This window comes from Durio zibethinus, chromosome 4, assembly GCF_047325235.1.
Source record: "Durio zibethinus cultivar Kanyao isolate XHJ-2024 chromosome 4, ASM4732523v1, whole genome shotgun sequence".
NCBI lineage: Eukaryota > Viridiplantae > Streptophyta > Magnoliopsida > Malvales > Malvaceae > Durio > Durio zibethinus.
This window is the reverse complement of record NC_143165.1, coordinates 16,146,659-16,218,747: the sequence shown is the minus strand read 5'-3', so window position 1 is coordinate 16,218,747 and position 72,089 is coordinate 16,146,659. Positions and strand designations below refer to the sequence as shown.

The 72,089-nt window shown below is 31.0% G+C and overlaps 3 protein-coding genes, 1 long non-coding RNA gene and 2 pseudogenes across 12 annotated transcripts; 4 read left to right on the top strand and 2 right to left on the bottom strand.

Annotated features, from left to right (window-relative positions):
- Positions 1 to 1,292: 1,292 nt before the first annotated feature.
- LOC111287070 (Serinc-domain containing serine and sphingolipid biosynthesis protein) lies at positions 1,293 to 9,253 on the top strand. 8 transcript variants are annotated; one of them, XR_016341640.1, is made up of 13 exons: positions 1,293 to 1,899; positions 2,048 to 2,385; positions 2,743 to 2,819; positions 3,827 to 3,986; positions 4,188 to 4,212; positions 4,656 to 4,745; positions 5,528 to 5,699; positions 6,146 to 6,219; positions 7,217 to 7,385; positions 7,499 to 7,570; positions 7,770 to 7,941; positions 8,022 to 8,095; positions 8,982 to 9,253. XR_016341640.1 is itself a non-coding variant. In XM_022877279.2 (13 exons), the coding sequence occupies exons 2-13, from the start codon at positions 2,151 to 2,153 to the stop codon at positions 9,059 to 9,061; spliced, it is 1,362 nt and encodes a 453-aa protein (XP_022733014.2). In that variant the 5' UTR covers positions 1,323 to 1,899; positions 2,048 to 2,150; the 3' UTR covers positions 9,062 to 9,253. The 8 variants fall into 8 exon arrangements, 5 of the variants coding, with proteins under 5 accessions (XP_089615910.1, XP_022733014.2, XP_022733012.2 ...); XR_016341641.1 differs by having other exon boundaries at positions 1,304 to 1,899; positions 7,217 to 7,286; XR_016341642.1 differs by having other exon boundaries at positions 1,305 to 1,899; positions 2,150 to 2,385; positions 7,217 to 7,286.
- A 1,910-nt stretch (positions 9,254 to 11,163) lies between these two features.
- LOC111287072 (dirigent protein 18-like) lies at positions 11,164 to 14,466 on the top strand. The gene has a single exon (XM_022877284.2). It carries the CDS (start codon positions 11,712 to 11,714, stop codon positions 12,459 to 12,461), a length of 750 nt encoding a protein of 249 aa, XP_022733019.2. The 5' UTR covers positions 11,164 to 11,711; the 3' UTR covers positions 12,462 to 14,466.
- Positions 14,467 to 38,866: 24,400 nt separating this feature from the next.
- On the top strand, positions 38,867 to 47,832 carry LOC111288957 (beta-glucuronosyltransferase GlcAT14A-like; annotated as a pseudogene).
- A 413-nt stretch (positions 47,833 to 48,245) lies between these two features.
- LOC111288404 (uncharacterized) lies at positions 48,246 to 49,369 on the bottom strand. Of its 2 annotated transcripts, XM_022879285.2 has the most exons (4): positions 48,958 to 49,369; positions 48,837 to 48,873; positions 48,640 to 48,761; positions 48,251 to 48,549 (listed from the first exon to the last, which is right to left on the bottom strand). In XM_022879285.2, the coding sequence occupies exons 1-4, from the start codon at positions 49,267 to 49,269 to the stop codon at positions 48,487 to 48,489; spliced, it is 534 nt and encodes a 177-aa protein (XP_022735020.1). In that variant the 5' UTR covers positions 49,270 to 49,369; the 3' UTR covers positions 48,251 to 48,486. The 2 variants fall into 2 exon arrangements, with proteins under 2 accessions (XP_089614987.1, XP_022735020.1); XM_089758861.1 differs by having other exon boundaries at positions 48,246 to 48,761.
- A 590-nt stretch (positions 49,370 to 49,959) lies between these two features.
- Positions 49,960 to 59,702, bottom strand: LOC111288956 (protein PAM71-homolog, chloroplastic-like; annotated as a pseudogene).
- A 4,240-nt stretch (positions 59,703 to 63,942) lies between these two features.
- LOC149519255 (uncharacterized) lies at positions 63,943 to 64,677 on the top strand. Its single transcript, XR_016341267.1, has 3 exons — positions 63,943 to 64,015; positions 64,119 to 64,194; positions 64,281 to 64,677. It is a non-coding gene; the product is annotated as an uncharacterized LOC149519255 (long non-coding RNA).
- The last annotated feature ends 7,412 nt before the right edge of the window (positions 64,678 to 72,089 follow it).

Sequence of the window (72,089 nt, the reverse complement as noted above, 5' to 3'; positions counted from 1 at the left end):
ATAAAAATTTTTAAGTTTAAGCTTAGTTCGATTAATAAATATATTTTATTATGAAATAATTTATTTTTATTTAATTTTAATTATAAATTACATAAAAATTTATAAATATCAATATAAAATAAATTAAAGATATTTTAATATTAATTTTTTATTAAATGAATGTAAATAAACTTTAATTGATGGACTGAATTGTAAACAAACATTTTTAAATGTTGACCGACTTACATCCAATTCGACTTCACTCTTGAACGCTTGTGCTTTAATGTACCTTAAAAAAGTGGCAGATTTTCAAATAGTTAAGGATAACGCGGCAAAGCCAATCTTTTACAAAAGCCAAAGGGGCCCGATGAGAGCCCCACGATGTGTAGTAGATGTGAAGGGGAGGAAAGGGGGACCACACGCTGTCTCCAAAATCAAAATCAGGAGAAGAAATGGAAAATTGAAAACAAAAGACATGGGCCCAACAGTGTTTTATCTTCTTGATCACTGCATTCTTTGTCCTTAACCCTAACCATATATATTTTTTATTCATTATAATCAAACAACCATGTATTCTTCTTGATCACTGCATTCTTTCCCTTCAGTAATACTAGAATAGAATATAATTTGGCGTTGAGTCATATGACTCCTGTCCTGCTCTATTAGTCTCGCAAACATTTTCAATTTTACTTTAATTATTTACCCTTTTATTTTGTTTTAATTAATGTCTAGTAACCTACTTTTAATAATTAATTATATTAAAATTAAAATATTTCATTTTCTTAGTCTGTGTATATCGCTTAAAATTAAAAAGGTTAATAATATGAATAATTTTAAAATTATAATAAAATATTTAATACCATATTTAAATTTTAAAAATTTATAATTTAATATTTAAAATATAAATATATTAATTAATATAATATTTATATGATTACTTATCTATCACATATTATTATTTAAAATTAATTATATTAAAATAAATATTAAATTAATTAATAAATATACAATTCAATTACTACATAAATAATTTTTAAAATTTAAAAATCATATTAAATATTTTATTTCTACAAGCATTCTATTCATGTGTGGAATAAAAATAAAAATTGGGCAAATTAGTAAATGTTTGTGGACTGAAGAAGCTTCCTGACTGGCTCCCTTTGACATTATTGCTTAATAAGAAAACACGCTTACTACTATTTTTTTTTTTTTTTGTTAGCGTCAATCGTCCTGACTAATTGTGTCATGTGTTTGTTGTTTAGAAGATGTCAGAAGATGGAAGTAACTTATAAGTTTCAAGACAATGAGCTGGATATATATAATGTAGATTTATATAATAATCAAATATTAATATTTTTATAAATGAATAAAAATTTATTCAAATTTTGTTTGAATTGGATTTTTTTCCCAACGATTTTAAAGATTTATTCTTTACATTAATATGGTATATTTAAAAATTTTATTTTTGAAATGGTTTTTTTTTCTTTTATAAAAATCGAACCCAAACTCTGAATAACGACGAGATGACTCTCACTGAAAACGGACATTATCGCAAAAGTCAAAATGGACCAGAAGAAATTGGACAAAGAAAAAGAAAAAAGCTTGACATTAATAAAGAAAAGTAATGTTACGGTCCAAACTTTGGGTTAATAATGTTACATGATAATGGAATCATCGTTACATTACAAAAAGTGAACATGAAAAATGGGCTGAAAAGAAGCAACGGCTATATTGTGTGTAGCAGTCGTCTTTTTTTTTTTTTTTTTTTCTTAAAAAATTGTTTCTTCATGGTTGTTTGGTGCTCTTCTTATTTGTTATTCTAACGTGTGGATGTGACCAAGGAGATTCATTTATATTTATCTCCTTCAGGTCTGCAAGCCTCTAATTGCACTCCAAGGATCAGGCCCCAGAAGCAAAAAGGTTTCAAGTTTCAACCCTTTTTTTTAGCTCATTTACTGTTGCACTGTATATTTCTTTCTTTTCTTGTCTTCCATTTTCATCATCTGAATGACATTGTCATCATGGCCATTAAAGAGAGCTCCTTTCATGGTTTTTGGTGTTCTTTTAGGCCCATATTAAGATGATTGAGCAATGGCTGGTAGAGAATTGTTTTGTCTTTTGTCTGAAAATACTGGGTCTGCTATACTGATCATTGCAAATAAAATGGCAGCATGAGTAGTGGGTCTGCGGCAGCAGTTGAAGCTAGTGTGGTACAGATAAGTTCAAGCAACTCTGAGCTTACTCAGCAAGAAGTGGCCTCATTTGAGCCAAACAATGTAGAATGTTGTGCACAAAGGATGAAGTCACTTCGAGCCAGATATATTTATGGCATCATTTTTCTCATAACTAATCTTATTGCCTGGTTCATTCGTGATTATGGGCAAAGTGTTTTCCCTCCACTGTATTGTGAGTCAATTTTTCCTCTTTGAACTCCACAAATTTATTAGGATTTTCTCATGAATTAACTTTTGGTTTCTACCCGTTGTTGAGTCATGACTCCCAACTTACCAAGGTTTTTATCATATCAATTCACAATGCGGCTTCAATTTGAGGATTCATCTTTTTTAATCTCAAATTATGGGTCCTTTAATTTCAGCATATACTTGCTGTTGTACCCTTAGAATTTCTGAATCTGGTACTAGTATGTACTGTTGTTGAAGCAACCTCTTCTGGACATGGGTAGAAAATAGTATTTAATTACATGTTCTAATTTTCTTTTCTATATTTTTATGTGGCAAATGTTTTATTTTTTTTCTTTTACAGATAAAAAAGCTTGTGGAATCAGTGGAAGTGATTGTTTTCACGCAATGGGAGTTCTCCGTGTGAGTTTAGGATGTTTTGTATCTTTTACTTATCAGTTTTTTATATTTACTCCTTCATTCCACAGGGAATTCTCATCTTTCTGTCATTATATTCTCCATTTAGAAATTGGAATCTGTATTCTTACTCTCTTTGGAGCTTTTATTTATCAGCCCCCCCTGTTCATTATACTCCTCTAATTTGCTACATTGTCTCTTTGAAGAGACTAGTTTTCTCCTAGATTGGACTCCCCTCCATTACATTTTTTATCCATTACTATTCGATATATCTATAGTCACCAATTTAACATTCACATGGATAACATCCACCCATGAATTATGGATGTCAAGCCTATGAATGGTGATTAAAGGTGTGTTGGAAAGTAATGGATAGAAAAGTAATGCAGGAGAGCTGGACCCAAAAAATCCGGTTCTTTCCTCTTCTTTCTTCCTTTATGATTGGTAGGAAGGTAGAAAATAGAGGAAAGGAAATATGTCAAGGAAAGAAAAATGAAGGAGAGGAAAGAAAGATGTTTTTCCTTTCTTGTGTTTGGTATGGAAGGTGAAAAATAGAGAGCGAGAAAGAGATTAAGGATGAAATTGTAAAGAAAATGATTAACTTAAGTAAAAAAAAGTGTTTTCTCTCAATTTTGGAAGGATTAAATTTGGAGGAAATGATGAAGGTATAAATCCATCCATTTTCTTCCCCTCTTATTTCCCTTCTACCAAACTAAGAAAAGGAAGGAAACAAACACTATTTTTCTTTCCCTCCCTTTCTTTCTTTCTTCTTCTTTTCCTCGTATCAAACATAGGTAAAAGTATTATACTGTGTTTTGGGATAAAATGCTAGATTCTGGTATCCGTAATATGTTAGATGCCCAATTAACAGTTGTAATATCAGAAAGAGTCCTACCTAAGAATTCAAACTTTCAGAGGTTACCAATGCTGTTGAGTTTTAAACAGTGTTATCTTTATTCTGTTACTTATATATTTAGTTTCTTGTTTACTTTCCTATCTTTCACAGTTGGGTTCCTTGACAAAGAGTTCAGATTTTTTTCTTTCTCATGTTTCTTACCACATTTACTGCAAGAAAATTATACCAAGCTTTCAGTAAATGGCACTCGGAATGGTGGGCACCGAAGTTTTTCCTATTGGTTGTATCAATGGTGGTTCCATTCTTCCTCCCTCCAGAATTTATTCAGATATATGGTATGCTTGCTTCGAAAGCCAAGCCTAAGAACTTGAAAATGTTAAACATGCTGATATGATTATATGAACCAAAGCTCAACTTAAACATTTAGATGATGACGAGCTATCATCTACAAACTACAGAAAAGATCTTTCTTTTTCTTTGAACTTCTAGTTTTTCATGAAACCATAAATTGAGGAGCTTATTTTCTCTTCTTGCAGGAGAAGTTGCTCGCATTGGTGCAGGGTATTCTTTATGCTTCCGGCCTTTAATTTAACATTTTTCCATTTTATGAAATCACTCTCAGCTACAATCTTCTTTACATCATGGCACAAACTGTAATCTAATATTAGAACCATTTGAAGTGTCCTATAACAATGTGCCTTCTTGGTTTGATATCGATCTGAAAAGACAATATAAAGTTATCTATTTACTATACCTTGTACAATTTCATACTTTCTTCCCCTAATTACTTGAGTATGCCACACATCACATGGTGCATCATTCATTTTCAGCTGCAAAATTATTAGAAGAGCATGGAGAGGCTTCAGTTAGCAATAAAACATATTTATTGTTTCATTTTCAAACTCCTAAAAGAATTGACAACAATGCCAGGCACTTTCTTTTAACTTACACATTAGCTTCTGAGTATAAGATTAAATATGTAGTTTTCTGCTCATGTAATGTAGGATTTTTCTCCTTCTGCAACTTATAAGTGTGATTGAGTTTATCAGATGGTGGAATAAACGCTGGGCAACTGATGAGCAAAGTAAACAAAGGTATTTTCTCCTTTCTTAAGGCTATATATCATTGAGATTACGGAATTATTACAAAGTCTGCATATCCGTAAGATCATTTGCTTTCCTGGAATATTAGTGTATGATAGGTAAAATAGACAAAATTTGCATCCATTGAATAATAGATGATGATTTAAACACTTTCTCATATAGTTGGTACAAAAAGTCATAATGGAGCATGAGGAATTTTAGTGATGAGGAATAGAAAATAAATGGTCGGTGCAATGATTATAATGCTTATCATCATATCAAATTCCAGTGAATCTGAAAGTAGAGAACATCATTCCTGAATGATATTGACTTTGTGATGCCTATCCAGATTAAAGATCCTATTACAGGAAAGATTGCAGCAACTGGGTGTTGAATTACCTCTATGGGTGGTGAACAGGAACATGCAATGCAAAATGAAAATAGAGTACATGGAATATAACTGATCAGAATATGATTCTATTTTTGTCCTAACCAAAGAAATAAATATAAATATTTTTAGAATTAACAGATACTGGAAGCATCTCGCTATCTTGACTATGCAGATTCAATTTGCATTGGCCATATCACATTCCCTGCATAAACCTTCATGACTTGCCTTTGTAACACTGAATGCATATTTTATAGATAGTGGCACTAGAATTGGAATGAATAAGTGGATAGAGGTCATGATAATAAATTAATTTATGGATAAGACAACCTTTTAGGCCTTTTTCATTTTCTTGAAATTAAATATGCATTTGCTAAAGTATCACTATCTTCTTGTCCTTTTGCAGCTGCTCCATTGCATTATTTACCTCAACAGTTTTTTATGTTGCTTCCATCTGTGGAATTGTGTCCATGTACTATTTTTATGCCCCAAGACCAGCATGTTCTCTCAACATATTCTTCATTACATGGACTGCCGTTCTGCTTATAGTGATGATGGCTATGTCCTTGCATTCAAAGGTATGCTAGTCACTTTCTTTGAAATATCATTCATTAGCACCTTGGAGCATTTTTCAGCACTGTTTTCCAATGATTTAGATAACAAAACCTCTTTTGAGAAAGGGGAAGAAAAGACTAGCATTAAAGATTTGCAGGCATAAAGATGATGATCTATGTTCTATAACACATTTGAGAGTGTGTTATGTTATTACCATGATGATTTTTTTTTTTTTTTGTATGTATTCACTTCACCATGGTAATAGTGTGGATCATCATCCACTACCTGCAACAATATGAAACATGCAACTCCACTTTATATGTTTGCTATGGAATTTTATGTGTTATTTTCTTTTTTCTGCTGTGATATTGCATCATAACTTATATCTAATAACTCACTTTATGCTAAGGGTTTTATTAATCTAAAATGATTTGATAAAAAGAGTGCTACTATTTCATGCTTAATGCAGGTTAATAGGGGTCTTTTATCTTCAGGAATTATGGCTTCATATGTTGTTTTCCTCTGTTGGTCTGCTATTAGAAGGTTAGGACTTGATCCCATATTCTAACCTTCTGCAATGAATTGAGCTGAAGCTCACTCTTATGAGCTAGCTTGCATTTCTTGCTTCAAAGTTTTATGTTGTACATTAACAACGCTAATGAAAACCAATCTACTGCTATATGGATGACCCTACTTCAGTAATGACTGTGGATCAATGTACTGTTGCACTAATATGCCCCACCTTGTGTTTTAATAGTTAGATTAGATAGATATGTGTTTGCCTTTAGATCAAGGCTTCAAAGGTAGCAGGAAGAAGTGTAATTGTTCAGTACATGCATGATCATAATGTCACTATGAAGGCCAAAATTTAATCGCAATATTTGAAATTTGGTTTAACTTATATCTCGGCAAATAGAGTGTGTTGGAAATGTGGTGCATCTTCTGAAAATATCACTTTAAGAAGTCTAAGTTTTCTCTACATTTTGTACCACATTGTGATCCTTGGTTTTTTCTTTTTACCATCCATTTATGTCATTGTTGAAGATTAAAGGAGCAAGTCACTCAGTTTCATTGTTCAAGGGTCACTACTTGTGTCATAATGGCTCAATTCCAAGTCACTTTCTTACCTTAGCAGCACTATCTCCTGCAGATTGCCAATTCTTCTTGTTATACATATTATTCCTTTTTCCAGATGCTGATGTTTTTAGGTGTGAGCTATTATAATATGCTTCAGGTTTCTCATGATATGCATTTCCAGTTTTATTTAATAAACAAAATTCTTGTTGAATTCTGATGATATCAACTTCAAATCAATTCCCTACTTCGAATATGTTGGAAGATGTTTCAGGTCTAGAGTTGCTTTTGTATTCCTTGATTCTTGATTCTTTCTCTGGTTAAATGACTCTAATTCCTGCATGCTTAAAATAGTTTGCTTCCCTGCATTTCTATTATTAGCTTCATATTTTGTAAACTTTTAGAGTTGCAGCAAAAAATTAACAGAAGAAAAACTGACATTTGGTTTTACCACATGGCTTTTCAGTGAACCAGCTGATGAAAAATGCAACATACAAAAGCCAAATGATCGACATGGTGATTGGACCACCATACTTGTAAGAGTTGGAAATTCCTTTTCCAAACTTAGACAAGTAGATATTTTCTGCAATTATAATCTTGTATTTTATACTTTTCAGCCCAAACATAACAAAGTTGTGAGCAACTTTTGTCTTCCAAGTATTCCTAAATTTTTTAAATTCATCTCTTTGCCTCCCTGTTGCTTGATATTTCTCTAAACTGTTGTAGTCATTTTTTCTCTCATTTTCAGGGGTTCCTGATAGCAATAGGTGCCATTGTCATGGCAACCTTTTCGACAGGGATTGATTCGAAATCATTTCAGGTAAATTACTCCTTTTTTCGGGCTTAATTGCATTTGTTTCAGGTTGCAAAATTAAATTTCTGAACATTGGTGTTTTCAATTTCCATTTATTCAAAGTGTATCTACTGATGAATACTTCACAGCTATTTAGTGTTTATTCGTTGAGATTATATTTGAAAGGCAGCTGAATAGTGCTATTTTTTGGTAGTTGTCTGTTTAGATAAGAAATAGTCATGAGCAGCTCTTATGGTTTTCCAGTTTCGCAAAGATGAGGTGAAACTAGAGGATGATATCCGTTATAACTATGGATTTTTCCACATGATATTCTCCTTGGGTGCCATGTATTTTGCAATGTTGTTCATCAGTTGGAACCTGGAAGACTCAGCAAGGAAGTGAGTGTTAGATTACTTGTAAAATTTTTTCTGAGAGTACTTTCTAGTGTATATTCATGTACTCATTTTACAACAATCAGATGGAGCATTGATGTTGGCTGGACAAGTACATGGGTGAAAATCATCAACGAGTGGTTTGCAGCCACGATATACAGTAAGTGAATTCATGTTATGCATTTCCCTTCAGATCACTTCTGTCTTTTTGCAACTTAAATTTCCGTAAGAGTATGAGATGGGATTTACTTCCTTAGCTAGTTGCTTTTAGCTTTAGGAAGTTATCTGCCTAAAGTTATGTGTTAGGGGCATTTTTGGGTTATAAGGTATAATTGTCTTTTACCCTAAGAAAGTGGCTCACAATTGAGTGTGAAGAGAAAAGGGTGGGGTGCATTTAGCAGCACTTCTCACAATTGGACCAGTGGTGTTTTGGTTGTTTAGTCCGAGCTAACTTGTATAAATACCCCACTCTCTCCAGGTATTCTTCTGCCAACTCTCTCATTCTCTTCTCTGAGCTCTTCTTCTCAACTCTCTCATGCCTATCTCTGAGCTCTTCTCCCTAGTTCAAATTTATCACAAACAAATGGCATGCTAGGTAGGAGCTTTTCTTAGCTAAATTTGGAATGGCACCATGATAAGGTAGAAGAGCTCGAACCCAGCTTGGCCAATTTAGCACAAACATTATGTGATTATGGAATCAGCTGGGAGTAGCTTGATGTTACCAACTATTTGGAAATGAAGGGCAAAATAAAAAATTAAAAAATTTAGCAGCGTCAACATACTCCTGCCATCCCCTTTTTTCTGTATCATTCTTTGGCAATTCTACATATAATTTCTTGTGCAAAATTTGGCTGATAAACAATCACTTTGATGCAATTTATCTAGGCCAACCAAGTCTTACTTTTAGCCAATCTTTTAAAAAATTTTACTTTCAAAGGTTAATTGTATAATATTTGGAATGAAATCATTATTAAGTTAAAGATAACCCGAGCCAGGTTGTGAGCAAAAGACTGATATTTGTCCTTTATTTCTTTTCTTTGGTACAGTGTGGAAGTTGATTGCCCCTGTTGTGAAGCAACCTAAGGTCGAGAACAATGAGGAGTCTGTGCAGCAGATAAGCATATAACTCAACCTTGCCGGTACTTTGTTTTGCAATTAAGATTGTATCACATCTCCATTGTTGTATTTCTTCATTCTTTCCATTTTTTTCTCCGCTAGTTGTTCTTGTCGGATTCAAGCTTTGAGCTATGTAAAACACGAGAAAGAATTCAGAAATCTAGCATGATTATATCAAGAATGAGAGCTTTGAATTGATTAACGACATAATATCTTTGTTGAGCCATTTGCAAATAAAGCAAAGATAGAATTGCTCTTTAGTATCCTTGGTCAAAGCTGGTAGCCATCAAATGCTTGCGTCCCACCAACTCACTGCATATGGTTTGTACTAAAAAATAAAAGAATTAATGCAGAAGAGCAATGGTTAAAGCAGAATGATTTACATTTCGAAATCAGAATAAATCAACAGCTTCGCCACCAATTTAAAATCTATAGTAACTCCACCCAAGCTAATATTTCTACATTATGATCCAAGTCTGCTGTCTACTAGGAGACTCATTGGAGATCTTCACCCTTGGTTTTCAAGATGTTAAATGGATTATAGATTTCTGTGGCATATGCTAGATCGGGACCGCGTTTGTCAATGACTGGTGGAACTGGTAAGTTGAAGAATGTACGTGGCTTTGCTGAAGCAACGGTCAGCATTTCATTGATGGTGCAGTGACATTGCTGAGAATTGTAGTCCATATAACCTACTGAAAGTGTTTTGGAGAGTATATTCCCTGTCGAATTCTTGCTGGCATGGTTTGTACTTCCTTTTATCTAACAAGATATTTCCATTCACAAATACCTTGGATGTTTGTCACCCAAAAGAAATACGTTTTGCTGGAAATCCATAATGGAATTATGATAATTTATGTTTGCTATCTAACGCTGCTTCTATGGAATATAAGGAATCAGATGACTACACCAAGTAAAGAAGAAATCTTAAGCATCCTCTATGCTTGGAGTTACAAATCTTTTTGGTACAAAGAAGGTAGCAGTTAGAGAATAAAGGACGTTGTAGGCATTGAGATTGGAACCTCAAATCTAGTAGATCTCACTTTTTAAGGTGGGTAAATAAACATCGAAGGGAAGACTTCACTTCTTATTAACTGCCAATGATTGATAGAAAAATTTTACTTCTTAATGGACTTAGTTATGGTAAATAAGAGTTTTCCATCTGTTCAAGTCTCTAAGCATATCCTATAGAAACAGGGTCCAACTTAATAAGTCTGGTGAACTATTGTGTTCTCCATTTGCTCAGCTACAGCTAACAACTCCACTCTGTAGGACCTTCTAATTTCCACCAAATCCATGAGATGAAAGATGATGCAGGCTAAAATCCTGCAATCCTCAATTAAATTATATGCAGTTGGATCCGACAACCTATTATCATGATTGTTCATAAAATTGGGGTCCTGAATTGACTGTAAAAAGCTAGGAATTGCCTGAAGGAAACTACCAAAAGCCAGGTTGCCATGACTCGAGGTGCCTCAGGGCAATACATGCATGATTGACACTCGTACCAAAATTTGAAGTTCATAAGTCAAAGTCTAAAAGAGATTGCTCTTTGGCACTTCAATGGCTATATGTTTATCTACAGAACCAATTATTAGTGGCAACGAAACACCAAAAAGTTTTTCTTTCAACTTAAAACAGTCATTGGTGTGTTCTGGTGGCATAGTGCTACACTTGATTTAAACAAGAAAATTAACCACTCACCAAAATGTTAAAAATGATTTGGTTGAATGAATCAATAGCAGGCAATGTCCAAGACTGCTGCAGGGGTTTGGGGATGATTACGATTCATCCTTCATTTTGATTGATGTATCTTCTGTATTTCTTCCTTATCAATAAAATTCCTTCTTAGTAATAATAAGAACCGAAAGAGCTTCTCTCAAAATGATAAAACTAAACATGGAAAGAAAGTGTCCTGATTCTTTGTGGCAGTTGAAGAAGAGGTGAGAGAACGAAAATGAAGGGTTGACCGGTCCAAATGGAAGTCAAACAAAGAATTTGCTTATGCTGTTCAATATCAATGTGTCTTCAATCAATATAGGAGTGTAAACCAGAAAATAACGTTTAACAAAGAGTTTGTGAACAAACTTGATTTAACGTGGCACTGTAAATAAGGAGAACATTTAGCGAATAGATCATAAAAATATTTAGTTTTTGTTCATTTATTTAACTTAAAAGATGATCACCAACAATATTTTAGAGTTCATTAATTAAATGAACATATCATGAACGTAAAAAATTTCGTTCATGTTTGACTTGTTTACTTGTTTAATAAAAAACTTTAATGTTCACAGAGATATGAAGCTAATATAATCAGATTATATTATTACTATTAACTTTACAAAAAAAAACAAAGAATTCAAGGAAATCTATCTCATAACTCTGGAGAGTATCGGTACTGCCAAATTTTCTTTGATTGAAAAGTTAACCAATACACCAAGAAAAGAAAAATAGAATGACAAACTTGTCATAGCTAATGTCACACCAACAACTTCACCACCACAAATCCTTCCAACAACTCCATAGCCTGATGCTTTCCTCTCTAGCTAAGTCTCTATTTAAAGAGCAAGCTTCATAATGACTGGCATACTAATCTCAAAGAGCTTCGGTGCAGCAATTCATTAGAAAACCAAAGACCCTGATCAAGCAAACATTCCAAAATGTCCAAGCAACTTTCCCCAGTTTTCATTACATTGCTGATTGATGCTGCCTACATGGTAACATGTTTGGCAGCAGGCACCGCAGCAGCAGCAGCAGCAGAAGAACCGGTCCTTGAGTTCTACATGCATGATATCCTTGGAGGAAGTAGCCCCACAGCTAGACCAATAACTGGATTACTAGGAAACATCTACAGTGGTCAGGTACCTTTTGCTAAGCCAGTGGGATTCCTCCCCCCACAAGGTGGAGTAGCAATCCCCAATGCCAATGGTGCTGTTCCTACTATCAATGGCATCAATGGTCTCCCATTAGGAACTGGCTTAGCTGGTACAGCTTTCGCAGGAAATCAAAATCAAAATGGTAATCCTCAGTTCCCTCTGGGACCAGATGGCTTGGGACTAGGCTTCGGAACAATCACCGTCATCGATGACATACTCACTAACAGCCCTGATTTGGGGTCACAGGCAATGGGAAAAGCTCAAGGAGTTTATGTGGCTAGCTCTGCAGATGGAACAACCCAAATGATGGCATTCACAGCCATGATTGAGGGTGGCGAATACAACGACAACCTCAACTTCTACGGAGTGTACAAGATTGGAAGCACCATGTCACATGTATCAGTGACGGGTGGAACAGGCAAGTTTAAAAATGCTTATGGACTTGCTGAAGTTCGACCACTTATACCACCTGGTCAACATGTTACTGATGGTGCTGAGACATTGCTGAGGATCACTGTCCATCTCAAATACTAAAAAGTTGCATGATGTCTTGAAAATTATGTGTCTGGTTGTGTGACAAAATGAAATATGGTCTTTCTTTCTGGATTCAATCTTTCAATGTAAGAATTACAAAGTTTAAAATATTTTTCCTTTGATTTACCGATCTCTTAAATCCCTTCCATCCCCTATCTAACATAAATCTATTTGAACTTACAGTTATATAAGAAGTCATCATGTGTTAACTTCATAAATAAGCTATTCTCTCATTTTATAGAAATCTTTCTATTTGTTTGACCGTGCAACTCTACAAATTGGTTTGACCTTTCAACTTGTAAATTAAAGCTTTGCAATTTCAAAGTGCTCTTCCAAGAGAATGTTCAAATTACAAAGCATTCAATTCCAGCAATTATCGGTTTCTTTACCCCATTATCACAATTAATCTGTTCATGAAGAGGAAGTGAAAAGTTTAACCCAAAGATGATGAAATCTCTTCCTCTTTCTTATCCAACCATTTTTCTTGTCAATTAATTATCTATTTAGTGATTAATCTTCCAAGGGAATGTTTAAAGCATAATGCATTCAATTCCAGCAATTATCAGTTTCTTTACCCTATTATTACAATTAATCACTTCATGAAGATGAAGTGAAAAGTTTAATTCATTAAACCCAAAGATGATGAAATCTCTTACTCTTTCTTATCTAGTCATTTTCCTGTAAATCTATTATCCATTTAGTGATTAATGTTGTTGATTTTTCAAGTCTTTGTAGACACTCCATTTTATCCGGAGATTTTTGTTAATTGGAGCCCGATTCAAGCTTGATTGTAGGGTTTTATTTGTTTTTATTTTAGACTTTATTTTGTATTTATCATATTTACTTATTTATTTTATTTATTTTGTGGTTTATCTCTAGTTTATTTTCTTTTTTTTTTTCTTTCTTCATTATCTGATTAAAAAAAATAAAATTGGAAGTTTGAGATTAAGCTTAGTGATAATTGTTATCTACAAGATTAGGTGCTAATCTTCAGCTTTGTAAAACGAATTGAAATTGAGCTGAAACTCTATCAGCTTTGGCTTATAAATCCTTGCAATCACAACGAAAAGGAACAGGGCAAGTGATTAGAGAAAAATCACAGGAAAACAAAAAAAGCACATGGCAATTCAAGCTGAAAAACACGAGAAACACAGAGAAAATACACCCAATTTCTAGCCTAATCCTCAGAAAACCCGTTCCTAGCAAATAGAGAAACCCAATCTGTCAGCATCAGCAGCAGAATCTCAAAGCTCCAGAATAGAGAAGTCCAATACACAAGCAATCAAACAAAAATTCATCAGATACACAACAAATAAAGATCATCAAGCACAATAAATCCAAAAATTTTTTGGTGGTGGGAGTGACCCACGAACAATAGTTGCCATTTGCATTGATCAATAAGAGTTTCTATTTTGTAAAGAAAATGGGGGAAGTGATCAGAGAAAAGACCCAGAAAAAACAGAACAACACACAGCAGTATTGAGAGCAAAAATAGAGAATCACACAAAAAACAGCAACACATACAGAGCCATCACCGAGCTTCTAGGAACCGAGACCTGCCACCACCATTAGTTTCTAGTTGGACAATCACCCATCGTTAGTCAGCCATACCAACACAAATTCAGAGAGGAAATGAAGCAAGATTAGAAATCAAAGGAGATTAAAAATAGAAAAGGAAAAGAATAAAACAAAATGGAAGAGAATACAAGTAAAAAGGGGAAGAGGAACCCACCTTTAGTAGTAGTGGGGGTAGGCGATGATCGGCGTGACTTCTGGGAGATCTGAACAGTGAGGATGAAGAGATTGGTAAGAGAAACAATATACTGAAAGTTGGGAAAGATTGGATGGTGAGAAAGAACAAAGACTGTGGAAAAAAATCATAAATATTTGCTTCAGATTAGGGACATTGAGGTGGATTTTTGAAAAAATGAGCCCATATTCGAGACGAGGAGAGTGAGAAGTAGCGACAGTGAAAATTTCAGCTTGACTGGATGTCAGACAGTGGCAGAGTATGATGGCATCGGTGTCGAGATCTGTAAACCCTTAAAGTTTCCAACCTGGGTTCTTCTGTTCCTTGAGAGAGGAAGAGAAAAAATAAGGTAAAAAGAGAGAGAGCAAGTGAAAATTTGAGGGAGGAAATGAAATTTTGAACTTTTATACATAGATTAAATGATGCCGTTTTACCCTTAAACTAGCTTTCAAGATCTGTGTGTTTTGTTATACCCGACCCGACTTGTTCCACCTGACCTGGTATTCAGCTCCTGATATTGAGTAGTGAAGTGAAGCTAAGTTGAGCCAAGTTTTTGGATTTTTTTTTATTTATTATTGGTTTATTTATTTATTTATTTTGATCGTTTATTTATTTTTTAAGTATCTTACATGATTAAATTTTTTTAGGAGAATTATAGAAAATTATTTTAAAAAGAATAATTGTAAAAAATAAAATATAAAATATAAATAAGTTTAATAAAATTTTAAAAATATTTGACAATTATCAATGATGAGATTTTTAAAAATTTCAAATAATAAATTTTTTAAGAAATCTCTAGGCGAGAAATTTCTTTAAATTTATCCAATATAGTGGAAGAATTTAAATAAAACTTTAAAAATAATTGTCATATTATTTTCTTTCTAAAGATAAAAAAACAAAAAAAATTCTAAACAAAGATAAAAACAAAAAGAATATCTAAATAGACCCAAATAGTAAAAAATTTAGAAATCAAAATAAAAATAAATTTTGATGATGAAATTTTTAATAATTGTAAATGGTTGATTATTTAAAAAATTTCTAGGTGAGAAGATATTTTTAATTTGATCCAAATGGTAGAATAATAAGAAATATTTTCAATAAAAAATGATTAAACAATTTTCTAACGATGAAGTCTTTTCAAAAAAATAAATGAGATTCTTGAATACTTTTGAGGTGAGATAGTATTCTTAAGAATTCTTCTATATTGATGAAGAAATCTTAGAAGTTATTTTTAATATTTAAACATTAAAATAAAAACTACTAGAACCAAGATAATTGTTAGGATAATTTAAAATAAAATGGTATTATCTTAAGATAGGCGTTGTGGGGTGCTATAACTTTTCCTACACGTAATCGAACTCTCGAACTTAATTTTGTTCAGAAAGTCAGAACCTATTCTTTAGAGACCTTTAGTCAAACTTAGAAGCTCTTTAAAAAGATAGATTCATTAGGTGGTCAATCATACTTTAATAAGAGATTGGTGCTCCTATTGTTAAGTCTAGCTATAGATTTACAGTTTTATATGTGAAGACAGTTTGATGACTCAATTGGGGATGTTATAAAGAATCAGGCCATAACGTTTTAAATTTATCCTATCCTTTGATGTAATGTTTTTAAAGTGTAATGATTATGTTATTTGTTTATTAATATTTTTTTCTTTTTTATTTTATTTATAGGGTTGACAATTATATGTTTCTTCATGCACACTAGCACATGCATTTGTTTTATATGAGCTATATACCCAGGCTCTGTCCCTCTTAGGAGGAAGTAAAGCACCTAATCTCTCATGAGATGATAATCTCCACAATGGCTAATACTCCGACTCAAATTGAATACTCTCTATTGTTAGCTTATGATGGGTGAGGATTAGAATGCCTTACTAGTGTGTGATGGACAATTATGTAAGGAACAATTTGAAAGCCTTTAGTGGTCAAAATCACTGAGCCCAACATATAATTTACACATAAGAAGCCAACCTTAGGTTAGAACCATATTTACCTATTATTAGAATGTAACCCTAATTAAGACATATGAGTGGACATTTTGAGCTTCATTCATGATAAATGTTATTTTATCCTTGTTGATTAAGTTATTGTATGTTGTGTGTTGTATCTTGTTCCAGCATCACTAACATATGTATCCATTCATGCATCATAATGAGATAAACATCGGTACATTCATTCATCCATTGTTGTGCATACATTCATGTGTTTATGAATCATAATTTATTTTGTCAAGTATTCAATGCATTTATTCTTAACAAAGTTAGGTTAATTTTAAAAGTTTTTTGCATACACATTTAGTAACATAAGCACGTTAATTATGGTACAAGGTTCAAAGATAGCTCGATCGTTTAAGAACCTAGTTTAACCCATTCACCATTAGTGCAACACTAGAGCTTAAGCTAGGAAAATGGCATAGAAAAATACAAACTGTTTGGAAAAAATTGAAAAAGCCCAAGAAAAATTTGAAAGGGAGTTGAGTAAGATTTTGAAAGCCTTGAATAAATTGAATAAGAGAAAGAGTGTAGAAGAAAATGTTAGCCTGTAAGACCATCCCTTATAAGATGATGTTGATCCTTTTTATCCTCGTCGTATGGGTCGTATCAAGCCCAGTTTATATAAGATGCACCATCATAGCAGTACATATACCTTATAGGGTATACATACTCTGGAATGCCATCGACTTCAAATTTAGGGCATTGCTAGAGTTATGTAAATTTTATCTTTATTGAGAAGGTAGTAAAACCTATACCAATCTCTAACTTGGATGATCCATAAGAGAAAAGTAGCTGAGGCCTAAGGAGAAAGAGTCTTTAGAAGGCTTAAAAGTTGAATAAAAGATACACTCATTGGAGGAAAGGTTGTGAATAGTAGAAGGAATTGGTTTTTATGGTTCTATAGATGCTGCTACACTCTATTTAATCCCAGATGTCGTTATACCTCCAAAGTTTAAAGTTTTAAAGTTTGAAAAATATGATGGTACAAAGTTCCCAAAGACTCATTTCATTATGTACTATAGAAAGATGATTGCCTATGTTGATAATGAGAAGTTGTTAATACACATATTTCAAGATAATTTTACTGGCTCTGCTGCTAGGTGACATGTTTAGTTAGATAAGACTCGTATTCAGTCCTAAAGTGATGTGGCCTGTGACTTCATCAATTAGTATGACATATAATAGATTTAGCTCCTGATCATTTATTTTTATAGAATATAAAAAAAAGGTAACTAAATCATTTAAAAAGTATGGCCAGAAGTGGAGAGACATAGTTACTCAAGTCCAGTCACCTTTGACTAAGAAAAAGACCATAATGCTGTTTGTAAGCACTTTAAGATCTCCCTATTATGAAAAGATGATAGGAAATGCAATGAAAAACTTCATTGATATGGTAATTTCAGTAGCAATTATTGAAATGCTATCAAAAGTGGCAAGCTTTAGGAAAGAGAAACCATAAATAAATGAGGATTACCTAAAAAAAAAAAAATTAAAGCCCAAATAGTGAATTTTGATGAGCAACAATTTAAAAGCTATGCTCTATATCCATCGATTGTTCATCTTGTTTACTGTTTCACAGTTAATGGTATTGCGCAGGCCCTTTACCAACCATATCCATAATCAGCTTACCCACCAACCTACCCATCGACCTTTCAAGTACTTGTATATGGGTCTAGTCATATCACTACATTAGCTTCAAAGCCTAACAACCAAGTGAGTAGTTTAAAGAGATCTTGAAATAACTAATAAAGGGCCTATATTGATCTTATCCCCATGACTTACACTAAGTTATTCCCAAAACTGGTTAAGAACAACTTGTCATCTCCAATTATTCTATAACCATTGAATTCACGTTATCCAAAATGGTATGATGCTAATGCGACATATGATTATCATAATAGGAACGTGGGTCATTCTATTGAAACTTGTCCAGCTTTCAAACACAAGGTGCAAAATTTGATCCGAAAAAGCCTAGTGAGATTCGACGAATCAAGAGGGGTAAGATGTTAATAAAAATTCTTCTTCTGATCACATAAGGGCATAATTTTGAGAAGAATGTTAAGGTTGGTTGAAAGTTACTTGTCATTATGGGATCTCTTTTAGAGTAATGTTAGGATTTTTTTTATGTAATAAGATTTCATTTTTTTATCATTTTAATAAAAGGCAAGTATGATGCATTTCATTAAATTTTCTTTTTCATCCAAGCTATTATTCCATGCTTTGTTATTTGTCATATCTTTTTATCTCCATTCTCAAATTTCAAATGATAAATGTTTAGACAATTATACAATAATTTTGGGATTAATTTTAAGAATTCATTCACGATAATCTATGGAGATTATTTGAGCAAATGAAGCAAGCAGCTAGTAGATATGAAATAGATATGTCTTGAGTAGTCTTTTAAAATGATCCATGAGTTTGTTGTTCAATAGATGATCTTTAAAGAAAACATTCACGTTTGAGATGAAAAATGATCATCTTTCTTTTACCATTCCTAAAATCATCAATTGCTACCCCTATTGAACCTATTATGATTTATTTTTCTAAAGAATCCTAGCCAATGATCACCTTCCATGTTGGGGGTAAATTTTAAGAAAACATACTTGAAAAAGAAAAAGGCAAAATATCATAAAATGCCTCAAAGATAGAGAGTAAAAAAAAAAGAGAAAAAAAAGAACCCCTTAAAAAAAAATTGAATGCCACAAATGATTTGGGGCAAAGTAATTAGAATCTTTTTGTGAGAAATAAGATGAATGAAAAATGAAAAAAAAATAGTGAAATGATGTAGAATGGGGCAAAGTGCCCAATTACATCATATGATAAAAAATAATCCTTTGGTTTAAACCCTTTAAACATATGTTTTGAGTCTATTTTATCCATGACCCCTCACCATAACCTACATTACAACCCTTAAAAGTCTATTTTGATTAAATGTGAATGCTCGAATTGAATGATCATATATTGGGCTATGGCATACTTATGATGGAATAATGGAATCATGCTATGTGTTTTAGAGATTGATGTGTGGGATATATTAATAATGGATGAAAAAATGAGAAAAAAAATGAAAGGAAAAAAATGAAAAAATATAAAAAAATATAAAAAGAGAGAAAAAGAAGACTCAAATTGAAAACTCAAAAAGGCGATTAAAATCTTTGAGCTGAGAGTTGGATAGATAGTTTAAATATATAAAAGATCAAAGACATTGAAAGATCCTTCAAAGTTGGGGCAAAGTTCGATGAGCTAAAAATAATTTTGAAAGTCAATGGAATGAGTTTTTGAAAAAGAATTTTGGATTACTACTAAGAATTGTCTACGTATTCATTATTTGGACATTGTTAGACCATTCAATACCATCCTTAATGACATGCTTTGAATTTGTTTCTTTGCCCATTTATTTTTGTTTCAGACTCACTTTTTATTGATTACTTTTCTCTCAATTCACTTTGCACTCTTTTATTTTTGCATCTTTAGAATAAATCGAGGAAATGTCTAATTGCATTATATTTGTTAAAAATTGAAATGATACTTAATGAATGATAATATTCATAAAAGATTTTTGCATTCTTTGGAAAAAAAATCCAGGATGATAAAGGCAAAACAAAGAAAAAATAAAGAGATGGTAAAAACCTGAAAAGATAATTTGAAAAGACACATGGTGTGACCAAGTGATGAATATGGTGATAGATTGGTCGACATAACTTATGGGTTGTGATCAAGTGATGAAAATAATGTAGAGCAAGTTGATGAAATTTGTTTCAAAATTGTTAGTGCCAAGATGTTAAAAAAGGGAAAAGATGAGATGGTGGAGTTTTAAGAATCATATTACCACAATTAATTAGAATTTCATGACATTAATGATATCTGCATTACAAGCATTATGTTTGCATTTTAGTTTAAACAATACATGTATATAATTTAGCGAATATTTGAATCTTGGCTGGCCATGCATTTACCTTATATAATAAACATTTAAATTATGGTTTAGAATGTGGCATTTGCATTATTGAATCTAGACTGTTGCATTTGCATCATTAAGAAAACATTTGCATCACTATCATGACATTCTTTATCTACAAAATTTTGACTTTGATGAAAGATTGAGAATTTCATGACAAGAAATTTTAAACTTTTTTAGGAAAGCTTTTGAGATAAGGTTAGGAATCTTCGAATGGAAAAATGTTTTATGAGGAAAACATTTAGAATTCTAAAGTTGTGAAGCCTTTTAACGAAACATTTTTAATGTTCAAAATGATAAGAATCATTGAGTTTTAAATAAGAATCTTTAAGAATTTTTGAATGAAAACCTTTGAGTTTAGATATGAAACTCTAAATCTATCGAATGTGAATATTTGAACTTAAATGAGAAGCTTTGAACTTTTGGATGTGAACCCCAAATTTTTGAATGAAAACCTTTGAATTTAGATATGAAACTCTAAAATCTATCGAATGTGAATCTTTGAACTCCAATGAAAAGCTTTGAACTTTTGGATGTGAATATCCAAAATTCAAATATGAATCTTTAAATGTTGGATGTGAGCTTTGCAATTTTGATGCAAATCCTTGAATTGAACTTTGGATGTGAATCTCTCAAATATGAATCTTAAAATCTTAAAAATCAAATTTTTGCGAACCTGAAAAATCTTATGAATCTGAGCCCTTATGAATCTAAGTTCTTAGGAAGAATTAAATTCTTGCAAGCCCGAAATCCTTGTGAATATGAAATTTAGCGAATTAAATTCTTACGAATTTTTAATCCTTGTGAAACTAAAATTTTGAGAATCAAATTTTTGTGAATCTTTATGTCTTGCAAACCTAAAAATTCTTGTGAATCTGAAAATTCTTGCAAAATTAAAAATTTTTGTGAATTTTTGGACTTTGCAAATCTTTAAATTGTGAAACTTTGAATTTCGAAATTGTGATTCTTTAAACTCAAATTATGAATCTTTGAGTTTCAATTGCAAATGTTAGATTATAAAATTTTTGAATACTTCAAATTGTAAATCTTTGAAGTGTCAAGATTTTATAATTTGTTTTTGAGTCACACCCAGATGTGATGGGGTGTCTATATGATTACATAATTCCTATTTCATAGAAAATGCGCAAATAGGGGTAATTATAGACACCTCATTTAATCTTAAGTTTTTTGTTGATTGGAGCTTGATTCAAGTTCAATTGTAAGGTTTTAGTTATTTTTATTTTAGACTTTATTTTGTATTTATCATATTTACTTATTTATTTTATTTATTTTTTGGTTTATCTCTAGTTGATTTTTTTTTCTTCTTTCATTATTTGACTACAAAAAATAAAACTAAAAGTTTGAGATTAAGCTTAATGATAATTGTTATCTTCTAGATTAGGTGCTAATCTTCAACTTTGTGAAACAAATTGTAATTGAGCTAAAAATCTATTAGTTTTGGCTTATAAATCATTGCAATCACAACGAAAAAAGACAAGGCAAGTGATTAGAGAAAAATCATAGGAAAAATAAAAGAAGCACAATGCAATTTAAGTTGAAAAACATAAGAAACATAGAGAAAATACACCTAATTTCTAGCCTAATCCTCAGAAAACCCGTCCCTACCAAATAAAGAAACCCAGTCTGTCAGCATCAGCAGTAGAATCTCAAAGCTACAAATAGAAAAGCCCAATACACAAGCAATCAAACAAAAATTTGTTAGACACACAACAACTAGAGATCATCAAAGACAATAAACCTAAAAAGTTTTTGGTGGTAAGAGTGACCCATGAACAACAACTGCCATTTGCATTAATCAGTAAGAGTTTCTATTTTGTAGAGAAAACAAGAGGAAGTGATTAGAGAAAAGACCCAAAAAAATAAAACAACGCACAGTAGTATTAAGAGCAAAAATAGAGAATCACACAAAAAATAACAACACGCACAAAGCCATCATTGAGCTTCTAAGAACCAAGACTTGCCACCACCATCAGTTTCTCATTGGACAATCACCCATTGTTAGTCAGCCATACCAACACAAATTCAGAGAGGAAATGAAACAAGATCAGAAATCAAAGGAGATCAAAAATAGAAAAGGAAAAGAATAAAAATAAATGGAAGAGAAGACAAGTAAAACGAGAAAAAAGAAACCCATCTTTAGTAATAGTGGGGGTAGACGATGATCGACGTGACTTCTAAGAGATCTGAATAGTGACAATGAAAAGCTTGATGAGGGAAACAATTACTAAAAGGTGGGAAAGATAAGATGGTGAGAAGGAACAAAGACTATGAAAAAAAAAACGCAACTGTTGGCTTCAAAATTAGGGTTTTAGAGGAGGACTTTTGAAAAAAAAGAGCCCATATTCAAGACGAAGAGAATGAGAAGCAGTGACGGTGAAAATTTTGGCTTGATTAGACATCAGATGGTGGTGGAGTATAATGGCATCGATGCTAAGATCTGAAAACTTTTAAAGTTTTCAACCTCGATAATTATGTTCTTAGAGAAAGAGAGAGAAAAAAATAAGGTAGAGAGATGCCATTTTGCCCTAAAATGAGCCTTTAGGATTCGCGTGTTTTGTTATACTTGATTCAATTCATTTCGCTTAACCCAATATTTAGCTCTTGCTGTTGAGCTGTGAAGTGAAGCTAAGTTGAGCTAAGTCGCCTCTCTCGAGCCATCTCCCGTGCTTGCAGTCAAGCCATGATACCAGGCCAAGCCGAGCTAGTTTCATGTTTTTGGTATTTTCTTTTCATTTTTATTTATAATTTATTGTTAGTTTATTTATTTACTTATTTTGATAGTTTATTTATTTTTAAAGCATCATACATAATTAAATTTTTTAATAGAATTAGAGAAAATTATTTTAGAAAGAATAATTGTAAAAAAATAAAATATAAAACATAAATAAGTTTAATAAAATTTTGAAAATATCTTACAATTATCCATTAATGAGATTTTTAAAAATTTCAAATGGTAAATTTTCTAAAAAATCTCTAGGGAGAAATTTCTCTAAATTTGTCCCAAATGGTAGAAGAATTTAAATGAAAATTAAAAAATAATTGTCATATTATTTTCTTTCCAAAGATAAAAAAAACAAAAAAAATTCTAAACAAAGATAAAAACAAAAAAGAATTTCTACATAGACCCATGTGAAAAATTTAGAATTCAAAAATAAAAATAAATCCCAATGATGAAATTATTAGTAATCACAAACAGTTGATGATCCAAGAAATTTTTAGGCGAGAAGATATTTCTAATTAGGCCCAAATGGTGGAGTAATTAAAAATATTTTTAATAAAAAAATGATTAAACTTTTTTTCGATGATGGAGTCTTTTCAAAAAAACAAATGGGATTTTTGAATACTTTTGAGGTGAGAAAGTATTTTTAAGAATTCTTTCATATTGATGGAGAAATATTAAAAGTTATTTTTAATATTTAAATATTAAAATAAAAACCATTAGAATCAAGATAATTGTTAGGATAATTTAAAATAAAATGATACCATTTTAATATAGGCATTGCGGAGGTGCTATAACCTTCCCTACACGTAATCGAACTCTCGAACCTAATTCTATTCAGAAGGTTAGAACCTATTTTTTAGGGACCCTTAGTCAAGCTTAGGAGCTTTTTAAATGAATAGATTTATTAGATTGCCAATCACACTTTAATAAAGCTATAGATTTATGAATCTATATGTGAAGACAACTTTTTTTAGGAAACCTTCAAAAAAAAAAAAAGAAAAAACCCATTTTTAAATCCTTTAATTGCCATCTGAATTTTGCTTTTCTGAAAAAATCTTACTGATTTGTATGTATTTTTTTTATCATTTTTTTAAACTCTTATGATTTGTTGATGAATGTACTTACTAATTTACAATTCCCTTTTGTAGACCCTATTCATTAAAAAACGTAGTTTACAAATTCAAAAGGCATTGGAAGAATTTGATTATGGATTTGTTAATTTGTATTGCAAAATTCTCAACCCATTTTAATTCATTTTTTTAGGTAAAAAACTTCAAAATAACATTGTTTGTTAATTCATAATTGTTTAGAAAAAGGCTATATTCACTAACAATAAAATATTAATGTAGGTTTTATGGACAATCCCATAAATGACTAGAAGGTTTGTAATATGATAACTCATTTTTTACTTGCATTCTTGATAAATTTTGTAGAATTTTTGTAATCACAATTCATTTAGCCACAATTTGCCTTGGAAAATAGATAAAATATTATGGCTCTATGTTACTTTTTTTTTATAAGAAGTTAAAGTTTTAGATCAAAACTTTGAAAAAAATTATTTTATTTTATTTTCCACGACAAATCTTCACATTTATTTTTTGAAAAACTTAATATTTTGGAGGTTAGTAAAGCATGTATGTCATTATGGCAAATATGTTTTAGTGTTTTTAATTCTTATTATTGTTGAATCGCAACCATGCGCAAAAAGTTATTTAGTATATATATATATATATATATATAAATGTATATATATAGAGGTTAAAAGTATAAAAAGCTCTTGAATTATAATTAAAAAATCATTCAAGCTCTTATTTTTTATTATAACTAATTAACTCTTTCAATATTTATTTGCATGCAATTAAACTCTTATTCAAATGGAAAAGTTAAAACTATTAATTTTTTTTCAATTAAGATAAAATTTCATATGACATCAAGATGAAAATTTATTACATTATATAATTAATATGTATAAAAATTAAATAAAATAAAATATTCTTTTTTTTTAAAAAAATTTTTCTCTCACATTGTCTCTAAGATCCTTCTAAGGGTTCAATTGACTAATCAAAGATTGCTTGATTCAATTTTTTCACGTGACTAAATTTCATTCAATTAAGGATTTAATTGGGTTTAAATAGAAGATAAAAAGTTTGATTAATTGCAATAAAATATTAAGGATTTAAATGATTATTAAATTATAATTTAAGAATATTTTTGACCCTTTAACTTATAAAGTATGAAAAATCACATAACAGATTTTAAAATATTTCTCGTTGAATTATTATTATTATTATTTAAATAAAAAATATATTATATCTAATTTTTGCCCTTTGTGAGGCTAAAATAAAAGAAAGGAAGGGCATCCTATATAAATCTTGTTGTATAAGTTGACTCTACGAAGACCAGTTATGTGTTAGCTCTTCCATTACACATTTATTTATTTTTATATTTACTTTTTATATTTAATAATTTTTTTTTATATTTTATATTTTTGTGGGACCCATTTCATATAGCTCTTCTATTTTTTTTTCTTATTTATTTGTTTTTCTTTTTTTTTCTTGTCTTTTTTATATGTAACAAAATTTTTTTTATATTTTTTACTTTTTTTGTGGGAGCATTTGATATTTATAGGACCATTTGATATTTATTGATGAAAAATATTTTTATTTTTCTTTATTTTTTTTCTTTTTTAATTAGATAATTTTATAAGAAAATGATATCAATGGAGGTGTTGACTTAGCATCTAAATTTTTTTTCATTCAGTTCTTTTTTTAATTTTTGTTGTTTTTAAATACATAATATAAATTTTGGGATGTCCACTTGGAATTAACATTTTAAGAAAAAATCCATAATATTTTAAGCTAAAACATACACAATATAAATCGAGTCAGAAGTGTATTTAAAGTGCTCTGTCCAAACCCATTTTGGAGTATATATAAAAGTATATATTTTTTATTAATTTAATTTTATATGTATTATATTAATAAAATTATTATTTAATAGCTTAATTTAAAAAATTTATATTTTAAGCTCAATGGTCTAGTACACATTAAAATCTTTATTAACTTTTTATTTTTTCTTTTGTATTTCCATTATTCCTTTTCACTTTTTTAGATTTATCATTTTTCTAAGTTTTTTTTATTTATTTTTTATTAGATATGTGAAAAAAAAAGTCGAAGGAGGAGCTTACTTGTCACCCCATTTTTTTTTATTTTTCACTTTTTAGGTTTTTTTAAAGGTTAAATATTTATTTGGTCTATGTACTATATTTTTTCCTGTCAATTTAGTGCCTAAAGAATAAAAATTAATAATTAAGTACTTGAACTTTTATTTCGTCTAGCATCTTAGCTCTTGGCACTATTATCATTAATTAAGTTGTTGATATGGTATGAATTTTAAAAAATTCTTGACATGTGTCAAAAATGTTTAATCATCGTGACATAATCCATTGCCATGTAAGTATTAAAATAAAATTTTAAAAAATTCAAAAATTTTGAACAAGAAATTCTAAAAATTTCATAAAATATTTAAAAAATCTAAAAAATTTGGGAAAAACTTAAAATTTTTGAAAAAGAAAAACAAATCTGAAAAATCAAAAACCTTAAAAAATTAAAAAAACATTAAACATTCAAAAAAATATAAAATATTTTAAAAATATTTTAAAGTTCAAAATATCTAAAAAAAATTTACAAAAAATCTTAACATTTTTCAAAATTTAAAAAATCTAAAAATTTTAAAAATAAAAAATCTAAAAAAATTTAAAATTAAAAAAACTGTGAAATTTTTTTAAAAAACCTTCAATATTGAAAAAAATGAAAAAATAAAAAATTGAAAAACTTTGAAAAATAAAAAGTAATTTTAAAAGGGAAAAATATGAAAATTATAAAAAGTTAAAAATTTTATTAAAAGAAAACAATTTGGAAAAAGAAAAATATTTTGGAAAGCTAAAAGATGTTTACCGTGTATATTTTATTTTTATATATTGATTTGTTTGTTCTATGTTTAAGATTTTTTTCAATCTTTTAGTTTTTATTTTTTAGATTTTTTAAACTTCTTTAAAGTTTTAAATTTTTTTGTTTTATTGGAAGTTTTTTATTTTTTTTTTCCAAGAATTGTGTTAATTTTTTTGGATTGTTAAAAAATTTTATGAAATTTTATACTATTTAAAAAAAATTTATGAAGTTTTATTTTTTAATTTTTAATTTTTCAAATTTTTTTTTTATTTTGTTCTTATTATTATTGATTTTTTAGAAAAATTTTGAATTCTTTTAAATTTTTAAAAATTTTGTTTTATTCAATTTTTATTTTTGTTATAATTTTGAAAAAAGTTTCAAAATTTTTTGAACTTTTGTTTTTGATTTTTTATTATTTAAAAAAATTTTAAAAAACTTTTATGAAATTTTTATTACTGATGTGGTAGTGGACCTACCAAAGATATGGCTTTTTTATTGACATATGTCATGATTTTATTTGGTATTGATGCTATGTTAACAAGTTAAATAAGAAAATTAGTCTGAATTACCAAAATGTATGACGAAATGAAAGTTTAGGTGCTTAATTGCAAATTTTATTTTTATATATACCAAATTAACAGAGAATGTATAGCATAGGGTTAAATAAATATTTAACCTTTTTTTTTCAATTAGGTAAGATTTGTAACAAAAGGAATTGTTGAATAAGAATGGCAAAACAAAAAATTTTAACCTATGGCAACATGTGGATAGCCTTCTAATTTTTATAGTTTTGGATTTTTTTGTGGTTTTAGACGTAAAAATATTTTGGTTCTTGTATGCCCGTGGATCGATGCCTCTATGTGCATATAATGTTTGAAAATTCAATTTCTTTTTTATTATTACTATTTTTTAGTTTTCTTTTTACCTTTATGATTTTATCTTTAAATTTGGTCTTTCTTTCTTTTATTCTCCTTAAAATTTATTTTTCTATTTGATTTTGTCAAAATTTTAGATATCGTCTCCTTTTTAATAGTCATTTTGACCATTTGTATCTTTGCATATATTATGGCTTTTTCATTATTTCTCATATTCGGCCAAAACTCCAAAACTCTTCATATGTTTGAGTATGACTTTTGAAAAGATATAGCTTTCAAAACTAGAGCCACAACCATATGAGTTCGAGACCAAGAAGTTAGTTTTTTTTAGATGAGACTATTTCCTTTAATTGATGGCATTTTAAGTGTTTATTTTTGAGTGAGGTCAATTTATCGAGCTAATCTCATATATAAATGTTGTAGTTTTTTACTTTGCTTTTGACCATTCCCTTATAATGACCAATGTTTTCAAGTTCTTATTTTTCTTTCATTTCTTCTGTACCAGGCATTTTTCCTCTTTTCTCCTATTTCCACTTTTCTTTTCTTATTGGTTTTGTTTTTTATGGCCACTTTTAAATTTTTTTCCAATGATATTTTGGATTTTTTTATCTCTAATTTTTTATGTTTTTGGTCTTTTTAGTTTCTTACTATCTTTGCTTATTTTTAAAGTGTTTGTATCTAGCATTACGTCTCTATTTTTCTCATCTTCCATTATCTTATCACATTCATTTCTTTTACTTTTTTTATTGGGATGATGGATTTGATTTTTTTACATACTTTGTTTTGGTGAAAGTTGTTTGGATGATATCATTAAGTAATATAGAGATATGTGACTAGGTTGTATTTTTTTATTCAATTGAGGATAGGGTTAGTGTGTTCTACATGCTTTTTGTTTGGGTTTGTTCTCACTTTGTTTTTTTTAATTTGTGTGATATCTTAATTAAGTTGCTTGATTTTGAATTTCTATGATTTATTATAGAGATTTTTGTGTGATTTCTTTGCTATAGGTTATTCTTTTTTTTCCCTCTTTTGTGATGTGTGTTTGCCATATCTTTTGTTCATTTAGGTTGGTGCTTTTTTCTCTCTTTATTCTGTTATTTCTTTTTTTTTTTCTTTTTTGCTTGATTTGTTTAGTGTTTGCATTGTTAAGATCGCTTTTAGATTTTTTAAGATCATTTTAATTTTTTTTTATGTTTCATTTTGGATTGGTGTCAAGTTTTATTGTGGAAAGAGAAAGAATGGTGTGCTTTCTTATTTTGATATTATGTTTTTCATATGTGTTATTTGTTCTATGTATTTATTGCATTTGTGAACTTTTGGTGCTGTGTTTGATTTGTTGGCCTTCTATATTAAATATTTTATCTTTACTCTGTTATATATTATTCATAAAAAATATGTTGCTTCGTGGTTGTGGCCTTCTTTACTTGATTCTATCGATATTAAGAATGACTTTTGTTTTGTTGTTCTCTTTGCTGCCATGTCCTTTTTTACATAGTTAATTATGTTTTAAATTTTAATTTTTTTACCTCTCTTATCTCCATATTTTGTACTAATTTCATTACTTTTTTTTAGATTGTTTTTGAATTTTTTCTTTTGTCATTTTTACAGTTTTAAACTTCTATTGTTTGCCTTCATTTCTAGATAAAAGAATAAGTTATTTTTCATGTAAAGATATTTATTTTTGAGTTTTTTTTTACTGGTTGCATATAATTTCTTTTTATTTGTATTTGTAAGATATTTTTGGTATTGTTTATTTTGATGGTTCATTAGCATAGTAGGCATGGATTATAAACTGTTTATTGCTTGAGTGTATATGTTTATTAAGATGTTATTTATTTTACAACATATTGTTGCTCTTTTGCGTATAGAATGAATAGGTTATGGAGATTTTACTTTGCTTTCAATGTTGCTTATTTTTATGTGCTATCTCCATTTTAGTATTTGGTATGCTATTTTTCCTTTTATAATTATTTGGATGTTGGCTTATGTGAATAAGAAAATGATTTATCTTGGTACGTTATAGGGTTTGATTGTTGTCATGGGATTTGGTTGATTAGTGTGGATCATTGTTACTTGCTTATTGTTTGTGGTTCTTTGTTTAATCCTTTTTGGTTGCATGCAAACTTTTATCATTTTTACAGTTTTATACTTATATTGTTTGCCTTTATTTCTAGATAAAAGATTAAGTTATTTTTCATGTGAAGATATTTGTTTTTGAGTTATTTTTTTTTACTGTTTGCATATAATTTCTTTTTATTTGTATTTGTAAGATGCTTTTAGGTATTGTTTATTTTGATGGTTTATTAGCATAGTAGGCATGTATGATAAATTATTTATTGCTTGAGTGTATATGTTTATTAAGATATTGTATGTTTTATAACATATTGTTGCTCTTTTGGGTGTAGAATGAATAGGTTATAGAGATTTTACTTTGTCTTTAATGTTGCTTATTTTTATGTGCTATCTCTATTTTAGTATTTGGTATGTTATTTTTCCTTTTGTAATTATTTGGATGTTGCTTATGTGAATGAAAAAATGATTTATCTTGTTACATTATGGGGTTTGATTGTTGTTATAGGATTTGGTTGATTGGTGTGGATCATCTTTACTTGCTTGTTGTTTGTGGTTCTTTGTTTAATTTTTTTTGGTTGCATGCAAATTTTTGTCATTTTTACAGCTTTAAACTTTTATTGTTTGCCTTCATTTCTAGATAAAAGAATAAGTTATTTTTCATGTGAAGATATTTATTTTTGAGTTATTTCTTTTTACTATTTGCATATAATTTCTTTTTATTTGTATTTGTAAGATGTTTTTAGGTATTGTTTATTTTGAAGGTTCATTAGCATAGTAGGCATGGATGATAAACCATTTTATTGCTTGAGTGTATATGTTTATTAAGATATTGTTTGTTTTACAACATATTTTTACTCTTTTGGGTGTAAAATGAATAGGTTATGGAGATTTTATTTTGTATTCAATGTTGCTTATTTTTATTTGTTATTTCTATTTTTAGTATTTGGTATGCTATTTTTCCTTTTGTAATTATTTGGATGTTGGCTTATGCGAATGAGAAAATGATTTATCTTGGTACGTTATGAGGTTTGATTATTGTCATGAAATTTGGTTGATTGGCGTGGATCATCATTACTTGCTTGTTGTTTGTGATTTTTTGTTTAATCTTTTTTGGTTGCATGCAAACTTTTGTCATTTTTACAATTTTAAACTTTTATTGTTTGCCTTCATTTCTAGATAAAAGAATAAGTTATTTTTTATGTTAAGATATTTGTTTTTGAGTTATTTCTTTTTACTGTTTGCATATAATTTCTTTTTATTCGTATTTGTAAGATGTTTTTGGGTATTATTTATTTTGATGGTTCATTAGCATAGTACGCATGGATGATAAATTGCTTATTGCTTGAGTGTATATGTTTATTAAAATGTTTGTTTTACAACATATTGTTGCTTTTTTGGGTGTAGAATGAATAGGTTATGGAGATTTTACTTTGTCTTTAATGTTGCTTATTTTTATGTGCTATCTTTGATTTAGGATTTGGTATGATATTTTTCTTTTTGTAATTTTTTGGATGTTGGCTTATGTGAATGAGAAAATGATTTATGTTGGTATGTTATGAGGTTTGATTGTTGTCATGGGATTTGGTTGATTGGTGTGGATCATCTTTACTTGCTTGTTGTTTATGGTTCTTTGTTTAATTTTTTTTGGTTGCATGCAAACTTTTGTCATTTTTATAGTCCTAAACTTCTATTGTTTGCCTTCATTTCTAAATAAAAGAATAAGTTATTTTTCATATGAAGATATTTATTTTTGAGTTATTTCTTTTTACTGTTTACATATAATTTCTTTTTATTCATATTTGTAAGATATTTTTGGGTATTGTTTATTTTGATGGTTCATTAGCACAGTAGGCAGGATGATAAATTGTTATTACTTGAGTGTATATGTTTATTAAGATGTTTGTTTTACAACATATTGTTGCTCTTTTGGGTGTACAATGAATAGGTTATGGAGATTTTACTTTGTCTTAAATGTTACTTATTTTTATATGCTATCTTTGTTGTAGTATTTGGTATGCTATTTTTCCTTTTGTAATTATTTAGATGTTTTTTTATGTGAATGAGAAAATGATTTATCTTGTTAAGTTACGAGGTTTGATAGTTGTCACGGGATTTGGTTGATTGGTATGGATCATCATTACTTGCTTGTTGTTTGTTGTTCTTTGTTTAATCTTTTTTGGTTGCATGCAAACTTTTATCATTTTTACAACTTTAAACTTCTATTGTTTGCCTTCATTTCTAGATAAAAGAATAAGTTATTTTTCATGTGAAGATATTTATTTTTGAGTTATTTCTTTTTATTGTTTGCATATAAATTTTTTTATTCGTATTTATAAGATGTTTTTGGGTATTGTTTATTTTGATGGTTCATTAGCATAGTAGGCATGGATGATAAATTGTTTATTGCTTGAATGTATATGTTTATTAAGATGTTGTTTGTTTTACAACATATTGTTGCTCTTTTGGGTGTAAAATGATTAGGTTATGTAGATTTTATTTTGTCTTCAATGTTGCTTATTTTTATGTGCTATCTCTATTTTAGTATTTGGTATGCTATTTTTCCTTTTGTAATTATTTGGATGTTGGCTTATGTGAATGAGAAAATGATTTATCTTCGTACGGTATGGGTTTTGATTGTTGTCATGGGATTTGGTTGATTGGTGTGGATCATCATTACTTGCTTGTTGTTTGTGGTTCTTTGTTTATTCTTTTTTGGTTGCATGCAAACTTTTGTTCTTTTTACAGTTTTAAACTTCTATTGTTTGCTTTCATTTCTAGATAAAAGAATAAGTTGTTTTTCATGTGAAGATATTTGTTTTTGAGTTATTTGTTTTTACTATTTACATATAATTTCCTTTTATTTGTATTTGTAAGATGTGTTTGGGTATTGTTTATTTTGATGGTTCATTAGCATAGTAGGCATGGATGATAAACTGTTTATTGCTTGAGTGTATATGTTTATTAAGATGTTGTTTGTTTTACAACATATTGTTGCTCTTTTGAGTGTAGAATGAATAGGTTATGGAGATTTTATTTTGTCTTTAATGTTACTTATTTTTATGCACTATCTCTGTTTTAGTATTTAGTATGCTATTTTTCCTTTTGTAATTATTTGGATGTTGGATTATGTTAATGAGAAAATGATTTTATCTTGGTACGTTATAGGGTTTGATTGTTGTCATGAGATTTGGTTGATTGGTGTGGATTATCGTTACTTGCTTGTTGTTTGTGGTTTTTTGTTTAATTTTTTTTTTGTTGCATGCAAACTTTTGTTTTGCTGGGTGCTATTATTTTTACAGCTGTTTTATATTTTTCTTATCTTTGTTGTAGAAAAAAGTGCTAAAAGTTGGTTTGTAGATTTTTGTTTCTTTTTTATGTTTTATCCTTCTATTTGCATGTTGTATGATTTTTTTTGTCATCATCATGTTATTTAAGGAATTGTTAATATTGATGATGAAAAAATATGGATGCATATAATGGGATATTATTAGTTTCTTCTTACTTTTTTCTTTACCTTTTTTGTGTTTAACTGATCTTGATGATATTTATTAGATATCGGACAACTATGATAGGTTGCATATGCATTGTTTGTCTTTTTTTATCTCTTCACTTTTAGTAGGTCTTTTTTTTTATGCTCATACAAATTGATTTCCCTGGTTGGTAATGATATTTTTACTTTGATTTATGTTTCATTTTTCATTTTATTTTATCTTGTTGTTGCTTTGCGTGCTTGTTATTTTATTGATATTGTTATGTTTTGTGATCCTTAATGCGTGATATGTAGCCTGCTTTTATTTTCTTTTAAAAAATGTTGAGGTTAGACTTTCATCATGAGCTGTCATCATCCTTTTCTGATATGACTAATCATGGCATAGAATTATCAATCTCTTTTCTTTAATGAAATTCAATTACTTGTAGCTCTCTTGAATCCTCTTAGCTTCTTCCAAACCAACTTCCTTTAAGACTCTCAAAGATGAGATTTTCATTTCCACTAACAACATAGCTTCCAACCCATAAACTAAGGAAAATAGGGTTACTCTAATAGAGGTACATATTGATGTCTGATAAATATGCAAAATGAAAGGTAACTTTTCATGCCAATCTCTATAAGTCTCAATCATCTTTTCAAAAATCCTTTTAATATTTTTATTTACTGTTTCTATTGTCCCATTCATTTTTAATATGTTTGTTCTTGAACTGAACATATATCTCCTTTATCATCTTACTATTAAAGTTCTTGGCATTATCTGAGATAATCCTTTATGAAAGTCCATATTTACAAATTATTTTTTTTATGAACTTGCAGACCACAAATCATATCATTCTTCCATATGAGGATGTTTTTATCCATTTCGTGAAGTAATCTATCATCACAAAATGAATCTATGCCCGTTTGAGGCCTTTAGGATGATAGGATCTATAACATTCATGCCCCACATAAAAATGGCCAGGGTGGTGCCAAAACATGTAAGGCAGTAGATGGGGCATGGATCTTATCAGCATATATTTTGTGCTTGTGATATTTTCGAGCATAGTTGATGTAGTCATTTTCTATTGTTAACTAATAATATTCAACTCTTATGATCTACCTTGCCATCATATGTCTATTTGAATATGCTCTACATATTCCATCATGCACTTTTCCATGAATCTTCTTTGTCTTAGTTGCATTTACACATCTCAATAACATTTGATCCTAGGCTTATTTTATAGAGAACATCCTTATCTAGGAGGAAACCATGGCCAGCCTCCTAATAACTTTTTTATCATTCTCTATTGTTTGGTCTAGATATTGTTGATTCTTAACATATTGTAAGATATCATAATACCATGGCCTTCTATCATTTTCCTTTTTCATAATAAAGCAATATGTTGGCACATCTTTAAAATCTAATTTGATGGGTTGAATATCGTATGATTATCAATCTAGATCATTACGACCAAAGTAGCTAAGATATTAGTAATCAGATTCTCTTCATGAGGCAAATGCTCAAATTGGATAGCTTCGAACTACTCGATCAACTCTAAAATATATTTATGATATAGGATAAGCTTTGAATCTCTTATCTCTCATTCTCCTTTCAATTGATAGATGACCAAAGATGAATCTCCAAATACCTTTAATACTTTATTCTTTCTATCTATAATAGCTTGTAAACTCATGGCATAGGCTTGATATTCGATAACGTTTTTAATGTTACTGAAATTCAATCTTGTCGTATTGGGATAATATGTTCATCAAAGGATATCAGAACTACCCTAATTCCTTACCATAGGACATTGGCAGCTTCATCAAAGTACATTCTCCAAGACATTTCACTATCATTGTCTTTTTCCAATTAAGAAACAGCCATTAAATCCTTTTTAGGGAAATTAAGCTTAATCGGTTCATAGTTTTCAGTAGCATGGTTTGTGAGGAATTTAATTATAGCATTTCCTTTAATTACTTTCTAACTCACCAATGTTGTATTATGAGAGCATCACTTGTCATCTCCCAATTCTTCCAGACAATCAAGGCTTCTCAAAGATATACTTGATTGTGTCCAATTTTGTTATAAGCTAGGTGGTATGGTAAATCATGTATTATCTAAGTCTTTTGGCTATCCAACCTAAAATATAACAGATTTTCTCTAATGAGGAATACTTGGACTCATATTTTATGAATTTCTTACTTGGATAATAAATAGCTCGCTCTTTTCTGTCAGATTAATCTTACTACCCTAGCACATATTCCATTGACTTCTCGTATGTTGTCAAATATAAGATTAATGGTTTTCTTAGAATAGGTGGTACTAATACTCGAGGATTTGGCAAGTATTGCTTGACCTTATCAAAAGCTTCTTAGCATTCTTTGTCCACTCACCAAAGTTGTTCTTACAAAAAAGCTTGAAGATGGGATCATATTTTGAGGTAAGTGAGAAATGAAGTAAGAGATATTGTTCATTCCACCTAAAAAACCTCAATCTTTTTTCAGTGTGCTTGGAGGAAATAGATTTTGGATAACGCATACCTTATCTAGATCAACTTTAATCCTTTTTTCACTAACCATAAGTCCTAGCATCTTCCTTGATTTAGCCTCGAATGTACATTTGGATGGATTTAGCTTGAGTTGAAAATTTTTCAACCTTTTAAATAATTTTTGAGGTTGGCGACATGATTCTTTCTTTCATGAGATTTTGTAACCATATTGTCCATTCACACTTTAGTCTCTTTATGTGTCAAGTCATGAAAGAATGTTACTATGGCTCCTTAATAAGTGGCCTTATCATTTTTCAAACCAAAGGACATAACTCTATAACAGAAGGTACCTAAATGGTTATAAAGCAAGTTTTTTTATGTCATTTTGGGCCATTTATATCTAGTTATATCCTGAAAATCCATCCATGAAAGAAAACATAGAGTGCTTGGCCATGTTATCCACCAATGTGTTAATGTAAGACGGAGTAACATTATCTTTAGGGCTAGTTCCATTGAAGTTACGATAATCAACAAACATTCATACCTTTTTATTATTTTTTTTATGACAAATCCTATGTTAGCTATTCATTCTAGATATTTGGCCACTTGTAAAAAACCTATGCCATACTACTTTACCACTTCTTTAATCTTTAGCAGCGTCTTAGGCTTCATTTATCTTAGCTTTTGTTGGGCCAGTTTACATTTTGACTTCAAAGGTAGCCTGTGTTCTACTATTTTGGTATCAAGCTTGGGCACATCCTGATCAGTTAGGCAAATACATCTACAAATAGATCTTTTAACTTTTGCCTGTTTACCAATGAAAGTGATGTGCTGACCTTAATCTCTTTCTTATTCTCATTATCCCCTAAATTTATCAATTCGATGATTTTTTGATGAGGCTCAATAGATTTATTTTCTTATTCAATTAATCTCATTAGGTTAGGAGTAAAGTATATTTTTCTGAGTTATCTTCCTTGTTAAGTTATCAATGTTAATTGAATCTTCAAAATTAAATCCTCGATTGTTATCATTATTATCTTCATATTCATTTGAAGACCTAAAATTGAATGTAATGAGAGATAATGGCGAGATGTATTGACATGAAAAATGGGAATGATAGAAGAAATGAATGAAAAATGCATTTTCCTAATCTTTTAGTAAAATAATAAATGATAAACAACCTATACATAAAAGACTATCACAATGCCTTTAGGCATAAACAATTGGGAGTTACAATTATATTAGATTGGTTTCAAGGATAGCAGGCTTCTTGATGACACTCCAATTGTTTAGCTCATAGTCTGGTAGACATGGATGGACTAGTACTTTTTATTCTTGGGCCTTTTCATTTTATTTGCCTATTGTTTGGATGAACAATTCGATGAAAGCTTCCTTTATGCTCAACTCGGGCTTTTCCTTAAAGTCTTTATCAAAATCTGGATACATATATTGTTTAGGTCTAAAAGTTTCATACAAGTATGGGATAACCATTAGCATGGTTTATGGTTCATAGCCCTTAAGACTTGCCATCATTCTCTCTCTTTTATTTGCTTGGATCCTTCTCTTTTCCCAACCTTTTGCTTTATATCCCAAACCTAATGTTTCACTGTTGTCAACTATCATCGGAAGTTTCTTTATTCCTTGTAAATTCTTGCTTAGCCCAGCCTAAAGATACCAACTCTTGTTAATAATCTGATTCACCATTATCTTTGGAAAACATGGTTGGTATAATTTTGATCCCTTGCCTATAGTATTGACAAGTTCAAAGGATTGATAAGAACACTTAAATGCCTCCTTAGTAGCTTCTACATACAGGGCATTCATAGGCTAAGTTATTAGTAGATTTTCTTCTCTAAATAAACACCAATCGACCATTCATATTGAATTTAACTTTTTGATGTAAGGAAGAAGAAACAACACCTACTATATGGATTCATGTCCTTCCCATCCAATAGCTATAGGATGGAGTGATATCTATCACTTAAAATTTCATAGATACTTTATGTGCCATATATTTTTAGTCTAACACATTTATCAAGGTGTTATGATGAGGTTTAGAGTTAAACAATAGTGATAGTAATGAGATTTATGTTGGTATCTTATTCAATTGTTCTACCACAAAGTACTTATTATGCTTTACCAATTTTAAAAATTCATATGCTTCTTTTTCAGACACTAGCTTTTGATACTTTTTTTTTTTGAACCAATGCTGGCTTATCATGCTCTTCCATAACTTTTGCCTTTTTTTTATTCTTGTTTTCTCTAGCATATCTGAAGTATAACATTTTTTATTTTGAGTTATGCCACCCATACTAGTTATATTGGCAACATCTGTCTTGTGTATGGTCTCTTTTTGCCCTTAAACTATAACTTCACAACCATATCTTTATGGTATAGCCTTCTCATCCTTGAAAAGAAAAGGGCTAGAGACCCTGAAAGTCATTGATTTAGAAATGAGCTTGTCTATGACAGACTTCGATTTCTCATCACAATAGATTGTTATTTGTTTTATTACCAACTTTGATGGTTTGTCAATCGCAAATACCTTAGCACTTCTTGAAGTTTGTCCCTCTTCATAAAATTCAATTTGGAAAGAATCTATAAGCTTTTGTACCTTATAATGGAACTATTCACAAGTTTCAATAGAGTGGCTAGGAGCCCTACTATGGTATTTGCATATTTTGTTTGACACACATCTTTTATAATAAGTGTGTGGGTCTACTAGGTGTATCATGTCAACTTCATACAAGGCATCAAATAATTGATTGAATAGAGTTTTAATTTCTTTCACTTTTTTTTTACATGGTGCTCTCTATCCATATTTAAAGCATCCACAATATGGTTGGGCAATGGATTGCTATTAATATTGGGTGTTGTTATTCCACTTATGTCAAAATTGATCATCCTAGCTTTGATCAATCCTTGCACCTTATACTTCAAGGTGGTGCAATTTTCGATGGAATGACCAATGTTCTCAAAGTGATAGTCATAATAAACTATGGGATCATACCATTTAGGATAGATGGCTTAAGTGGTTCTAGACGGATATGAGCAAGTAAGTAATTCTTGATAAGTTATTGGAATAACTCTGTATAAGTCATGGAGATGGGATTAAAGGTGGGCTTCTCTTGGTTATTTTATGGCTCTCATAGACCATTTATTGGGTTAGTTTGGTGAACTAGGAGTCTTGTAGTAGGTTAAGTGTTAGGACTATATATGTTGGTTGGTGGTCTAAATATTGGTTGGTAAGTGGGTGGGTAGGATGGTTGTAGAATTGGTTGATATAAGAAAGGTTTGTATTATTTATAGTGGGGTAATATGTGGGGTAGATTGGTGGTGGATGAAGGGGTAATTCTTGAATAATTGCTTTTTGAAGCTTATAGTTTGAGCTTCACTCTTTTTCTTCTTCTTGGGCACTCTTTTAGTAAGGACCTTTCTTATTCAAGCTTGCTATTCTTAATGGCATTTTCAATGATCTTATCCAAGATCACTATATCAATGAAATTTTTTGTTGTATTCTTTATCATTTTTTCATAACAAGGAGATTTCGAAGTGCTTACAAACAGTATTATATTTTTTTTGGTTAAAGGTGGCTAGACTTGGGTAACTACATCCCTCCACCTTTGGGCATTTTTCTTGAATGACTCAGTTACCTTTTTCTTTATGCTTTACAAAAAAAAGACGATTAGGAGCCAGATCTATGATATGGCAATAATGATTGATACAAACATAGGTTAGCTCATTCCAAAAGTTTTAATAAAATTTTTGTTAAATCATTTTTAAGAATGAACTTTACAAACTTCATTTAAAGAACTACATGTAAGTTTTATCCCAAGCCCCCAAACATCCTCATATTCGTTACAACTCTTTCATACATATCTTTAATTATATTGATATACTTTAAAGAATTCCTTTCTTTATTAAGTCCTACCAAAACACCTCTTAGGAAACTTTATTGTATGTTTTTTTTCAAAATTTTCTTATAAGAGTTCTTATTTAGGTGTTTGATTTTGCTTTGCGAAGGATTTTCTTTTCTGGGTATTTGTGGAATTTGCAAATCTTCTTCACATTTTGTCATCCTCGCCAAAAGATCTCAACTTTGTGAATCACACCAGTTATATTGGCTGAAAAGAATATGTTAGTTTCATCTACTTTGCTACTTTAGGAAACTACACATTTGGATACAAAATTAGAGTAACATCTTTGTTATAATTGGTGTTACTATTCAGTCATTTGTTCATCTTTAATTAAATTATAATTTTGCTCTTATACAATAATTTTATAGCAAAAGCAACAAAAAACCAAACACAGCTTTCTTCTAAGGATATGTGTCATGTACTTTGAGTTATATCTGTGTAATTTTAGACAATTTTTTTATGACTATTAAATTGATTTGGTTAAGTCAATGAATGTTGATTAATATTTGTTTTATACATTGGGGTGTTACTTATTATAGGTCCAAGAGATTGAAACCAATAATTGTTGATGCAGGGCTTTATCTCTTAGAAAAGCGTTGAGACATTTTATGCCTCTTAAAAATGGTGACTGCCTAATGCTATCAAGTTGTTTTCAGGTATGTGTATATCTGACTTTTTTTTGTTTGTTTTCAGGTTCTTCTTGTTCTTAATTTTTCTAATGCTAATCAAGGAAAAATTATATTGCTAAATTTGGGAGCAAATGTGAAATGCACTTGTGTCATGTGCATTCTTAATTAGTAGAATATCTGATGTTAATAGGCAATTAGCAAAGAAAGATTAAATTTCAAGTGGTGGAGCTGCAAATATGGGGTGATTAATAATGTGATTGGAATATATAGGTGTATATATTTATGTGAGATCATAAAATTGCATGGTTGGGGTGAATGCAATAGTCATCGTACTATTTTTTGACGGATTTGGAGGTAATGAGCACGCTATATTGCTTCAGAGTCTTTAGATCACCTGTTATAGGTACTACAAGGATGTCATTTCTGTTGCACCTAAAATAATAATCACAACAATATAGAAGCAATATATTGCAATAAACCCACAACAATAGACAACAATCAATAATAAAAAATACAAAAAAAATAAAGCACACCAAGATTTACGTGAAAAACTTTTCAGTGTAGAGAAAAAAATCACGGACCACCAAAAAAATCTCCACTATCAAATAATGAATATACAAAGTTTTTCTCTAGCTAAAACTAGAGCTAATCAATAACTAGAGAGACAATTGAAAAAATCTCACCAAATAGGTAACTCAACAAATACACCCTGAATTTGTTCCTAAAGAGCTTTAAACTCAATCTTCACTGTTCAGAATTTAAAACTTTAAATCATAAATTTGCTGACAAAGTTTCAGCTCAATCAGACCACGATCGACTTCCGTTCAACCAATTCTCTTTTTTTTTTCTCTGTTTTCCTTGGCTTTTCTTCTTTCTCTTCTTGGTTTTATGATAGCACCTTAAAACAACCCTACCTTTTTTTATTAAATAGCTAGGACTCTGTGTAAAAAAAAAAGACTAAGGCCATGGCCTTTACTTGGTCTAAAATCAATTACATGGGGCTAGACCCCATTTTCCTAACAATCTCCCCTTCTAGACCCATTAGGAGGAGATTTATCACCATAACAATTTTATTTGAAACTTACCTTGGCCAAGGAACTTATTCCGATCAAGTTACTGCAAAGCTCAAGCTTTTTCTTGAGAAGTGTCTTAGTCAACATATCTGTTACATTCTCATCAGTATAGACTTTTTTTAACAGCATCTGTTATTCTTCAATCACTAAACATAACTAATAATATCTAACATCAATGTGCTTTGTTCTAGCATAGTACATGACATTCTTACTCAAATCTAAAGTACTCTGGCTATCACAAAATATCATATACTATTTTTAATTCAACCTCAATTCAAAAAGAAAATGTTTCATCCAAAGCATTTCTTTACCTACTTCGGTTGCTGCAATATACTTAACCTCTGTAGTTAACAAAGCAATACACTTCTATAACTTAGACTGTCAAGACACATCTCATTCTGTAAAAGTGAACAAATACCTTGAAGTAGATTTTCTACCATCAAGATCGCTTGTCATGTCAGCATCAGTAAACTCTTCTAGAACTGGTTGTGAAACTCTATAAGTCAAGCACACATTTTTAAGATGCCCCTCAAATATCTAAAAATAAATTTCATTGCTTCCTAGTGAACCTTTCTCGGATTAGAAAGAAATCTGCTTTCTATACTAATTGCATGAGTAATGTTAGGCCGTGTACAAACCATAAGATACATTAAAAAATTGACTACAGAAGAATAAGGAATATTAGACATAGCTAGTTGCTCTTCCTTAGACACTGGACAAGATTTCTTACTTAGATGAAAATGGTTGGCAAGTGGACTGCTAACTGATTTAGCATGTTGCATGTTGAATCCACTAAGCACTCGTTCAACATACTTTTCCTGTGACAACCTTAGCTTTCTAGCTTTTCTATCCTAGATAATGTCCATACCGAGAATCTGCTTTGCTGGACCTAAATTTTTCATATCAAAGGACTTAGACAATTATTCTTTTAACCTACAAATCATACTAGCATCTTGTACTACAATCAACATATCATCAATGTATAGTAAGAGAATAATGAAGTTACCATTAGAAAATTTTTTAACATACACACAAGAATCCGTTACAATTCTTTTATAGCTATGACTCACCATAAAAGAATCAAACTTCTTGTACCATTGTCGCAAAGCTTGTTTCAAATCATACAAGCTTTTCTTCAATTTACAACTAAGTGCTCTTTCTCTTTCACTTCAAAACCCTCAGGCTGATTCATATAAATATCTTCCTGTAAGTCACTATGTAAGAATGCAGTTTTAACATCAAGTTGCTCAAGCTCAAGATTCAAACTAGCTACTAATCCTAATACCACTCGAATGAAACTCATATTTACAACTGGAGCAAATATCTCATCAAAATCAATGCCTAGTTTATGAGAAAAACCTTTTACTATCAATCGACCTTTGTACCTCACTAGTTTGTCACCATCTTTTTTCAACTTGAGCACCCATTTATTCTTTAATGGCCTCTTCTTTTTTAAAAGTTTAACAAGATCATAAGTACCATTTTTTCGTAATGACTCCATCTTTTCTTTCATTACTTTTAATCAGTGCTCTCTATCTAGAGTCTGCACATCTTAAAAGCTTTTTGATTCTCCCTCACTGGTAACTAAAATAAAATCTAAACTTGGATACCTGATAGATGGCCTGCGCTCTCTAGTAGATCTCTTAAGTTGAGACTCTACATCATCTGATGCCAAAGGTAGCTCCTCTTGCTCAACACTCTCAAGTAGAGATGATTGCTCCCTTTGCTCAAAACTAATTGCATCTGGCTCATCACTGACTGTGACTAGCTCATTCATATCCCCAAGTTATGTTTTTTGCTCATTTTCACCATTTGCGGCTCTTTTTTGTGGAACCCTTATCAGTATTAAAACATCATACTTAATAGTAACCCATGTAGTTTTCTCATTTTTCTCAAGGTCTGCTATGTTTCTTTTTCATGAAAAACCATATCTCTACTTCTGACTATCTTTTTCTTCACTAGATCCCATACCCTGTAGCCAAATTCCTCATCACCATATCCCACAAACATACCTTATACAGTTTTATTGTCAAGCTTTGACTTCTATTTTTTTAGCACATGCATGAATGCTTTACACCCAAAAACTTTCAAATGAGAGTATGAAATATCTTTTTCTATCCACGCTCTTTCTGGAATGTCAAAGCCTAAAGAAATTGATGGTGATATGTTAAGCAAATAACAAGCTATGTTGACTGTTTCACCCTATAATGGCTTTGGTAATTTTGCCATCCTCAACATATATTTGACTTTTTTCACAATAGTGCGGTTCATCCTTTCAGCTATAATATTACGCTACGGTGTTTTAGGTTTTATCATTTTATGCCTGATCCCATGCTTTGAACAATACTCTTTAAATTCATTGGATGTGTATTCCCCACCATTATTAGTTCAAACACACTTCAAGGATAACCTTGTCATCCTTTCCACCATGGCATAAAATTTCTGAAAATATTATAATAACTGACTTTTATTTTTCAATATATACACCTAAGTCTTACATGACCTTAATGGGACCACATACGTTAGAATAAATTAATTCCAATCTATTTTTTTTTCTTTGAGAACTCTTACAAAAAGAAACCCTAGGATGCTTACCAAATAAACAATAATCACATGAATCGAGAGATATACCTTTGGTTAAGGGAATAAGAGACTGCCTTGCCAAAACCTATAACCCTTTTTCACTCATGTGTGCCAGCCTCTTGCACCACAAGTTTGATGAAGCATCATCCTCAATAGCATTTACCTAATTACCATTCAATTGCAACCATGTCTTATACATTATGCAGCATAGTTTTTCTCTTATAACTATCATAGATCTTTTGAGAAGCTTTCATCATCCATTTTTTTGTCGACTTTCATATCATTCCTTATCAAAGACATTAATAGCAAGCAAGTTCATTCTCATATCTGAAATGTGTCTGACATCCCTCAAAGTCAACATGCAGCCTGTACTAGTTTGTACAACAATATCGTTAATCCCAATAATCTACGACACACTCTTGTTTCCCATCTTGGTACAACCAAAGTCTCATGCTTTGTAAGTTGTAAACAACTCTCTTTTAGAAACACAATGATATGCCATTCTTGTGTCAACTATCCACTCAATACTGAGATCACTAACATGATTACAATCACCATGTATACAAATCAAAGTAACTGAATCACTATCTGTATTTACTACTGTAACATTGCCATCATCTGAACTTTTGTCTTTCTCATTTTTTTGCTTTTGCTTCAAGATTTTACAGTGTCAGTTTATATGACCTGTCTTACCACAATGGAAACACTTCACTTTATCTCTAGACTTGGATCTATGTTTACACTTACTATGACCTTTTGAGTTTTGACCTCTGTCGATGTTTCTACCCCTATTTTCTGTGACTAGAGCTTGATTCCCAAAGTCTACATCTTTTCGCCTTACTTCTTCATTAAGCATATTGTCATTTACCATCTTCAATGTCACATTGTAATCAGGAGCTGAATCAAGAACAGTCACAACTAGAGTATTCTAGCTGTCTGGCAATAAACCCAAAAGAAACAATGCCTTTATTTTATCATCCATCTTAAGCTCTATAGTAGTCATCCGATTAAATATATCTTGAAAATCACTCAAGTGCTCTATCACAGATCGTCTATCCCTATACTGTAAAGTTACAAGTTTTTTAACAAGCAAAACTTTATTCATACCTGTTTTTCTCTCATACAATGCTACCAATTTTTCTCAAACAATGTGAGCATCTGACTTCTGCATTACATGATGGAACATGCTGATATCAATCCATTTTTTTATTGTAACCAACATCTTTCTGCCTAGCTTCTTCCAGCTTTCATCTTTCATATCTGCTGGTTTAGCTGAGTCATCAAATACTGACTCATACAAATCTTTACAGTATAGATGATCCTCCACAATAAGCTTCTAAATTGAATAATTCGATGCTGTCAATTTTATCATGGAACTTGTATTACCCTCCATGATCTCAAACATAATTTACTTCTATCTTAGGTTGCTTTTGTATCGATGTCTCAAAATAACTCTCGCTCTGATACCACTTGTTACGCTTGAAGCAATAATCACAATAATACATAAGCAATATATCGCAATAAACCCACAGCAATAGACAACAATCAATAATAAAAAATATAAGAAAAATAAAGCATACCAAGATTTACATGAAAAACCCTCAGTGTAAAGGAAAAAATCACAGACCACCAGAAAAATCTCCACTATCAAATAATGGATATACAAAGTTCTTCTTTAGCTAAAACTAAAGCTAATAAAAAACTAGAGAGACAATTAGAGAAATCTCACCAAATAGGTGATCAACAAATACAACCTAGATTTGTTCCTAGAGAGCTTCAAACCCGATATTTACTGTTCAAAATTTAAAACTTTGAATCATAAATATGCTGACAAAGTTTTAGCTCAATCGAACCACGGATCGACTTCCATTCAACCAACTCTCTCTTCTCTTTTTTCTCTTTTCTTTTCATAGCTTTTCTTCTTTCTCTTCTTGGTTTTGCAACACCACCTTAAAACAACCCCACCTCTTTTTATTAAGTAGCTAGGGTTCTGTGTAAAAAGAAAGACCAAGCCCATGGCCTTTACTTGGTCCAAAACCAATTATACGGGGCTAGACTCCATTTTCTTAACAATTTCTGCAGCATGTAACTCTCTATGATCTATCACCTTGATACCAACTTTTACTCCTCTGCATCTGGTCTTATTATTATTGATCTAATTATAGTCTTGGAGGAGATGTAAAGAATAAGCTGCATGTTTTCGTTCTTTTTGCTAGTTAAGGAGTATAGTTTTGGCACTGCAGCTTTGAGTGAGAGCAATCTGGTAAACAAGAGAGAGCATTTGAATTCCGAATGTCAAGTTAGGCTATGGATCATACCTAGTAAGTTAATGGTGGTTTCCTGATGGTGTTAAAGATGCATGCAAGAGCTGGAGTTTCCATATAGAATGCATCAAATTTGATACAGCTTAATAAAGGGCTATAGTTTGGAGCAAGAAAAGGAAGCGGGAGAGATTGTTCAGCTGAGGAATGTCTTTGGTTTGCATCCTATTTCAAAGGGACAGAAGATTTTGTAGAAATAAACCTATTGAGAGAATGTGAGTGAATACATTTTCTAGTTTGTTAATTTCAATACTCAATTGCAATTTCGTTGCTAAAATTAAAAGGAAAAGAGAAAAGAGAAAAGAAAAACATTCCATGCATTTGTCAGGCCCAAGTTCTGAGGTGGATTCAATTGCAAGTAAAAGCAATCTTTTTTGCTCTAAAAGAAAGCCTTGCTACCATCTTGCCTTATATGTTGTAACTTAATTAAACTATCATTTTGCATGAAAAATGTTATGAGACTGTTGTAGAAGATCGCATATGTTTCATGCATGTTTGTACAGAACTAAAGGTATAATAATTTGGTTGTGGATCCCTCTTTCATTTTCTTTGTAAAATGTCACTATAGATGAAATGCCCATGTGGAACAAATACGCAAGGATCATTATTCTAGACAAGGCTAGGACATTAAGTTCCTCATTCTGGCAAGAGCTATTTGGTTTCCATCATCTAACAAGTATAGAAGTCCATCAATTACTTGTTAACGGCCTTGGAAACAACCAATTAGCTCTCACAAGATCACTTCCTTTGTTGTTTATATATTAACTGTTCTAGTCATACAAGATAGTGTAAGCCATTGTTTTGTTGACAAGTTTTTCTGCCTGCATGCCAAGCAATGTCAAAGGAAATTGTGAAAGTAGAACTAGAGATCTGGTCTTTTTGAAGGTTCATCATTTACAATTTTAACTCGTAGTTTCATTGAGTTACTGCATCCCGGGTACAGACTACAGACAATCTTCCAAGGACTTTGCTAATGTATTTTTCTAACACGGCTTATTCCTTCACCAATTATTTCCCTACTGTCCTTTGTAACTCCAATCAGTTCAAGATCACTGTGATAAACAATAACCTACAGTATATAGCCTTTAACAATTCCTCTTTGAAGAAGGCTCCCCCACTTAATTGTACAGAATTTGATGCTATGATTCAGAGTGGAACTTCCGACACTGTTCCAGTTTGATGATCCAGTAGTTGACCATATCGACCAAGAAATTTTGGAACGCGACCCTGACAAAGTTGTACCTGGTGAATGGTGCATAGGTGAGCCTGGCAATGGCACATGTTCAGTTTGGGGGGGTGCCAACATCTTAAGGCCTGGTGCAGGAGCAATAAGGCTTGAAAAAAGTGTTCTCGAATTACTTTCAGATGATGGGTTTCAATCCCAGCAATGTCGAGATGAGTGATCTGAATCAATTACCATGTAGATATATGAAATTGGAGAAGAAAGAGGCAACCGATGATGAGTTCTCTTTCCCATAGTTAAACACTTCCAGGAGAGTTAACCACGGCCTTCATATTCTTTTTAGGAGCACCAACTTTTAGTCAGGCACCTACTTGTGCTATGATTGTTGTAAAGTAAATTACTATTCATTTGTTATTGTACTCGACATTTGTTTATTTGGAGAAGAAATGTAGTTCCATGCTTACCATGATGGGAATGCAATTATATGATTTGATGCAGTGTACTATGCCCATTCTTTAAAGTTCGAAAAATTTTCACTTGTATGTCGCTCTTCTCTGAGCATTACTTCAAGCCTTTTCTCTTACTTTTAACTGAGGCATGGATAAGGTTCCCTTGTAACTTGTATTGGATGATTCTGTTAATATGAATTCAAGCCAAGCACCGATGTTGCTTCAAAAAGAGTTTTCTCGTGGAATCAACTAATTAATCTAAAAGGAAAATTCATCAAGTATTAGCAAGTTTGTTAATTATTTTAAGACGCGGCATATTCCCTCTACCTTGAGAAAAGTTACCTTGTGTTCCAAAGTAGGTCCAATAATTTCTAATTTTGAGTTGATGCGTTAATACAAATCATAAGATAGAAGTGTTTCATCGAAGTCTTTACCCATCTAATTTCTGAAGAATTTGTAATCAATCTTTCACCTAATCTGTAAATAAGGTTGCATCCCCTGAACTGCCAAAAAAAGGGCTAAATAAAAACAATTAATATGAACACCCAAGGGGCATTGAACATCTCAAAAGCTTTCAGGGCTGTCATCTAATTGCTTCTCATCTTCAATATCAACCTCCAAGATTTCCTTGCAGTGAAATAAAACAGATTTCAACAGAAATTTGCATGAACCATAAAAGCTTAAACTAACAATAATGAAACAAAAATTTTGACTTACAGGGATTCTCTGTTTCAAATAATTTCCAACTCTGGCTACAACTGTGGAACGTTTGTGCCAAAATCGACCTTTGAGACTAATCTTCACAAAGGGTCCATCCAATTCAGCTAGTTCAACTTGTCCTAAAAGTCTTTCCAGTTTAAAACTTTTAAAACTGTAATAAAAATGTTTATAGCTGCATAAATAAGAAGAGTCACCTGTTATGCCAACTGAATTGTCGAAAAGCTGAGCAAGCTGAAAAAACAGACACCGATTTTATGCATTCCCAAATTGCAATGGTAGTATAAATTTAAAAAGAATAATAATTCAGATTCTTGCCTCTACTCTGGCATCAGCTAAGACAAGTTCAATATTTTCCTCAGTCAAATCCAATGGTGGAAGTGGAACTCCACCTGATGCTGCTGCTTCCACTGCCCATACTGATTTTAATGGTGCTGATCTCCAGCTATTAACGTGTATATTTCTTGCTGCTGGTCTTTGTTCCCATAAACTCACCTTTGCTGGTGGCCTGGTTCTCGGTCTTAACCTGTTGGAAATTTGGCCACCAGGAGAAGTGACAGCCACTGTTGATGATGATGCTATCATTGTTTTGGATAAATAATAGTGGAGAAGCAGCAGATTCATTGACATGAGTTTGTTTTCTTGTTTCGGTTTTTAGAACCCTTTGTTTCTGTGGTGTTTTTGTTGAACTTCCTTGTCAGAAAATGGATCAGGAATTTGGTATCGTGGCCATTTTTGGGCCGTTCACATCAGAACAATTAACATTACAATTTATAAAGTTTTCCACCATATCTCTCTCCGTTTTGTTTTAATCTTTGATTTCCAAAAAATTTTAAAAAGCGAAGGCAAAAAACAAAATCCTAAGCATATCGCATATCTTTAGAGGTTGGCTTAATTGACGTGTACATTTAAATTTGATAATATTAAAAACGTTAAAAAAAATTTATATTAATTTTTTTAATATTTTAAAATATTATTTTGTTAGTAAATAATAATTTGGGCTGAATTGACCGAATTGGAATTTGAAAAATCATATTCAAGGCTTATAAAATAGGATTAAGTAATTGTTATATGTTCATGTAATAATTAATTAAATTATTATTTTTTTCATAAATATAATCTAAAGAGGCACTTATTAATCTTTTACTATTATTATTATTATTTTTTGGAGTTCCACCGCTCATGAATAAAATAATTTTTCTTTATAGAATATAGATATAGGCTCTGATTTTGTAAAAAAGATGAAAAGGAAATAGCATGAAGTTGATTAAATCAGAAGCACAGAACCTACTCTGCAATTGTCTATATTCCAATCTCACTTACTAAGAACCAAGCAATTACAGGATTCCGAAACATTCAAAGCATTCCAAGTCTTTTGGAGAGAAACATAAATGAGAAAAGTATAGCAACATACATGAGAGAAACATATCAATTATGGCCCCAAAATTGGCTGCAGTAGACAAAAACCATCCAAGTTGTTGATGTAATCATTGGAATGGTAATTATAAGGTTTACAATACAATATGATTACTATATGCTTAGCTTGATTCTATGCTAAATTAGTGAGAATCTCTTGTACAAACTTTTACACGGTTGAGAACACAAGAATTTCTTTTCTTGTGAGAGAAGTGAGAAAATATTTCAAACATAACCCCTTTTTCAATTGTTACAGTGGAAGATCTAGGCTCTTTTTCCTCTCATCATTTTCTCTAATGGCAAATTCTATATCAAGAGGTTGCACTGTATCGCAACAATTGCGCCGGAAACTAACCCCTTTCTGTCTCTCTAGGCTCGGTAGTCGGTTTATCTATTAGAAAACTCCAAAAAATGTGGCTGCGGCGAAAACCAGAAAAAGTGCTCCACCCAAATAGCCAACCTGATTGAAGATAAGACAATTGCAACAGAAGTCAAGAAGCAAGGCCTTGAATATCATACTAGCATAGGATAAATTTCCAGTCATACCAGTTTCTCATAAATATAGTTGCCAAGAAATGCTCCTCCTATAATTGCAATTGATGTTGCGAGTAGGTGTCCTGCAATGGCTCCACTTGCCGCACCTCATGGTAACTGAAGAGGCAAAGCAGCAGCGATCATTAAATTATTTTGAATTACATAGGATAAAAAAGTTTGAAAAAAATAATCATGAGGAATCAAGTTAGCGAAGTTGCACCTTTCCAGCACCAAGTGCAATTGTCACAATCATTGAACGGTCTCCCCATTCCCGGGAGCAATTGCAATATTTTGCATTCAGAATTATTAAAAACAACCAAAAGAGCAGACTTTCCTTTGGAGATAAAATGTTACTTTTAAAAAGGATAAAGAGACACTTACAGCAAAAAATACAAGGCTGAATGACTTCTAGACAATTTCAAGTGGATTTGAAAGCCGCTTTGACACCTGAATACATTAAAATAGAATTCTCCGTTATTTTTTTTTTCTTTTCTTTTAATACAAGAGGCATGTGAAGCAGCCCACTTATATCGTTCAACAGAAGAAAGATGATTACAAGTTCCTCAGCTTCTAAAAAGTCATCAAGTTTGGGGCCTCTTTGCCACCTTTCTTTGCCACAGTTGGAGGAAAGTCTCATGCATCTTTTATAGATTTTATGCCAAAGAACACAAGAGCTATTGCTGCATATTCTCCAATTGGCAAGGCTTCAAAATATATCAACGAAAATGGAGTCATCAGAAACTTTAGAATAGGAAATTATTAATAACTGATAGGCCGTAATCCATTATGAAAAATATAAAATTGCAAGAAGAAATGAACTTGATAATATAGTTAGTTTGAGAGTTCATGTATCATGAATATCTCAGACTGGAGGAAATAACATTGGTTACAGCTGTGTTGTGGATTTAAAGCATAGAAAACTGGGAAAAGTATCTAAAACTATATGCGCATGGCTGAAACACATGGTTGAATTAAATTAAATTCAGGGATGTGTTTATATCTGCCAAACGATACAACACAAAATCAACATACATTTTAGTGTCGGTAATACTTAATAGTAGCTAGAGTGCTCATGTTGTTGATCTGAATAAATCATCAAAGAGAAGCAATGTCTCAGATGATGAGACATGGTAGATGCAAGGAATAAGAACTTACTGGTCGGGAATTGAGCTGGAACTGATTGAAAGATCCGTCCAATTACTACCAACAAGATTGTCATAAGAGAAAGAGCACCCATTGACCCCAACAGAACCTTTCCAATGATTTAATAAATGTTAAAAACATATTCGGTCCAAGAAAGTAAAAGATTTATCAGTCCAAGAACCAGAGAATATGAAATAAAATCTGCAATATATACCCAAACTAACAAAAGGAAAAAGCATCTTCAAGGATATTACAATATTATTGTATGTGTTAGTCAATGAAGATACTCATCACAAGTATGTGTCGTGGAACCAACGCCATTGAAATAAATTAGAAATTGAACCATGATAACATTAGGATTGTAATTAAGTTGTTTAAAGGATGAAACATTGGTCATTACAAACCAATGAGTGTTTCACCATTGCAATCCACAATGAGAAGGAAGGCAAGAATTTTATAGCATTTTAACATATGGTAACTGTGCTTTAATTGTTAATATTACCGACATTTCTTTATGTATCAAAGTTTTTAATGTAAGCCGTAAAAATAACAATAGCTTAAAGAAGTGGAAGCTTAACTTCAAGTTTTGTTGCAACAGAAATGACTAGTTCTTGTTTTCCAAAAGAGAAAGGGAAAAATTAAATACCAAATTTATATTCATTTGAAAACTTCAATTAAAACAACAATAATATATAGAAAAAAGAGTGAGAACCTAATGCAAGAGAGAGAGAGAGAGAGAGAGAGAGAGAGAGAGAGGGAACATACCAGTCCCTTCTCATATTGCATGGTCAAGGGTGCAGCAATAAAAAATGACTGATCAAGAGATGAAAAATATAACTTAATCTCAGGTAAGGTTTCTAAAGGCACTATCGCGAGCTTAAGAGAGTAATGAAATTTCTTAGATTCAATAGTGTCAGTTCCAGAAGTGTCAGATCGATTCAGTCAAACATGCAATTAAATGGAGCAATAGGCCACGAAAAAAGAAAGATAGACAGGGCAGCAAATGTTGATTGATAAAACAACTATAAGCCTTTTTCAAACTTCTTGGTTTCCACAACATGAACTTTCGTTCTTAATCCATCATTAGTAGGATGATCATTCTACTCTATTTTGGATCAGATGTTTAGTTTAAAAAGAATGATAGGAGATTCTTTCGTTTCCTCACAGTGTTTCAAAGAAATGCCTCCAAAATGCAGCACTATTGAGCAGTGATTAATTCTGGTTCAAACGACAAAATATCTTGGATATTTAACTGGTGAGCTCACCTTATAAGGAATTTAATGGATCTAATTCTAATGTAGTGTGGATGCCAAGTCAATGATATATGCATGGACTGCCGAAATTTAAAAATCTTTGTTTTGGTAAATGTGCTATCTTGGTTAATCAGAGTTAACGCCCTTCCTCTTAGTGGAATTATCCAATAGTTTAAGCCTTAGACTAAAACCAAACTGATTGAGACAGATAATATCAGTTAGAAGCTCAGCAAAGGAAGAACTTACCGATAACTCAAACGAAAGGGAAGAACTTATCAGAAGGGGTAGATGAAGAGACATGTGTAGTTGGTATGACACAATTTAAACTAAGATTGATGGCTTAAATCAAGGAAAGAAAAAAGGGATCAAGAACTCATGAAGGTATTTATGATAGTTAGTTACCTTGTCTCCAATTTCAGAAACAAATATTAATGTGAAGGCAGCAGTCAAGCCTGAATTTGCAATTGCTGCTAAGAGTGATGAAGATCCACTTTTTGCAAAGGCAATCAGTGAAAACACAAAAGCACATCCCAATAACACGATGTTAATGGAGACATAATAAGGAATTTGATTAGCAAGCTTCACACTGCAAAAGAATAAAAGATATGTACATCGATAAAGACTGATAGTACGGTGGCATTTCATATGAAAATCAAAAAGCATATGATACATAAGACATCAAACTCGAACCTGACTTCATCTGAATAAACTTTCGAGCATTGTAAAGTAGCTTTCAAGAGTAATTCTTGTAGAAAAGAAGCCTAAGCTTATCTAATTTTGTGGAAAAACTAAAAAATAAAATTATGTGAAAACTAAGAGTAAACTGAATGTATATTGAAAAACTGCATATAAAGAATTATACAAGCACCTTATGTTTATATACAATTAGTTAGTGGGTAAACTAGAAAACAAAATCTTCTTAAAAACTGATCCATAATTGAGAGATTGTCTATCCTAATTTTTTGTCCTTAATTCTAGAGATACAAATATAAATATACAGATTACAAGATTACAACCAGCTATAATAAGTGTTTTCCCACACTCTCTTTTAAGCTGGTGAACAGGTGTTTTCCATTCCCAGCTTAGAAATAATTTCTTGAAATGTTGCACTGCTGAGACCTTTAGTCAACACATTTGTAAGTTGACCCTTGGTTGATACATACGGTGTACAAATCAACCCACTGTCTAGTTTTTCCTTTATGAAATGTTGGTCTACTTCAATGTGTTTTGTTTTATTATATTGCACAAAATTGTGTACAATGCTTATTGCAGACTTTTTATCATAGTAGAGTCTCATTGGTCCATCTCACTTGATCTTCAAGTCTTCTAAGATAATCTTTAACCATAGTAGTTCACTAATTCCTTGAGCCATTGTTGTGAACTCTACTTTAGCACTTGATCTTGCCACCACATTCTGTTTTGTACTCATCCAAGTTACAAGATTACCATCACTACAGGGGATTAAGTTTTTAGTGGTTTTTTTTTTTTAAAAAAAGATTAGCGGTGTTTGCCAAAAACGCCACTAAGAGTGTCAGCTATACCTGCATTAGGGAAAGTAGTGGTGTTTTTAGAAAATTACCAATAACTTAGTGGCGTTTGCTTTCAAAAACATTGCTAAATGCTAAATTTAGCAATGTTTATAGTAGAGAATCCCACTGAATTTAGCGGCATTTATAGTAGAAAGTGTTGCTACATTTTTGCATTTAGCGCCGCTTTTAGGCACAAACGCCTCTAAATTAACAAAATTTATTTAAAATTTTTTTTAATATTGATTATTATCATTAAATAAAAAAATATTAAAAGAAATAAAAACAAATTTAAATTAATAAACTGAATATTATAAATACATAATTTATTCAAATATGGATGGAACACAAAGTTTAATACATAGAATAACATTCAAATTATTTTAGTACATTAACCAAAAATCTAAAATGTATGGAATTGATGATTGCATAGATTTGGAACAAATACATTTGATGAAAGATTTTTCCCATCTTGGTCACAGCGTGCTTAAGAACCTATTAAATAAAGTAATACAAGATTTAACGCTTAATAATAAGCTATTTTTTATATTACAAAAATATAAATAGTTACTAAATAAAATACCTGAGTTGGTGAACCACTTAGATTAGTTCCTGAAAATTGTTGTTACACAAAATTCATAAAAGTGTCGAATCGATCATGCAACTGTTGAAATATTGCACGTTCTTGTTCCATTCTAACATGTTCTTCTTCAATTTTAACATGCTTCTGTTTAATTGTAACATGCTCCTATTCTCTTTTTACTTCAATTTACTCGAAATGTTGTTGCATAGTTTGCAATTCTTCTCTCAATATAGAGATATCTCACAAAGACTGATTTGTTAAGAATGTATTGATGAGAGCTACGTCTATAGTAGCTAGATGGTGTTAGACCCAATCTAAGGCCTCAAACCCATCTATGTCTTTCTTTTTCAGAAACTTCAATGAAAATCCAATTTTTCAATTCTTACATATTGATAGAACCATCAGATGCTACTTTAATCTCAACAATCATTTTTTTTTTCACTTTCTCCTGTAAATTAATTAATAAAACTATCAAGTTTAATAATTAATTTATAATATATTTAAAATAGTAAATATTTACTTTCTCTATAAAATGAATCCAACAAATTACTACAATTTCTTATGTTTTGACATTTAGGTAAGATCCGTCTTTTTTGTGTAAGTTAATCGAAAAAGTTTTACACATCCAATTTTTTCGTCCATCTCAATCTCTTACATAAAAACACATATTATTATTAAACACATATCCACTGCAACTTATTTATGCATATCAATTGTAGAAACTAAGTTCAATCATTTAGACAAATTTAATATCATTCAAACTATTAAAACAGAATAATAATAGTAAATTTACATTTTTGCCTTTTAATGACACAAAAAATCTTAAACAGAGGTAAATAGAAACTTTTCACACATATCAATTGTGAAAACCAAGTTTAATCATTCGGACAAGTTTAATATTGTGTATTGAAGCTATTTAAACAATTACAATAGCACAATAATAGCAATTTTGCTTTTTTAACTTTTAACAGCATAAAAAGTCTTAAATAGACATAAACGATAACTTTTTCATATATTTCAACTGTGGAAACCAAGTTCAATCATTTGGACAAGTTTAATATCATGTATTGAAGCCATCCAAATTGTTAAAATAGAACAATAATAGTAAATTTACATTTTTACCTTTTAATGACATAAAAAAAAATCTTAAACAAAGATAAACAGTAACTTTTTCACACATATCAACTGTGAAATCAAGTTCAATCATTCGAACAAGTTTAATATCCTGCATTGAAGCTATCCAAACTATTAAAATAGCACAATGATAGCAATTTTGTATGTTTGCCTTTTAATGGCATAAAAAATCTTAAATAGACGTAAACGATAACTTTTTCACATATTTCAACTGTGGAAGTCAAGTTCAATCATTCGAACAAGTTTAATATCTTATATTGAAACTATCAAAATTGTTAAAATAGAACAACTATAGCAATTTTGCTTTTTTGCCTTTTAATGGTAAAAAAAGTCTTAAACAGATATAAACACCAACTTTTTCACACATATCAATCATAGAAACCAAGTTTAATCATTCGGACAAGTTAATATCATGTATTGAATCTATCCAAACTTTAAAATAGCACAATAATAGCAATTTTGCATTTTTACCTTTTAATGGCACAAAAATCTTAAACAAACGTAAATGGTAGTTTTTCATACATATCAATTGTGGAAACCAAGTTCAATCATTTGAACAAGTTTAATATCATGTATTAAAGCCATCTAAACTATAAAATACAACAATAATAGTAAATTTGTATTTTTGCCTTTTAACGACATGAAAAAATCCCATTCAATTTTTTGTAAGTGATTATTCAAGGTATTTTTGGCCAGAAATGCATTGAATAACCCCATTCAATTTTCTGTAAGGGATTATTCAATGCATTTTTTGGCCAAAAACGCCTTGAATAATCCAAAAAAAATGAGAGAGGATTGTTGAAAGCGTTTTTGGTAGAAAATGCATGAAATAATCCCCTCTTAAATAATCCCTTCCAAAGGGGATTATTCTTAGTTTAAATAAGACTTTTCAATTATAAAAAAATTGGAGTAGCTCAATTGGTTAAAGTATATGGTTGTTAACCATAAGATGATAGTTTTGATCCTCCTTTTAACACTTTTTGTGTTTTCCAATAGGTTATTTCAGGTGTTTTTTTTATCCAAAATCGCATTCAATAATCCCCTCCCATTTTTTATGGGGATTATTCAAAGTATTTTTTACCAAAAAACATCTTGAATAATCTCTTACCAAAAATTGAATGGGATTATTCATGGTGTTTCTAGCCAAAAATGTCATAAATAATCCCCTTCAATTAAAAGTTGAAGGAGATTATTTAAGATATTTTTTGTCAAAAAGGCCTTCAATAATCCCTTCCAATTTTTTTTGGGGATTATTCAAGGTATTTTTGTTTAAAAATGCCTTCCATAAAAATTGAAGGAGATTATTGAAGGCATTTTTCATACCAAATGCCATTTATAAACAAAATATTTTACCAGTAGAAACTGACAACTCATTTGCATTCAATTCCAGACATGCTTTTCAAAATAGTATTGACTATTTCATAATTTTTTAGTTAGGGCAAATTTGAAAATAATGCTACTTTTTCCCCTGAAATCCTAGAATACCATAAAGAGAGGTAAGTTTTTTATTCGGAGACATTAGGTACTATTGGGAATCAATCAGTTTTCTTTGAAATAATATTACCTTGAATCAAACGTTGGAATCAAACACCAACAGTAAGATTTCGGGAGAAAATGTTTGGATTCCCCTGAACCAAATGCCCCCTGAATTTTTTTTAACTTTGTAGATTTGCATTTAGCAGCATTTACATAATCCATGCATGATTTAATTTTATGTGTTATAATTCAAGAGGAATTAAAACCATCTCATTATCTGTTTATTTATTGTATATACCAATAATTATTTATAAACACTTAAAATCAATTGATTTGTGATCATTATTAAGTTACACTCATGGAATTGAGAAAATTTAATCATCAACAATAAAATAGAGAGTCCAAAGTTGTTTATAAATTGATAAAATTTATAATTTTAACATTTTTTTATTAATTTATTGCTTTTATATATCTTTTATATTAGTAATAAATATAACAGGATACCTCAAATTAAAAAAATATAATTTTAATAGATTTCTCATAATCAAATAGTAAGATCAGATCTTTGATGGTAAAGCTCTTCACGCCAAAACAAAGTAAGTCATTGGTAACGTACCATTGGCACCATTGTAAGATTAGGTAGAATTTTGGCATTTAATTGATATATTGAATTTTAGAATTACAATAACATTGACCACGACAACGTGATTGGGTTGAATTTTGGCGTTGAATTTTAGAATTTCACTAGCATTGACCACGGCAATGCAAAGTAGTGAGATTGCGTTGAACCTTGGCATTTAGTTAGAATTGAATTTTGAAATCAAATTAGATTCACCACGGCAATTCAGGGTAAATTAACAAAATTTTTGCGTGACCATTGCCACCATGGCAATGATGAGATTAGCATTAACTTTTGGAATTAAATTAGCGGCAATGCATGGTAAGTTACCAAGAATTTCGAGATTATCATTGCCATCATATCAATTTATTGTAAAAAAATTGTCTATCTTAGCATAAATTAACCCTAGCAATATTCACCAAGGATATCACCACCTTGGCATAGATTAAACTATGATAACTTAAAACCCTGGGTGAATAAAAAAATGTGATGTGACGATTGCCGATCTAGGCACACCTAACTGAGAATGCTATTTTTTGCTTTGACTCCACATGGGAGCGTCTATCTTGTCTGAAGTATTAGACTAGTTGTGGGGAGACAGAATGATGTAAAATATTGGGATAGGGGCATTTTGGTCTTTTAACCTCAACCAAGGTAAACAAACAACTTGGTGGAACACCACCTCCAACCTTCCCTGACAAGCTCAGGCGTGATCTCCCCCAGTAGTCTCACCTTAGACAATTGACCCTGGACGTATGTCATCCATGCGCCAAAACGAACGGTACTACTTTAGGCCGACCACACTCATTGGAGAGTGTCAATCACGTCTCTCTTTCTCTCATATCAAGTATTGTCTGCAAGGTAACAATAAGCCTCTCATTTTCACTCTCATTCCCTTAACCTTTGCTTTCTGTTAACCTTCTCCTAAAACTGATTTGAGTATCGTGAGCAAATGCAGGACCAACCGCCGACTTCTCTCAACTTGTTTTCTTCCTCTTTTAGGTGCCCACCCTTTAATTCATTCCCGAGACACAATGTCGTATCTTAATTCGTTAAATCTACAAGTGAATTGACAGGAAAGTTCTATTTAATAATTTTTCTTCTTTTTTTTTGAAGGAAAATAAGAAATTACTGCATTAAATGGATATTAGAACTAACCACATCCTGAATAAAGGAGGGACACACCCCTCCCATATCACAGAGGAGCTAGCTTCCAAAGCATATCTCGCTAACATATGAGCCACACGATTCCTTTCTCTTTTAATATGTTCCACCCTACACGAGCTGAAAAGCCTACAGTTTAGCCGTAAATCACCCAATATGTGTCCTGTAGCTGAGAAATCATCATCCCAGGTTTGAAAACCCCTTATAACCTCCATAGCATCACCTTCAATGATCACATCATTTAACTTTATGTCTTTCGCCACATGAATGGTTTCCCCAGCAGCAAGGGTCTCCACCACTTCTGGGTTGTTTGTATGGTTTACTCTAGCTAGCTATAACAGCCCTCGTAAACCTTCTCCTATCATCCCTTGCAACAAGGATTTAAATAACGGTTTGATAGCGGAATAACGGTCGTAAAATTACGGTAACGTTGCCCTCCACCACCGTTAATAGATAAAAAGCGATTGAAAAATTTATTCACAGCAAAAACGGAGAGTAACGGCCGCAAAATAACGGCGTAATGGGCAATAGCGACAATAACGGACCGTTATTGTCGTTATTCCGTTTTTCTACTCACGGATTTAATAGTTCCGTTATTGCCGCTGTTCCGTTTTTCTACTCACGGATTTAATAGTTCTAACAAAAAAAAAATTTTAAGCCTGCAGAATAAAACAACAAACCTGCAAAAGTAAAAGTAAAAGCCAAATCAAAAAATAAAGCTCATAGTCTCAGATCTTTATCATCAAAATAAATTTTAAAATGAGCTAAAAAACAGATCAATTATTTCAAGTTTCAACTTTCAACCATTCAATCGGTATTTTCGACATTTAAATTCAAATCAACCTCAAGTTTTCAATCAACATTCAAGATCAAATAAGGTAAGAAAAGAAAGTTAAATTACCTTTTTTTTTTTTGTAAAATTTTTGTAAAATGATCTGTTGTGTCTTGTGAGAGTTTGAAAGATGAATGAGATATCTGTAGATACAAGGCAAGTTAGCAAGTGATAGTGATAAAGGGATGTGAGAGAAAATAAGAAATGAAAAAAATAAGAAATAAGAAAAAAATTTTGGAAAGCCAGAGAAGGCAAGACGAAGAAGAAGATGAATAGAAGAAGGTAGCGTTTCTAGAAGGGTTTGCCGTTTGCTAGAAAGAATTAAACAAATTTGATATATTAGGCACGTGGGGAGAGATTGGATGGGGTGGGGAGGATTGGGTGTGGTGGGGCGTTGGGGGGAAAGTGGGGAGGGATTGGGTGTGGTGGGATGTTGGGGGGGAAGGTGGAGAGGGATTGATGGGGGTGGGGAGGGATTGGGTGTGGTAGGGTGTTTGAAGGGTGGGATTGAATTTTTTTATTTAATTTTATAATTAATTTTTAAAAATTTTTTAGATAAAATTTAATTAGTGGTTTTGAAAATTTATAATTAAAAAAAAAGATTAATAATTTAATATAATATATAGATATTTTAAATGAAAAATTTTGATAAATTTTTTTGTATAAGTTAGATGAAAAATAATTAAAATTAAATATTATATTTTGATTGTGTTATATATTAATTTATAATTTTGTATATGAATTTTAATTTTTTTGTTGTTTTGATATTTATATTATTGTCAATTCTTTTAATATTATATTAATTCTTGTTATTTTTGTGTAATTATTGAAGATTGTATTTATTATATAATTATTAAAAGTTGTTTGTGATAAAAAAAAAAGTTTATATTAATTAGTGTATCAAAAAAATTAAGTTACTTAACAAATTTAGCATTTTATGATCTATTACTCTTATTAAGAATAAAAACTAAAAAATAAAAAATATAGGTTTGAAAATTTTATTAAAATATAAGTTTGAAAACTTTTAATTTATGAAATTTTTTTTAGATAAAAACTAATTAGAGGGATTGAAGATTTATAATTAAAAAAAATAAGAGATTAATAATTTAATATGATATACATAGAGATTGTAGATGAAAATTATTGATAAATTTTTTATATAAGTTAGACAAAAATTAATTAAAATTAAATATTATATTTTGATTGTGTTAGTTATTAATTTATAATTTTGTATATGAAATTTAATAATTTTTTTTGTTGTTTTGATATTTATATTGTTGTCAATTCTTTTGATATTAGATTAATTCTTATTATTTTTGTGTAATTATTGAAGATTGTATTTATTATATAATTATTTGAAGTTATTTGTGATAAAAAAATTAATATCAATTAGTGCATCAAAAAGATTAAGTTATTTAATAATATTCTTAAGATTAAAAACTAAAAATTAAAAAATTTCGCGTAAAATCAATTTTTAATGATGTAATAAGTAATATTAATATTTCTAAATATAAGTTTATTTTATTTTTATACAAAATAGTAAGTATGCCACCACATGAAGAGTTCCCGAGTAAAGGAGTAGAGGGCGCGCCAAGTGATGATATAGGTTGGCATTTTGGAACACCTGTGCCAAATACAAGAGGAAATGTTTCATGTAAACTTTGTGGTAAAGTTGTAAAAGAAGGAATAACACGTTTCAAAGAACACATTGCTCATAAAACTGGCAATGTTGCACTATGCCCCAACGTTACTGGTATGTTATGTTTTTTTAATTTCTTTGAAAATATTATTTTTAATTTCTTAATAAAAATTATAAAATTACATAAGCATGTGCAACTAATTTTCTTTTTTTCTTTAACTATATTATTAATAGGTATAGTAAGAGAAAGTATAATGAAACTCCTTCAAGAAAGCAAATAAAAAAAAGCTGACAATAAAAGGAGAAAAAATGAATTTTTATCACAGTTAAGTGGGGAAGATGATTATGAAGGATTTATTGATGAAGACATTGCTACTAGACAAGCCGTGCGAGATAGTATCCAATCACAACATGAGTGGCACAGAAGATAAGAATTCAGACAAAGAACTAATGGTTGGAGTAACATATATGAAAAAGGACGAAGCTCTCATGTTCAGTTGCTGAATATTTTGAAGAAAGAACAAAGAAATCAACTCCAAATGAGTCTGAATTTTCATTAAGGGGAGCTATTCTTGAATTGGTTAGAAGTAAAAGTTCAAGACAACCAAAAGTAAGTGATTCATTTCTAAAGACATTAAGAAGAAAAATGGGTGAATCAGTATCAAAATTTTTGATATATGATCGACTTCCTTTTTAATTAGCAAATTCCCCATGGTTGCATAATTTGATTTTTGTGGTAGCAGAAGTTGGCCAACATGTAAGACTTCCAACACCTTATGAGGTCTCAGATGTGTATTTAGAGTCTGAATATCAACAAGTTCATGAATGGGTTAATGGATTAAAAGCTTATTGGAATGAATTGGGTGTCACTTTGATGTGTGATGGTTAGACCAATAGTTTGAATCAAATGCATATCATTAATTTCCTTGTTTACTGTGGTAAAGGGACTATTTTTTGAAAATCTATAGATGTCTCAAGTGGTCGTAGTAGAGATATAAACTTTTACTACAGATTATTAGATGAAGTTGTGGAAAAAATTGGAGAAAAATATATTGTTCAAATAGTCACTGATAATGAGGCAGCACTTAAGGCCGCAAGAAAAAGACTAATGGAGAAGAGAAAATATTTGTATTGGACAGCATGTTCAGCTCATTGTTTGGACTTATGCCTTGAAGATATTGGGAGGAAAAAAAATGTGGCAAAGGTTTTGGATGATGCAAAGAAAGTGACTTGTTTTATATACAATCACATTTTGACTGTTAATTTGATGAAGAAATATACACAAGGGAAGCAAATACTTCGTCTTGCGCTTACCTGATTTGCCACTCATTTCATACAATTAGAAGAAATAATGAGGCAAAAGCAAAGTTTGAGAGAGATGTTCAATTCAAAGGTTAGTACTTAGTAATTAGTACAACTATTTAAATCTAGCATCTTTTTATGATATTATTGTTTTAAAATATTAATTTAAAATATATTACTCTAAAAATTTATTGATGAATATATAGGAATTTAAAGATTCAAAATGGGGACAACAAAAATCAGGACCTGCTTATGAAGTCAAAAAAATCATTTTGGAAAAAGATTTTTGGAAAAAAGCAAGCGATATAATAAAAGTTTATGGGCCTTTGGTAAAAGTGTTGCGCCTTGTAGATGGTGATGAAAAACCAATAATGGGCTTTATTTACAAGGCTGTGGATAAAGCTAAACAAGCAATTCAACAAACTCGTAATTATTCTGCTGAATATGAAAAGATTATTGACAATAGATGGAGTTTCATGCACTTTGACTTGTATTCAGCTGGTAAGTAAACCAAGAATATAGATGGTATTTAAAAAATATGCTTATTTTTTATACTTAAATTGCTTATATATTTATTTTTTATTACTTTAATATAATATTGTTATAAATTATGTTTAGGTTACTATCTAAATCCACAATTTCAATTTGGAGTGGAACATTCTTCAAATGTATTTAAGGAAACATTAGAAGGTATAAAAGTAGTTATTGAAAGATTAGAACTTTCGATAGATACTCAAATCAGAATGATTAATCAGGTTAGTATTTAATATTATTTTATAACTTTAACATTTGTTTTATGTATTAAAATTAAATTATTTTTTATTTATTCATTTATTATTGTATTTTCAATCGATGTAGTTGTTATTATTTCGAGACAAGCATGAAACATTTGGTAGTCCACAAGCACAAAGAGCTTGAAAGCAAATGAATCCAGGTAAATAGTAAGTTAAATAATTATAATTTATTTATATTATTTAATTGTATAGCCCATTGAAATTTAATTTAAATAATTTTATACAGCTGAGTGGTGGATGATATATGGCACTTGTGTTCCTGAATTACAAAAACTAGCAATCAAAGTGCTTAGTCAAACAACATCTGCATTAAATTGTGAACGTAATTGGAGCACATTTAGCTATATTCACACCAAAGCAAGAAATAGATTGAAGTTTGAAAGACTCCAAAAACTTGTATATACCTATTATAACATGAGGTTGAAGATGAGACATCAGAAATGAATGAGCATTGATGAAATAAATAATAGTTTTAATCCTATTAGCCTTGACCATATTTTTGAAGATGATGATCCACTAATAGAATGGTTGCAAGAGAAAGAAAATCCTCTATTAGATGGTCAAAACTCTGATTGGTTACCTGCAGATAATTCTGATAATGAAATGAATGTTAGACGATCATGTCAATCTCAAGAAAGGAATGTGTCTCATTCAAGTTCAAGTCCAACACTAAGTCAGAGTGATGATGGTGGTGGTTTAAGTCCAGATGATGATGGTGATGAAGATGGTGATGGAGATGATGATGGCGATGGTGCGAATTTTGGTGATAATATGGATGCAAATCAACCTTACAGCCTACTTGGAAGGAGAATTTGGGGTTGCTGCTATTGGTGGACTTTTTATTAATATGGCAGAATACGGAGGAAATCCATTTGCTGAATCTAGTGAGGGCCAAAGTGCACGTACAACTCGATCAAAAGGAAAAGCGAAGAAGCACCACTATGAAATTTCTAGAGGTTCTTCATCTTCAGGTGAGAGACCAAATTTTAGTAACTTTAAGTATAGTGAATCATCTGCTAGTACTCAAAGACATTACTATCCACCAGAACAACATAATTTTTAACCTCCTCATGGTTATCCACTTCCATATGGTTATTATTCACCTTAAATGTATCCTCCACCTCCTCAAATATATCCTCCACCTCAAATGTATCAGTTACCACAAATATACCCTCCATCATAAATGTATCATCCTCAAATATATCCTCCACCTCAAATGTATCAAGAACAAAGGTCTCAGGGATGGAGATGGAGTCAACTTGGCTCTTAAAGTGAAGATAGAGAATCTGATCCTCCTTGTCATTCTACCATGTGGTAAATTTGAAATATGTATTAATAATTGTAGTTGATGGAATTTGAATTTATTATATTTTTAAGTTTGTAATTTCATTAAATTAAATGCTTGGTATTTAACATATTATATTTTGTTAATATTTGATTTGTCTAGAATTAATATTGAATATAAACTTGGCCAAGAAAAATTTTATGGATAAACCAAATATGAATGCTTTTTATAATCTAAATAAAATTGTGAATAACTTTTTTAGAAAATAAAAAACATAGAGTGTCATAAACTATTTTTAAAATCATTGAATAAGAGTTTTTATAATTATAATTATAATTATTACATTTTATAATAAATTGTGCAAAAAAAAAAAATTTCACGACCGTGATAACCGCAGTGACAGCAATTATCTCCGTTATATCTGAAAATGTGACAAATGCTACGTGACCGAAAACGAGACCGCGACCGCTATTTAAATCCCTGGCTTGCAACAACTTCAATGCTTCCCACACCTTTTGTCTCACTCACTGCCCCATCAAAGTTGATTTTTACATATCCCTGGGATGGTGGTTCCCAGTCCCCATAAGGCCACTGGTGCATACCTTCGATTTCATTTGCAAGCTTGAAAACCTTTAGATAGCTCCTAGCAAATTCGACTACCATATATGGTATTCGTAGCTCACCTTCTTTGACAGCCAGATTTTTGCTATGCCACACAGCCCAGGTGAGAATAAGTCCAAACTCTCAGGTGTTCGTATCCACTCGATCTGTCATAGTATTTATCAGCCTTTTATCCCGTGTGTTCCCTGCATCCTCCATGTAGTTGGGATGTCAACCCTACACCATATATCCTTCACATTATCGCATTTTCAAATGGCATGATTAACAGTCTCGTCATGCTGGCAACATCTTGGGCATCTTGGTGACACATCCAACCCTCTTCTTTTCAGATTATTAAATACTGGCAGGAAACCATGGTTCAGTTTCCACCCAAAGATCCTAATCTTATTTGGGGTCTTTGCTTTCCATAACATAGCCTAGGTTCTCCTTACTCTTTCTAACCGTGTACTCTCTTCCTGGTCTTGTGCTCCATCTACCAAGCTATTTCCATTCGTCAACATATGATATGCAATATGCACAAAAAACTTGCCATTTTTCTTTAAACTCCAAACTCGGATGTCAGCACGGTTTCCTCGTGCCAAAGGAATCATGCAAATCACCTGAGCATTTTCAGCCAAGAATAAAGACTTTATAAACTCCTTTCTCCATTCTATTTTATGGGTATCGATTAGGGTAGCAACTTTTGCCTTCATTCCTAATATGCTCTGGGCGCACATTTCTGGTGAGAGGGATCTGCTATCCGACATCCGATTGTCAACCCATAGATTAGCATCCATCCCATTACCCACTCTCCACCGTAGGCTTGTCTTAAGGAAATCCCTAACCATCCATATACTTTTCCACGTCATGGAAGGGTTTCTGCCCAGTCGAGTGTCAAGGAAATTACCATCAGGAAAGTATTTGTTGCAAAGCACCTTATAGACAAGTGACTCTTTGTCTTGGATCAACCACCAACCTTGTTTAGCTAAGAGTGCTTGGTTGAAAATTTCAAACTGCCTGAATCCCATACCTCTATCTCTTTTGCTCTTGCACATCCCATCCTACCAAATCTAAAAGATATTGAAAAATGATTCAAAATTAAGCTCACGTTGGGCTCAAAGTCCTAGTTTTTAGGATATAGTTGGTAGTAGATGATGGTTTTTAGGATTAGTTGGTAGTAGTTATTAAACATGGTTAAGTGATTCCTAATATTCAGTCACTTTCCTCACTTTCTTATTATCTGTTAACTGTTTTAGTTTTTTTCTCTGTTAGTAAGCCTATTAAAAGGCTGATTGAGTTTAATAAAAATGTAGAGTAATTTATTTACAATTAGCCAAATTTTATTATTTCTTGTTTAAATTTTAAAAAAACCTTTTATCTTGTTTTAATTTTAATTTTAAAAAAGCCTATCTCCCTCCCTAACAAAAGATACCTTCTTTTTATCTTGTTTAGCATTCCACTTAGGCAATAATTAAACTGTTAAGTTCTTGACAAAAATTTCTTGGAAAAAAGAAATAGCTCATGCTATATGCCGTGATCGCTTGAAGCACCACTTTTATGAAGATCTCTTTGCCTTTCAGAGATAAAGTGCAACTGCTGCACATCTTAATCTTAGACTAGATTTTGTCTTTGACATACCCGAAAGTTGCCCTTTTGTTTTTTCTTACCATAGTTGGTCGACCTAAATATTTGTTAGGATTGAGAGTCTCATGCACTTGTAGTAACTGTTGCACACTTTCTCTTCCATCCTTATTTACATTCTTACTAAAGAATATCAAAGATTTTTCCAGATTAATCTTTTAGCTTGAACCTTCTTCTTACCTTTTTAGCACATCTCTTACCGTTTTGCATTCATATTGGTTTGCCTTCAAGAATATCAAACTATTGTCGGTGAAAAATAGATGAGTGATTCGAGGCTCATTTTTGCTTGCACTAACCCCACTTATCTGAACTTTATGTTGGTGCTTACATAGAAGTACTGAAAAACCTTCTAAACATACCAAGAACGGGTATGGTGAGAGGGGATCTCCTTGTCGCAACCTTCATCTTAACCCAAAACTTTCTATAACATCACCATTGAAAATAAAAGAATAATTTACAAATGTAATACATTGCATAATAAAAGATACCCATCAATTATGAAAGCCAAGCTTATTTATCATAGCTTCTAAAAAGCCTTGCTCGATCTTATCATTTGCTTTACTCATATCGAGTTTAAGAGCAATAAATTCTTCCCTCCATTTTCTCTTCATTTTGAGTTTGTGAAACAAATCGTAGGTAATTACGACATTATCGATAGTAATCACCCAAGAATAAATCCACTTTGATTTTGACTAATACAATGAGGTAGAACATGTTTTATTTGGTTAGCTACAACTTTTGCTACAATCTTGTAGATAATATTACATAATCTTATAGGACGAAAATCAATAATTTTCCTAGGATTCTTTTCTTTAGGAATAAGGACAAGATATATACTGTTTACTTCTAAACTAGAATTCCCATTTAGAAAATATAAATAGTAATTAACCACATCACCTCTTACAATGTTTTGAAACTTCTAAAAGAAGATTGCTGGCATTTCATTAGGACCCAGAGCCTTAGTGGGGTGCATCTGTGAGATAGCTTCATATATCTCTTATGCCTTAAATTTTGCTAGTAAGAAACCATTCATTTCTGGAGTAATACTAATGTCAACCACCTTTAAGATATTCTCCACATTACTCATCCCTTGAGATCTAAATAAATTTTGAAAGTAATCTAGTACCACATTCTTCATTTCCTCATTATCTTCAATACATATACCATCTTTACCCTTTATACCTCTAATGAAATTGTTTCTCTTTTGACTAGTGGCCTATGCATGAAAGTGGGCTATTTTTTTATCCTTTTCGTGAAGCCAACTCACTCTTGCTCTCTGTGCCTAAAAAGATTCCTTATTTTCCAAGATACCACTAAGCTCCTATCGAGCTTTTTATGCTTGAGCCAATTATCATAAGTGGGGTCTATATTTTTAAGATGACCAACTCATCTTTTAGCTTTAAAATGTCTTTTTGCAAGCTATTAAACTTGACCAATACCTATTGTTAGATGGTTCACATGTGAGTAAAGAATCCTACATTATTAAAAAATAAGATTGAAATATCCCATATATACATAAAAGATCAAAAAACCCAATGGCTTAAGCTTTTGGGCTCAAGTGATGTTCAACATATATGTATAAGCTCTTTAATATGCTCTTATGAACTTGAAGTATGGTTAATCTCCCAACAAGTGCTATCAAGCCAAGATCATGAGTTCGAGTCCCAATGGTGTTATTAGGAGAAAGATTGTTGGTAGATCGTAGGTTGGCTGCATCCATCAACTTCATGTACTCGAACGTCGATATCAGAATGAAAAAAGTTTGACTTGGATATAGCAAGTATATGATAATATATAGAAGCAAAACACCCAAGTGGATGATGTATTAAGTCAACCTAGAGTTTAAGCTTGAAGGGCATTGAGAGGAGATAACGTAAGTGACATGGTTGAGTGCTATGACTGAGCCTAAAAGTTGACCGATTCAAAGCAGAATCTTCTACGTTTCTTTATATTTTGCACCTCTTCCACATAACTTTTAGTATCCCCTAATATGGGATTATAATATGAGATAGATGAAATTAAGTTGGCTACAGTGTAAAAAAGGAACATTTCAATCTAGCCCTTATTACCCAATCTTTTGTTCAATCTTTCTCTAATCAATGATCGGCCATCCATACCTCTTTTCTAAGTATACTGGATCCCCTTGAATACCAAGTCATTCAACTATACTCCTTCCATCATTGATTTAAAGCTTTTCATTTATCCCACAGCCTTGGGGTTGTCTTTCTATTTCTCATCATCACTTAAGATCTCATTGAAATCACCTAAGTAAAGCCAGGCTTTGTTCGACTGTGCAACTAAGCCTTTTCGTAGTTTTCAATATTGATGTCTCTTGCTCATTTTGGGTTCTCTATAAGAGCTTATAATCCCCAATTCAACTTTATTTTAGTTTAAGCATTCCATGTCTATATGGTTTTTGAAAAAACTTTATAGGCTAAGCTTTGCATTTGTAGACACCCAATTTGGTCCAAGCCCGGATCAATTGGGCCTGGTTCAAATAGGTAAGTCTATGTTCTTTTTTTTCTTCATTTTATTTTTTTTTTATTTTTTTTATTTTACATTTTTATTTTATTTCTATTATTATTATTTTTTTTATATATATATTTTTATTTTTTTTATCTTAGGTATTTATGTATTTATTAATATGTATATATCTTTATTTTTTTTTTCTTTTTTTTCTTGTTAATATTTATGTATATCAGATTATGTATTATCTGTTATTTAATTTTAATTTATCTGTTAATTTTTTTGATTTATCTGATTTATTTTCATTTGATTTTTTTTATTTTTTTTATTTATCTGACTGAAAATTGGATTAGGATTCAATCAGAAGAGTCCATGTTAGATTCAATGATTGAATCCCGATCCAATGAGGAATTGGGATTGATCAGAAACTCTTCTGATCAATCCCTATAAAAGGGATCCTTAGGAACAGAACAGAACATAGAAAAAAACAGTGAGGAAAGAAGCTACTGGTTGAGAGAAAATGACATATAGAAGATTTTTGAAGGCTAAGAAAAGGTTTAGAAGTGTTAGAATAGTTGTAGGAATCGAAAAAAATTTTTGGAGATTTTTGGCGAAATGTTTTTTGGAAATTTTTGAAAAATTTCCAGATTCTGGTGAACTTTTTGACGAAAGTTAAATTTTTCGGTGACAATTTCAGCTAAGTTTGAAGTTCTCGGCTAGCTGCCCAGTTTTCGATGAAGATTTCCAAAAATCGACCAACTTTTCGGTGAACTTCCGACAAAAAACCCAGATTTCGACGAAAAATTTCAAAATTCGGTGAATATTCAACCGGAGTTCTTTGACCGTTTTAGAGAGAAGGGAGAGAAAAAGAAGAAAGAGAGAGAGAGAGAGGGGAGAAGGTTTCTGTCTAAAAAACAAAGGAAACAGCCTTATATACCTCCCAAAATGACGTCATTTTTACGTTAAATAACCCAGAAGATCCGCGCGTTTTGCCAAGATCTGACCCAACTCGAGCGTCGACCCACTTTTCGACCTGCGCGTGTTTTGCCTCTCCAGCCGTTAGCCGAGTCGAGCCAACTGCCTGAGCCGTTTCTCCGAGCCATTTTTCTTCCTTGAGCTGAGCCGTTCTCCGAGCCGTTCCAGGTTTTTTTTTTAAATTTATTTATTTATTATTATTAGATTATGTTTATTTAATATTCTTTTATCTTTATTTTATTTTTATTTTTGTTTTACTTTTCTTTTTTTAATTTTTTTATTTTCACTTTTATTTTGTTATTTTCTTTAAATAAAATCAAAAAAATATTTTTGGGGAAAAGTTGAAAGTATCAATTTTCCTCGAAAATCAAAGTTTTCAAAAAATATTTTTAGGAAAAGGTTAAAAGTATCAATTTTCCTTAAAAATAAATTTTCAAAACAAGGTTTTTTTTGAGGAAAAGTTGAAAGCATCAATTTTCCTTAAAAAAAAATTTTCAAAAAAAAATTTTTTGAGGAAAAGTTGAAAGTATCAATTTTCCTTGAAAATCAAAGTTTCCAAAAAAACTATTTTCGAGAAAAGTTGAAAGTATCAATTTTCCTTAAAAATAAATTTTCAAAAAAAGTTTTTGAGGAAAAGTTGAAAGTATCAATTTTCCTCAAAAATAAAAGTTTCCAAAAATATTTTTGGGGAAAAGTTGAAAGTATCAATTTTCCTTAAAAATAAATTTTCAAAAAATAAATTTTTGAGGAAAAGTTGAAAGTATCAATTTTTCTCGCACAAAGACAATCATTTTTTTCTTCATTTTTATTTTTTAATGTTAAATCCGACGATGGAGCCTCTGTAAGTGAAACCGTAGTTTTTCTTGCATACTCTTGAGGTGAGGGAATTTTCTCAAGTTTTTGCTAAAAGTATTAGAGTCAATTGAGAATAATTTCTAATAATTAATTACTTGGTAAAATTTTAAGGCTCATTGGATAACATAAATTTAAGCTGGTACCATCTTTTGATGGGCGTTGTGAGGGTGCTATAACCTTTCTCACACATAACCGAACTCCTCAACCCTGTTC

Excerpts from the sequence above, each read along its gene's own strand:
- LOC111287072 (XM_022877284.2), top strand. The coding sequence starts at position 11,712 with ATGTCCAAGCAACTTTCCCCAGTTTTCATTACATTGCTGATTGATGCT.
- LOC111288404 (XM_089758861.1), bottom strand. The coding sequence starts at position 49,269 with ATGTCAATGAATCTGCTGCTTCTCCACTATTATTTATCCAAAACAATG. Across the intron at positions 48,874-48,957 it reads TAGCTGATGCCAGAGTAGAG|CTTGCTCAGCTTTTCGACAA; the intron begins GCAAGAATCTGA and ends CTGTTTTTTCAG. Across the intron at positions 48,762-48,836 it reads CAATTCAGTTGGCATAACAG|GACAAGTTGAACTAGCTGAA; the intron begins GTGACTCTTCTT and ends AAAGACTTTTAG.
- LOC111287070 (XM_022877279.2), top strand. The coding sequence starts at position 2,151 with ATGAGTAGTGGGTCTGCGGCAGCAGTTGAAGCTAGTGTGGTACAGATA. Across the intron at positions 2,386-2,742 it reads TGTTTTCCCTCCACTGTATT|ATAAAAAAGCTTGTGGAATC; the intron begins GTGAGTCAATTT and ends TTTCTTTTACAG. Across the intron at positions 6,220-7,216 it reads TGTTGGTCTGCTATTAGAAG|TGAACCAGCTGATGAAAAAT; the intron begins GTTAGGACTTGA and ends ATGGCTTTTCAG.